At 41.1% G+C, this 72,089-nt stretch overlaps 1 protein-coding gene across 1 annotated transcript; it reads left to right on the top strand.

Moving 5' to 3' along the window:
* The first annotated feature begins 14,636 nt into the window (after positions 1–14,636).
* On the top strand, positions 14,637–71,876 carry tbca (tubulin cofactor a). Its single transcript, XM_080189333.1, has 4 exons — positions 14,637–14,785; positions 41,398–41,503; positions 66,099–66,185; positions 71,554–71,876. The coding sequence occupies exons 1-4, from the start codon at positions 14,733–14,735 to the stop codon at positions 71,632–71,634; spliced, it is 327 nt and encodes a 108-aa protein (XP_080045459.1). The 5' UTR covers positions 14,637–14,732; the 3' UTR covers positions 71,635–71,876.
* The last annotated feature ends 213 nt before the right edge of the window (positions 71,877–72,089 follow it).

Genomic DNA, 72,089 nt, shown 5'->3' with positions numbered 1-72,089 from the left:
GTACAGAAAGAAGCCATTTGGCCAATCAAGTCTGCACCAGCCACAATCCCACCCAGGCTCTACCCCATATCCCTACATATTTACCCACTAATTCCTCTAACCTACACATCTCAGGACACAAAGGGCAATTTTTAGCATGGCCAATCAACCTAACCTGCACATTTTTGGACTGTGGGAGGAACATAAGAGCATAAGAACATAAGAAATAGGAGCAGGAGTAGGCCATCCAGCCCCTCGAGCCTGCCCCACCATTCAATAAGATCATGGCTGACCTGTCGTGGCTCAGTTCCACATTCCCGCCCTCTCCCCATAACCCTTAATCCCCTTGCCTATCAAAAACCTATCAACACGCATCTTAAAAATATTGAGTGAGGCAGCCTCCACCACCTCAACGGGCAGAGAATTCCAGAGATTCACCACCCTTTGAGTGAAGAAGTTCCTCCTCAACTCCGTTCTAAACCGCCCCCCCTTTATTCTGAGGCTGTGCCCTCTAGTCCTACTGTCCTTTCTGAGCGGGAAGAGCCTCTACACCTCTATCCTATCCATCCCATTCAACATCTTATACATCTCAATGAGATCTCCCCTCATTCTTCTAAACTCCAACGAGTACAAGCCTAGTTTATTCAGCCTCTCCTCATAGTTCAACCCCCTCAACTCCGGCATCAGCCTAGTAAACCTCCTCTGCACTCCCTCCAAGGCCAAAATATCCTTGCGTAAGTGCGGCGACCAAAACTGCACACAGTACTCCAGCTGTGGCCTCACCAGCGCCCTATACAGCTGCAGCAAGACCTCCCTACTTTTATATTCAATCCCCCTCGCTATGAAGGCCAACTGGAAGAAACCCATGCAAACACAAAGAGAATGTGAAAACTCCACACAGACAGTGACCCAAACCAGGAATCGAATCCAGGTCCCTGGGGCTGTGAAGCAGCAGTGCTAATCACTGTCCTACCGTGCTGCCCTATGTGTATGTCAATCTGTGAATTGCTCTTATGGAGAGCCAGCATAGCCACAATAGGCCAAATGGCCGCTTTCTATGCTGTAATGATTCTATGATTCTGTGTACCTAATCTTCAGCTTTACATTGTAGCAAATTTGGTTCCCAAATGGCAGGAAGCAGCAGTGACGAAGATTTCCTTTTGGCAACTTCATTAGGAGGGACCTGATCTAAAATCTTGGGGTAATGAGTCATGCAATGTCTCTGCAAAAATTGCACTATGTGACAACACAAGGACTGCCAACTGTCATCAAGGAGGAAATAGCGAGGCATCTTGAGGGGAATTGCTTGATAGAGCAGACGCAGCACGGTTTCGTTAAGGGGAAGTCATGTCTGACAAATTTACTGGCATTCTATGAGGATGTGTCTAGGGCGGTGGATAGAGGAGAGCCGGTGGATGTGGTCTTTCTTGATTTTCAGAAGGCATTTGACAAGGGACCTCACAAGACGTTATTGCAGAAGGTCAGGGGACATGGAGTTGGGGGTAGGGTGTTAGCGTGGATAGAGGATTGGTTGTCAAATAGGAGGCAGAGAGTGGGGGTCAATGGGTGCTATTCGGATTGGCGGTTGGTGACTAGTGGAGTGCCCCAGGGGTCGGTGCTGGGGCCTCAGCTATTTACCATGTATATAGATGATCTGGAGGAGGGAACCGAGTGTACGGTGTCGAAATTTGCTGATGACACCAAGATTGGTGGAACGGCAAATTGCGCGGAGGGTGTGGAGAGTCTACAGAAGGATCTAGATAGGCTGGGCGAATGGGCCAGGAACTGGCAAATGGAATTTAATGTTGGCAAGTGTGAGGTGGTCCACTTTGGTAGGAATAATGGTAGGAAGGATTATTACTTATGTGGCGAAAAACTGCAGCAGGCGACGGTGCAGAGGGACCTCGGGGTCCTTGTGCATGAGTTGCAAAAACCCAGCTTGCAGGTGCAGCAGGTGGTCAAGAAGGCGAATGGGATGCTGGCCTTCATAGCGAGGGGGATTGAATATAAAAGTAGGGAGGTCTTGCTGCGGCTATACAGGGCATTGGTGAGGCCGCAGCTGGAGTACTGTGTGCAGTTTTGGGCGCCATACTTATGCAAGGATATTTTGGCCTTGGAGGGAGTGCAGAGGAGGTTTACTAGGCTGATGCCGGAGTTGAGGGGGTTGAGCTATGAGGAGAGGCTGAATAAACTCGGCTTGTACTCGTTAGAGTTTAGAAGAATGAGGGGAGATCTCATTGAGACGTATAAGATGATGAATGGGATGGATAGGATAGAGGTGGAGAGACTCTTCCCGCTCAGAAAGGACAGTAGGACTAGGGGGCACAGCCTCAAAATAAAGGTGGGGGCGGTTTAGAACGGAGTTGAGGAGGAACTTCTTCACTCAAAGGGTGGTGAATCTCTGGAATTCTCTGCCCGTTGAAGTGGTGGAGGCTACCTCGCTAAATATTTTTAAGACGCGGGTTGATGGGTTTTTGATAAGAGAGGGGATTAAGAGTTATGGGGAGAGGGCGGGAATGTGGAACTGAGCCACGACAGATCAGCCATGATCTTATTGAATGGCGGGGCAGGCTCGAAGGGCTAGATGGCCTACTCCTGCTCCTATTTCTTATGTTCTTACGTTCTCATACTTGTTCCCTGGCACTTTCTCATTCCTTTGACCTAGAATGGTCCTGTCAATTAGCGAGAAGACTCTTCAGACTCTTTTCCTGTCATGACCTCAAGTATTGGACCTTCTAGTTGGATGCCCAGTAGCCACCTTTGGAGAATTCTGCAGAGTGTTTTTGCTGTGGATGACTGTTCTTTCCAAATGATCACACAGCAAATTTAATGAAGAAGTGAGGGATTCCTATAACTGGATGTCAAAGATCTCAGCGCATAGTTTTCATGTGATAACACTGATCTGTGCATTATTTTTCACTGCTTTGGGACTACCAATATTCCACTCCAATCCATGGCTCTTTGCAATGAAATCTATTCTGTAGTAGTGGAATGATCTCAGAAATAAATCATTTCACAGCCATTCCATCTTGCTTAAAACAATCGTAAGAGAGATTGAAGATGTCCTTTGCTCCTACATTAACTCTTATCCATAGATGTACCCACTGGGATATTGTGATATATTTAAGAGGGTTGCATGTTTGCTTTAAGAATTGATCATAGGATTTGATGGTGACATCATTAGAGTGTCTGCAGAGGCTGCTGTTTAACTTACAGTTTGTACCTGGTGCGGTGCAGAGAACATCTCACTCAAGAAAAGCAAAATATTGTGGATACTGGAATCTGAAACAAAAACAGAAAATGCTGGAAAACCTCAGCAAACCTGACAGCATCTGTAGAGAGAGAATAGAGCCAATGTTTTGAGTCTGGATGACCCTTCATCAGGGTATTTTCTGTTTTCGTCTCTTTCAATAAACCTTGTTGTTAGCTTGAATCAACGCATGCAAACCACGTTCTTTTCTTTTTGTTAAAACCCACAATCCCTAACATAGGTAGGACATTACAGAAAGGAAATTGGTGATGAATTGGGATTTCGCTTTATTGAGAACATCAAGAAAAGATCCTAAGTTGAAGAAAAAATTGTGAGTCCTCACACTTCAAATACTAGAAGGCTGGAGAGAACAACAATGGGAATAAAGTACCAGTGCCTGGAAGGCAAATAGGAAAACAGCTCCCTGAGTGGTTTTAAAGGAGGCTTTTTTTTCCAATCAGAGCAAGGTTAGATTCCAAGCAGTATCTGGTATATTTGAAAAGGAGTATGGTCTGATGTACAACTGGAGTCGATTGAAAAACATCAAGTTAGTTGTCTCCAGATTTTAAAAAGGAGCAATGGGAAGTCACTAAAAACATATACTGAGCAGCCTTGAATCACCAATACCTGCAAGAGAAATGGCAGGTTAATTAGGATTCATGAGTTCTTTCAATGAAGAAAATGGGTAGAATTTTACCGGCACATCTGCCTGAGGTTCATATGTTTCGACCCGAGGCGAGCGGAGAGTGCCATTCTCTGAGCCTCCCCTGGGAATCAGGGCAGATGCACCGGTAAAATTCCGGCCAATGAATCATGAAGTTTTTATGTAAAGCGTTTTTTGTACTTTGTACAGCAAATAAAATTGCAGACAAGTTGCTTGTACCAACATTTCCCAGTATAATAGGGAGTAAAACTTTCAATTTGCTCTGGACCTTCACACAGCAAAGCCAGGAACCAAAGCCTATAATGACTTGACAAAGTTCCTTGAAAAGCATTACTCTTCGAAACCATTGATCATTGTGGAATGGTTCAGGTTCCACTGAAGGAATTAATGGAAAGGGAAAAAAAAGCATTGCTCAGTTTGTGGCAACCTTAAAAAGGTTGGCACAACATTGTGAGTTTGAGTCATTAGAAGGTACCCTATGAGATCGTCCAGGTTGTGATTTCCAAAATGGGGCTAGTCAAAAAATATTGCTTACTGAGCATGTGTTAACTTTAAAGACAGCAGTAGAAATCATAATTTCAATGGAACTGACTGCTAAAGAGGCTTCATAATTTTGTGCAGGAGTGAAGATCTACAAATTGGGAACTGCCCATGAGAAATCAAAACAGCAATAAGAATATCACAGATGTGCCAAAATGGGCCATCCAGCGAGTGAATGCTGGAGCAAGGACAGGAATTGTGAAAAAATGCTTCACATTGCAAAGGCTTGTTGGTATAGATCTGTGTTCCCTTAGAATAACATTCAGAAGCAGAATTTGAATACCTTCAAGAACGAGTTGATTTCTACAAAAAGAGTTTACGACATGGAAGAAAAGAATTATGACTGAAGAAGAGAAAAATGTTGAACATTTTATACATACAGGGTAAATCAGATAGATTCTGGATGATTCCAAAATTAAATGGACAGCATATTAGCATGGAGGTGGATACTTGTGCTTCAGTATCTTTATATCACATTGTATGAAGAGCTTTTGGGTATTTTGTAGAAATACTACTCGTGCAACAACCCAAGTTCACCTGCATTGCTACTCTTAAAGAGAAAGTTGAGAACTATGTTTGATTTGTTATTGCCTCCAGGAACTTCAAGATAGTAGAGTATCAACAAGAACCTCAAGTTGTTGGACAAGACATGAGAGCAAATCAATGCTCATTTCAACAAGACGATTGAGTATTAGTGCGTAATTATGACACAAGTGAGAAATGGGTACCAGCCATAGTCTTAGCAAAAAGAGTTCCAATTTCTACATGATTCAAACTAAAGATGAGATGAACTAATTGTTGTCATCTCAAAACGGTTTCTCAAAAGCATCTTCAGGCAAACAAAAACACCTTTAGTTCCTTGTGTTGTGAATACTGTTATGGAAAACTTAGTTGAATCTGAGTTTCCTGATATTTGGGTCTCTGCTAATATATTGAGTGAGAATGATGCAGAATTAGTTCCAAGAAAAGAAGTGTCTACTGAAGTTCCAAACCAAACTTTTAGGGACAAAAAAAGCCAAATTCCAGAACATCATATACAACCAAAAAAGAATAAATGTCCTCCTAATCAACTTTCTTATTGCCTTTGTATAATGAGTAATGATGCATAGAGTTTGTCTAGAGTATTATTGATTCTATGTATAACATATTAATTCATTGTCTTGGCCACTGAAGTAAAGGGGGAGGGATGTTATATATTTTAAAGAATTGCATGTTTGCTTTAGAATGATCACACGATTTGATCTATCATTAGAGTGTTTGCTGAAGCTGCTTTGAAATGCAGAGAACATTCTCATCAATAAACTTTATTGTTAGTTTGAAAATACGAGTGCAAAGCATATTATTTCCTTTTTGTTAAAACCCACAACCCCTAACATAGTTAGATCATTACAGATAACTACTCCCTGTATATTCTATTGGAAAATAGCATGAATCCATGGCCACACCATATCTGTGAACTTTGCTTGTTACCACCTCTACTTGCACCTTCTTATTTGAGAGTTGTGCTGCACCCATCAGCAGGCAAGACCCTGGGGAGATGGAATGCTCAACACATGTTATGCAGCCTTGGGACTAAGTCATCATTTTCTCTTGGGAAAAGCCCACAGGAAGATGAATATGCTTTTCAATGCAGTACAAGTGGGGCAGCACAGTGAGCACCAATGCCTCACAGCATCAGGGATCCAGGTTCCAGGCTTGGGTGACTGTCTGTGTGGAGTTCGCACATTCTCCCCGTGTCTGCCTGGGTTTCCTCCAGGTGCTCCGGTTTCCTCTGACAGTCTATAGATGTGCAATTAGGTTGATTGGCTATGCTAAATTGCCCCTTAGTTTCAGGTGATTAGCAGGATAAATACATGGGATGTAGGATTTGGGTGGAATTGTTGTCAATGCAAGCTCTGTGGGCCAAGTGGTCTCCTTCTGCACTGTAGGGATTCTATTAACAGCTATAGCCCATAAGCAGAGCATGTTTATAAAGATGTTAGCAAGTGTACAATAGATAAAACTCTAACCACTCCTCATTTTTGATCAGGTGGCTTCCATGACTTTGCAAATGCCTTGGGCTGAATTTCGGTGGTTAACTTGTCAAAAGTTCCATGCTTGGAACTATTTGTCCTCTGGCACTGCGCCATGTAGTTTCTGCAAAATTAAGTGTGTTACAAAAGGGGGAAAGTGCTGTGTACTGGCACAATACAAGCGTAGATGATCTCTCCAAGAATGCCATTGATGGAAAATTATATTGGGGCCATGCCTTCTATATCTATGAATGTATGCAAGAATGCCTACACTTTACTCACTGGACAGAAGGGCCTCTTCTGTACTGTATGACTCTACTTTCTCATTTGTTTGATATCCTGTCTGCTCTTAGCCACGGTGGACTGCATTTGCTTAACCAATGACTTTCTCATTGACAGGTTAGAGCTCCACTTTTAGACTCATTGTTCACTTACTTTGTTTATCCTTTATTAGAAAGATAGGAATCATCTAAACAATGTTAGAAGTGACGCTAATTTTTACTTGCATTTCGATAAAATGAAGAAATACAGGAATGTCATACCATTTGATATTACTTTTATAAATATTAGTCACAGAATTATTATGGCACAAAAAGAGGCCATTTGATTCATTGTGTTTTGTACTGGTCCATTGAATGAGCATTTTGATTTGATGTGATTTTACCTAGTGCTATTCTTTTGCCTTCTCCCAGTAACTTTGCAGATTGCTTATTTTCAAATAGTTATCTAATTCTCTCTTGAATGTCTCGATTGAATCTATCTCCATCATAATCTGAAGTGGTGTATTCCAGATCCTGGTCACTAACAGTGTGTCAAAGCTTTCCCTCATATTTGTTTTCCTTCTTTTACTAATACCTCCAATTTGTGCCTCTGGTTCTCAATCCTTCTGCCAGTAGCAAGTTCCTCTCTTTCCATTCTGTCCAGACCTCATATGATGAGCAGCATGGTGGCACAGTGGTTAGCACTGCTGCCTCACAGTGCCAAGGACCTGGGTTCAATTCTGGTCTTGGGTGACTGTCTGTGTGCAGTTTGCACATTCTCCCTGTGTCTGCATGGGTTTCCTCTGAGTGCTCCGGTTTCCTCCCACAGTCCAAAGATTTGTAGGTTAGGTTGATTGGCCATGCTCAATTGCCCCTTAGTCAGGGATTAGAAGATTAAAAATGTGGGGTTAAAGGTATAGGGATTGGGTGGGATTGCTGTCAATGCAGGCTTGATGAGCTGAACAGCCTCTTTCTGCAAAGTAGGGATTCTATGATTTTTGAATATTTCTATCACATAAAGAATTTGAAAGGATTCTCTCCTGGCTAGATTTTATAATAACAAGCAAATTATTAATAGGGATATTTTAGACTTTGGTTGGCATTCTCTCACCTCATTCGGCCCATCCCCGCTGCCAGCAAGACCGGAGAATTTGGCGCTCAGCCAAAACTCCATTGACTGCAGCGAACTGGAGAATCCCAGCTGTGGATAAGGTTACAGGCTTCCAGCGTTAGTGTTAAATGCTAGATTTGTCAATTGGAGACTATGTTGGTTTCAGTAAGATGGTGCAAATTTAATCTTGTACTTTACAAGATAGCAAGGGGAAGAATTTCTCTGGGGACTTTCTACCTTTGTCTGTAATTTTAGCAGAAAATTGCATTAATATTGTTGTTTCTCAAGGATTTCCATAGCCCTTCTGGTGAAGTTACAGCAAATGATCATGACAGTCCATGCAGAAATTCACCTTGGGTCTAATGAGGAGCCTGATAGCTTTCTGAATGATATTTGTCTAAAGCACATATGTTTATGCCAAAATCATGTTGATAAAAAAAGCATTTTTTTCAAAATATGTATCTCATCTGTACTCTCTCCAATGACTTCAAATCATACCTTAAGTACGGATCCCAGACTGGTTGCAATATTATAGATAAGGTCTATTAATGTCTCATACAAGTTCAGCATGACCTCCTCACTCTTATACTCAATGTCCCCTACGAACTGCTCTCTCAACTTGCCCTGCCATCCTCAATGACTTAGGTACATATGACCAAGGTTCTTCTGTCCCTGCACCTCGCTTAGAGATAAGGGGACTTATCTTTTACTGTATTTCCATATTCTTCCTGACAAAATGAATCACTTCACACTTCTCCGCATCGAACCTCATCGGCCACCTGTCTGCCCAATCTACAAAAATGTCTGTGTCTTTTTGAAATTCAAGACTTTCTTCATCACAGTGACAATGTTTCCAATCTTCTAATACTAAAGTCAATGCTGGGTGGTCAATCTGATTTTAGAAACATAGAAACTAGAAAAAGGAGTAGGCCGTTTGGTCTTCGAGCCTGCTCTGCCATTCATTATGACATGGCTGATCATCAAATTCAATATTCTGATCCCCTTTCCCCCATACCCCTTTTGTCCCAAGAGCAAAATCTAATTTGTGGTAGTGAATTCCACACATTCACTGTTCTGTGGGTGAAGAAATTTCTCCTCACCATTCTAAAAGGTTTACCCCTTATCCTAACCTATGACCCCTAGTTCTGGACTCCCCCACCATTGGGAACATTTTTTTCTGAATCTACCCTGTTAGAATTTTATAAGTTTCTATGAGATCCCCTCTCACTCTTCTAAGCTCCAGTGAATATAATCCTAACCGACTTAATCTCTTCTCATACGATAGACTTGCCATCCCAGGAATCACCCTGGTAAAACCTTGCTCTACTTCCTCTATAACAAGGACATCCTTCCAAAGATAAGGACACCAAAACTGCACACAATACTCCAGGCGTGGTCTCACCAACGTCCTATACAATTGCAGCAAAATATCATTATTCCTTTACTCAAATCCTCTCAATATGAAGGCCAACATAACATTTGCCTTCTTTACTGCCTGTTTACTTTTTTTTCTGATTATACTTTGCTGTAGAGATAAGGTACATCTGAATAGTTTACTAGGCCAGAATGCAGTTAAGAGTCAACCAGTTAAGGGTCAAGCACAGTGCTGATTTGCCTTCATGAAAGGCATTAGTGAAGGACTAATAATAACTCAGTAGCTTAATGGTTGCCTTTACTGATACTAGCTTTTAATTCCAGATTAATCAAATTAACTAAAGTTGCTGTGTTGGATTTCAAAGTCATGTTCTTTTTTGATTTGATTAATTATTGTTACGTATTGGGATGCAGTGAAATGTATTGGGGGCCATTCTCCCAAAAAAATTCTAAGTGTTGAATTCGCATGAAAACTGGAGTAAATCACCATTGTTTTTTTCAGCAGGAGTTTAAAACAGGATCTCACACTTTCTGTGCTCTGCTGAGTGCACAAAAATCAGTGGATGGGACCTATCCCCGCTGGAGAGGCTGGAAGCATAGCGCTGAGTAGGCCACTGTGCATGCACTGTGGCCCCTGTCTGGCAGCCTCCTGATTGCAGGCCAACTCGATCACTGGCTCTCTAAACTGTCTGTGCTTTATATGCTCTGTCTGAGGCCAGAACTCTCCAATCACCTGACGAAGAGGGAAACCTCGAAAGCTTGTGAGTATTATCAAATAAATCGGTTGGACTAAAACCTGGTGTTGTCAGACTTTTTACTGTGTTTACGCCAGTCCAACGCCGGCATACCCACATCATAGCTGGATTGCTGGCCAGTCCTGTGATCTTGCAACGCTGACCGTGTGACCCACCCATGGCCTGATTGCTAGTCTCCTGGAAATGTCCAGGCCAGCTCAACCCTACTGTGCACCTCCCCCCCCCAGATCTACTCCCCGAGTCCCCAGCAGGCTGCCCCCTTCCCCACCCAGATGGCGAGCCCCAATCAATGGCCTCCCTCCCTCCCTCCCGCACCGATCCCAACTGCAGTGTGGAAGCGGGACCCCCACCTCCGCCAATCATCCTCCCAGAGACCCCCATTAGACCCCACCCCCTTGGCACTGCCCTATGTGTGTTGACAGTGCCAGGATGCTCCTTAGGAATTGGCACTTTGCCCTTGGATAGTGCCAGGGAGCTCAGGGTGGCACTGCCAAGGTGCCAATGCCCAGGGGGCACCCCTTTGGTGCCCGACACTCTGGGGGGCCTCAATTGCTTCACATTCACTCCAGAGGGGTCAGGCCTGCTAGATCCCCACAAGTGGGGTGCTACTGTAAGCCCCACTGGAGTGAGATACTCCTGGCATGGGGGGGGGGATGTGGGCAGATGCTAGCGAACGTGGAGATTTCAGTCCCAGGTCCGCCAATGGAATTTATAAAGTATATTTAAATTAAATGCTACATACATTATGCAGCTCTGTGCTGACCTGGCGGCGCCAGAAATCTGGCGCTGAGAGATGCAGTCAGGCGCGGGTGCCCAACGGGAACCCCCTAAAATGGCCCTTCTAGAGTCTCTTGGACCGCTGTGCTAAAAAAGCAGCGGAGTGGGGTGAGAGAATTGCCCCATTGTTTCTTGCGTGCTTTACAGATGAAACATACTGTTCATAAAGCAAATAGGGGAGAAGGAAAGCAAAGGTTACAGAATACAGTGTTACAGTCATACCTGGGTTGAGAGAAAGTTCAGCTTAATATATGGTAGGTCCATCCAAAAGTCTGATGGCAGCAGGGAATAAGCTGTTCTTGAGTCAGTCAGTATGTGATCTCAGAGACGTGGAAGAAGATATGTCCAGGGTGTGTGGGGTCCTTGCTTATGCTAGCTGCTTTTCCGAGGCAGCGGAAATAATACTTGACCATTATGCTACAGGTTTCAAGAATTGGTACCTACACTGGAAAATGTGGCATATTGGTGAATTTTTTGAAGAAGTAACTGAGCAGATAAAGATAATGTAGCATATGTAACATATTTGAATTATTTTAAAAGTTTATTTATTAATGTCACTCAGTAGGCTGAGTGTCTACTGTACTGTCTATGTAATTGTCCAGTAGATGTAATTAATAAAATTACATCTACTGGACAGGACTTACTGTGAAAAACCTCCAGTCACCACACTCTGGCACTTACTCAGGTACACTGAGGGAGAATTTAGCATGGCCTATTCACCTAACCAGCACGTCTTTTGGACTGTGGGAGGAAACTGGAGCACCTGGAAGAAACCCACACCACATGAGGAGAACATCAAGATTCTGCACCGACATTGATCCAAGCTAGGAATCGACCCTGGGTTCCTGACACTGTGAGGCTACAGTACTAAGCACTGTGCCACCCTTTTGGGATCCATTCAATACTTGTTTCCTTTAAACTATTATTATAATATTCTTTACATGCAGCATTTTCATATGTTATATTCTAATGGTAAAGGGGGTGAGGTGTCACTGTGCCACCCAGAAGGCCTTCAATAAAGTACCACATACTCTCGCGATGAAGTTCAGAACTTGTGGAATCAGGGGACAAGTAAAAGAATAGATTGCAAGCTGGCTACAAATCCTAGTATAGCTGTTAAGGCAGCTTCTTACTGGCAAAAGAAACTTAATAAATTATTTGAACTAAAAAAATCAGAAGCACAATTTCTAAATTTGTGAATGATGCTATACTGGGTTGTATAGTTAATACAAAAGAGTGATATGCTAAAATACAAAAAGACACTGATATGATTGAAGAATGGATATATAATTTCTATATACATAGGTGTGGATGGAACATTTCAATTGACAGAATAAGTAGGCTAATACTAAAGTTAAAGTTTATTTATTAGTCACAAGTAAGGCTTACACTAACACTGCAATTAAGTTATTGTGAAATTCCCCCAGTCGCCATAGTTCAGCACCTGTTTGGATCAATGCACCTAACCAGCACGTCTTTCAGAATGTGGGAAGAAGCCGGAGCACCCAGAGGAAACCCATGCAGATAAGGGGAGAACGTGCAGACTCCACACAGACAGTGACCCAAGCTGGGAATTGAACCCAAGTCCTTGGCACTGTGCTAATATGTTGCCTCTACCGCTTAGACTTCCCACCTACTCCAATTCAGGGTCGTGGGGAGCGGGAGTCTATTGCAACAGACATTGGGCATTTGAAGGGTACACCCAAGCTGGGATGTCAAACCATTACAGGCTACACACACTCATGCAAACAAACTGAGAGGCAATTTACCATGGCCAATCCTCCTAACCTGCATGTCTTTAAGAACATAAGAACTAGGAGCAGGAGTAGGCCATCTGCCTCCTCGAGCCTGATCCACCATTTAATAAGATCATGGCTGACCTTTTTTGTGAACTCAGCTCTACTTACCCACCTGCTCAGCCTTAATTCCTTTACTGTTCAAAAAATTATCTATCCTTGCCTTAAAAATATTCAATGAGGTAGCCTCAACTGCTTCACTGGGCAGGGAATTTCACAGATTCAAAACCCTTTGTGTGAAGAAATTCCTCCTCAACCAAGTCCTAAATCGGCTTCCCCTTATTTTGAGGCTATGCCGCCTAGTTCTAGTTTCATCCGCCAGTGGAAACAACAGCCCTGCTTCTATCTTATCTATTCCCTTCATAATCTTATGTTTCTATAAGATCTCCCCTCATTCTTAATTCCAAAGCGTATAGCCCCAGTCTACTCAGTCTGTCCTCATAACCCAACCCTCTCAACTCCGGAATCAACCTAGTGAATCTCCTCTTCACTCCCTTCAGTGCCAGTATATCCTTTCTCAAGTAAGGAGACCAAAACTGTACACAGTACTCCAGGTGTGGCCTCACCAGCACCTTATACAGCTGTAACATAATCTTGCTGCTTTTAAACACCATCCCTCTAGCAATGGAGGACAAAATCCATTTGCCTTCTTAATTACCTGCTGCACCTGCAAACCAACTCCTTGAGATTCCTGCACAAAGACACCCAGGTCTCGCCACACAGCAGCATGCTGCAAGTTTTTGCTATTTAAATAATAGTCCATTTGGCTGTTATTCCTATCCAAATGGATGACCTCACATTTACCATCATTGTACTCCATCTGCCAGACTCTCGCCCACTCACTAGATTATCTACATCCCTTTGCAGACTTTCAGCGTCCTCTGCACACTTTGCTCTTCCACCCATCTTAACGTCATCTGCAAATTTTGACACACTACATTTGTCCCCAACTCCAAATCATCCATGTAAATTGTAGACAATTGCAGTCCCAATACCGATCCCTGAGCACACCACTAGTCACTGATCGCCAACCAGAAAAACACCCATTTACCCCCACTCTTTGCTTTCCTCTATCCATGCTAATACATTACTTGTAACACTGTGTACCTTTATCTTATGTAGCAGTATTTGGTGCAGCACTTTGTCAAATTGGAAATCCAAATACACCGCATCCACAGGTTCCCCATTGTCCACTGCACATGTAATGTTCTCAAAGAATTCCACCAAATTAGTCAAACATGACCTTCTCTTTATGAACCCATGCTGCATCTTACCAATGGGACAATTTATATCCAGATGTCTCGCTATTTCTTTGATGATAGGTTCAAGCATTTTCCCTTTTATAGGAGTTAAGCTAACTGGCCTATAGTTACCTGCGTTTTGTCTACCTCCTTTTTTCAACAGTGGTATCACATTTGCTGTTTTCCAATCTGCTGGAACCACTCCAGAGTCCAGGGAATTTTGGTAAATTACTACTAGTGCATTTGTTATCTCTCCTGCTATCTCTTTAGTACCCTGGGATGCATTCCATCAGGACCAGGAGACTTGTCTACCTTTAGCCCCCATTAACTTGTCCAACACTACCTCTTTCATGATAATAATACTGTTTGGACTGTTGGGGGAAACTGGAGCACCTGATGAAAACCCATGCCTATACTACAAGAAAGTGCAAAATCCACACAGAACACCCAAGGCCAGAATTGAAGCCAGATCCTTAACTGTGAAGCAGCAGTGCACCACTGTGCCACCCTACTTGGATAATAAAGATCTGGAGCACACAGTGAAAACCCACGCAAATAAGGGAGAATGTGCAGACTCTGAGCAGACAGTGATCCAAGCTGGGAATCGAACCTGGGTCCCTGGCACTGTGAGGCAGCAGTGCTAACCACTGTGCCACCCATGCTGCCCTTTTGGGATCCATTCAATACTCCTTTCCTTTAAACCATTATTAAGACACTCCTTACACGCAGCACTTTCACATGTTGTATTCTAACTGTAAAGGGGATGAGGTTTGTGGTGACTGATCCATTTGAGGGAGGTTGTTTGAGGAGCATTGTGCCCATTGTGGATTGCTGCTGGCACCTGCAGCCAGGTGGGTGAGGGTCGGGCTCGCGCATGCGCGCCGCCCTCTCCCGGTGGCTAGCCGGCGGCCGTTGAATGTGAGGCGCGGGATTTCCGGCTCCAGTTTGCACCGTTTCCTCCAGGAACACAAGCATGGCGGATCCCAGAACCCGGCAGATCAAAATCAAAACCGGCGTGGTGAAGCGGTGAGTGGGCAGGAAGAAGGATGGCGGCTTCTGAGCTCTTTGGCCGGCTCGAGTGCTAAACTGTGCGGGATCTCCGGGCGCTCCGAGCGGTTAGGCTGCTGCCGCTGGTCGAGGCCCAGGCCCAGGCCGAGGCCGGACCGAGGTCCCTCCTTACCCACCTCGTTCCTCCGCCCCATCCGGCTCAGAAGTTGCTGACTCATATCAGCCGCTGTTTATTTGTTTCAGGGCTAAATTTTGTCAGTGGGTTTTTTGTGATGGAAGAACGACACTTGGCTTTGATGGAATTTGAGGAGCTGTTGGTATTTTGGGATGGTGGATTAAACCCAAGGATTGAGCATATATCACTGACACAGTTTCGGTATAAACACCACACGAACACGTTGGTTTGGGTTTCAATGGTATTCGCACCAAGGCAATGGGCAGCAGCATTCCATCATTGTCATCATTCAATTTCAGCTGCAGAGTCCTGTCACAAAGGAGAACTCAGGGCAGGCATCTGAAACATAACTAGATTCTAAAATTGAAACCAACATAGGTACAGCTGTGTGGGAATCTTGGGCGAAGCTAATTTGTTTTCCTTATAACAAATGTATGACACATTTATTGTAACACCAAGTTGTGAGTTCAGTGACTCCAGGACTTTTCCCTTTATTGTGCTTGTTTCTGGGTAGTTACAGATGTTTTTTGATTTGATTTATTGTTGTGGTATGTATTAGCATACAGTGAAAAGTATTGTTGCTTGTGCACTAAACAGAAAGTACATAGGGATAGAAAGTAGAGTGCAAAATGTAGAGTTACAGTCATAGCTAGGATGCAGAGAAAGATCAACTTAATGCAAAGTAGGTCTACTCAGAAGTCTGATTGCAGCAGGGAAGCTGTTTTTGAGTCGGTTGGTAAGTGACCTCAGACTTTTGTATCTGTTTCCTGATGGAAGAAGGTGGAAGAGAGTACGCCTGGGGTGCGTGAGGTCCTTGATTATGCTGGCTGCTTTTCTGAGGCAGTGAGAAGTCTAGACGGTGTCAAATGGATGGGAGGCTGGTTTAAGTGATGGGCTGGACTTCATTCAAGACCTTTTGTAGTTTCTTGCGGTCGTGGACAGAGCAGGAGCCATACCAACCTGTGATACAACCGGAAAGAATGCTTTCTATGGTGCATCTGTAGAAGTTGGTGAGAGTCATAACAGACATGCCAAATTTCCTTAGTCTCCTGAGAAAGTAGAGGCAGTGACGGGCTTTCTTAACTATAGCATCTGCATGGAGGGACCAGAACAGGTTGTTGGTGATCTGGACACCAAAAAATGTGAAACTTGCGATTATTTCTACTTTGTCTCCATTGATGTAAACAAGGCCTCCACTAAGCTTCCTGAAGTTGATGACTATCTGCTTTGTTTTGTGGACATTGAGGGAAAGATTATTATCTTCGCACCAGTTCATCAGATTCTCTCTCTCTTTCCTGTACTGTCATTGTTTGGGATCTGACCCACAATGGTGGTGTCATCAGCAAACTTGAAAATGGAATTGGTGGGGAATTTGGCTGTACAGTCAGAAGTTTATGAGGAATATACTAACGGGCTGAGGAGTCAATCTTGCGGAGCACCAATGTTGAGGCTGATTGTGAAGAAGTTGTTGTTGTCTATCTTTACTGACTCTGGTCTGTGGGTTAGGAAGTCTAAGATCCAGTTGCAGAGGGAGGAGTCGAGCCCCAGGCCACAAAGTATATATCTGCTTTATTTATAGATAGTCGTCTTTGCATCAGTCTTCAATCTAGTCTTCTGTTAGTTTATAACTTTGACCTCTTGCATTTGCAATATATCTTGAAATAGAGCTCAGGATTAATCTTTTCATATTCCCTTTTATTTGTCTCCTTTGAAAATAAACGTAGGAATTAGGAGCAGAAGTAGGCAAATTCAGCCCTTCAATCCTATTCCGCCATTCAGTTAAATCATAGCTGATCTCTCCCTGGTCTCAAATCCACTTCCCCACCTGTTCCCCATATCCCTCTTATCCCTTTTCTATTAGAAATATATCTATTCCTTTTGAAACCATTCAGTGATCCAGATTGCATCGCGCTATGGGGCAGCAAATTCCACAAATTCACCACCTTTGCCAGAAGTAGTTCCAAATCTACAGCCTCTTGACCTGTACTTGCGACCTCTTGTTCGAGGTTGCCCCATAAGAGGAAACATTTGGTCTACATTTACTTTATCGACCCCTTTTAAAATTTTATATCAGATTCCTACTCATCCTTCTAAACTCCAGCAAATATAAGCCCAAACTGTTTTAATCTCCCCTTACGTGTCAACCCTTTCTTCCCCGGAATCAATCTGCCACCACATCCTTCTTCAAATAAGGAGACTAAAACTCAACACAATGCTCTAGATGTGTGTATTTCCTTTTAAGTCTACATTTAATTTGTGGCTTTCTTTTCATTTTGTTTATACCAGAACTGAATCTGGATCTGAGAACTATACAGTTTCAGCATGCCAGCCTCCAACTTGGGCCAATTTTGCCAAATCAGTAGAATTCAAAAACACATGCTTTTTAGTTCAGAGGAGACTTGTCTTCTTTTTGCTCTTCTGCACTTTTACCTTTGTTATACCCAGAGGATCTATCCTTGGTCCCCTCATATTTTAACTATGTGCTACCTCATGGCATCATCTGAAAATGTAGCATCAGTTTCCACATCTAAATTAACAACATTTAGTTCTACACCACTAGTACATCCCTCAAATCCAGCACTGTCTGTAAATTGTCACACTTCTTGTCTGAAATCCAGTACTTGGAGAGGAAAAATTTCTTCCAAAGAATTATTAGGAAGACCAAAGCCATTGTGTTCGGTCCCGCCACACAATCTGATGCCTGGTCACAGACGCTATCCTTCTCGCCGTCAACTGTCAGAGGCAGAACCAGTCTGTTCACAGATTTGGTGACATGTTTGACTCTAAGGTGTGCTTTCCACCACACTAGGATTGCCTGTTTCCATTTATAACAACAGCTGATTCTGCCATTGCCTCAGGTTTCCTGCTATTGACACCCTCTAGACTAATGGGGAGGAGGGCAATGGCCAATGGCCATTAATCCAGAAACTCAGCTAAGGTTCAGGGGACCGGGGTTTGAATCCCCACCACGGCAGATGGTGGAATTTGAATTTAGTGAAAAAAAGCCTGAATTAAGAATTTACCGATGACCATAAAATCATTGTCGATTGTCAGAAAAATCCATCTTTTTCAGTATTGTCCTTGAAAATCTGCCGTCCTGCATGTGACTCCAGAGTCACAGCAAAGTGACTCTTAACTGCGCTCGGGCAATTATGGATGGGCAATAAATGCTGGCCAGCCACTGGCACCCATGTCCCACGAATAACTATTAAATAACATGTACTAAGTAACTATTAAATCTTGGTTTGATCCATATTTTTAAGGAAGTACATTCTTTCAGGGCATTTACATAATTTAAAAAACATAATTGTAGGCAGAGAGAAATGAGGACATAAAAGTTGGCATTATGTCTTGGTGGATAGATGATTGCTTTATTTTCTTGAGTTAGATCCAATCTGTAATGAAATTAAGTTTTTTTTTCATTTTTTCACACCTGGCTGAGTTAGTAGTACTTTTCCTTTGAGTCACAAGGTTTCAGATTCAAGACGTACTCAAAGATTTGAGCATAAAAATCCATACTTAAACTCCAGTGAGGGATTGCTGCACTGCTGGAGGTGCTGTCTTTTGTATGAGACATTTAAGCCAAGGTCCTATCTATCTGAGTGGGTGGATGTAAAAAAACCTCTTTGACATAATTTCAAAGAGAAGAGTTATCACTGATGTATGGCCAAATCAACATTGCAAAAAGAAACATTATCTGATCATTGTCACATTGCTCAGTTTGCTGTGTGCATATTGATTGTCACTTTTAATATTACAACTGTGAATACACTACATTCGGTGATGGCCTAGTGGTATTATTGCTGGACTATTAATCCAGAAGCTCACTTAATGATCTGGGGACCCTGGTTCGAATTCCGCTATGGCGGATGGTGGAATTTGAATTCAATTAAAAATAAATCTGGAATTAAGAATCTGTTGATGACCATGAACCATTGTCAATTGTCGGAAAAACCATCTGGTTCACTCATGTCCTTCAGGGAAGGAAATCTGCCGTCCTTGACTGGCCTGGCCTACATGTGATTCCAGAGCCATTGCAATGTGGTTGACTCTCAATGGGTAACTAGGGCTGGGCAATAAATGCTGGTCCAGCCAGCAACACCCATGTCCCATGAATGAATTAAAAAAAACTTCAAAAAGTATTTAATTGGCTGTAAAGTACTATTTAAATGCAAGTCTTTTTTTCTTTTCATTGGTTTTGATTTCATACCAAAAAATATGGTTGTAAATTTAAAATGTTAAAGATAATTGAAGACCTATTCTAAAACTGATAAAAAATGAAGGATGAATAAGAATTGTGATTATTATAAGAGAATAGCTTGGCTAATATTAAAGTGCATGAGTTAATGATTATTTTCTGGAAATTTGTTCAGACAGTTTGTAAGTCTGGATGACCAATGTCCTAATTGATTGAGCTAAGCATTTTTCAATCTCACTCAGACACTTGATGTTCAAGTGTGAAAGTAGATATACTGATGGCCAATGGGTGAGATATTGAATAGGGTAATTAGTCAACTCACTTGTTAGCCCTGGGTGTATAACACATGATGTGGAGATGCCGGTGTTGGACTGGGGTAAACACGGTAAGAAGTCTCACAACACTAGGTTAAAGTCCAACAGGTTTATTTGGTAGCGCAAGCGGCAAGCTTTCAGAGCACTGCTCCTTCATCAGGTAAGAGGGAGTTGTGTTCACAAACAGGGAATATAAAGACACACAGTCAATTTACAGAATAATGGTTGGAATGTGTGTCTTTACAGGTAATCAAGCCTTAAAGGAACAAACCATGTGAGTGGAGAGAGGGTTAAGCACAGGTTACAGAGATGTGTATTGTCTTCAGCCAGGACAACAAAGGTGTATTGTCTTCAGCCAGGACAGTTAGTGAGATTTTGCAATCCCAGTCAAGTTGTAGGGGTTACAGATGGTGTGGCATGAACCCAAGATCCCAGTTGAGGCTGTCCTCGTGTGCGGAATGACGACAACAGATGAATGAACACTGCTCGACCATCACCAGGCAAGAGTGTTCTCTTCCTGTTGGGGAACACTTTAGCGGTCACGGGCATTTGGCTTTTGATCTTCGGGTAAAACTACAATGGATGAAAATGAACACCGCTTGACAATCACCAGGCAAGAGTGTTCTCTTCCTGTTAGGGAACACTTCAATGGTCTTGGGCATTCGGCCTCTGATCTTCGGGTAAGTGTTCTCCAAGGCAGCCTTCACAATACATGACAAAGCACAGTCGCTGAGCAGAGACTGATAGCCAAGTTCCGCACACATGAGGACGGCCTCAACCGGGATCTTGGGTTCAAGTCACGCTTTCTGTAACCCCCACAACTTAACTGGGCTTGCTAAATCTCACTAATTGTCCTGGCTGGAGGCAATACGCATCTCTTTAACCTGTGCTTAACCCTCTCTCCACTCACATTGTTAGTACCTTTAAGATTTGATTACCTATAAAGACTCGCATTTCAACCATTATTTTGTAAATTGAGTTTGTGTCTTTATATGCCCTGTTTGTAAACACAACTCCCACTTACCTGTTGAAGGGGCAGTGCACCGAAAGCTAGTGGCTTGTGCTATCAAATAAACCTGTTGGACTTTAACCTGGTGTTGTGAGACTTCTTACCGTGTATAGCACATTGCAGAATTAGGCCTTTTGATTTGATTTATTACTGTCATGTATTAGTATCCAATGAGAAGTATTGTTTCTTGCGCGCTGAACCGATAAAGGATATTGTACTTAGGGAAGGAAAGAAGAGAATGCAGAATGTAGTGTTACAGTTCAAGTGTATAGAGAAAGATCAATTTAGTACGAGGTAGGTCCATCCAAAAGTCTGATGGCAGCAGGAAAGGAGATGCATGGTGCATCGTGTAACAGGTAAATAGAAATAAGTGAGACTGAAAAGTTTGGCTGCGCAGTGTTGTGAAAATCTGGTTCATGGTTTTTTTTTTAGAGTGCAACTTTCTGTTTTATTAATTAAAGTGTTAAATGGAAAATCATAATTGAGAAATTGGTAACCCAGAAGTAAAAGTAATTAAGAATGCTTAGAGTTCACTACACTTAAAAGATAATCTGTGTTCATCCTAAATTGTCAGAGTTAATGGTGAAAAGAAAACTTAAACAATGGGTGGCTCATTTCTGGACCTCTTGGTAAAGTGTATTGTTATCTTCAAAAAATATACGTTAGAAATTCTGGGAGGGCCATAAAACTCCATTAGAGGTAAAAATTACTCATATAGGTTGCAGAACCAAAGCGCTGTGTTCAGGTAAAATAATTCCATTTACATTTGTTTGAACTATCTCCAAGCGTGCCATGTTGCCATAGTGACAGTGATTCAGGATGAAGCCTTAGTTAGAAGGTTCTTTTGTTTAATTTAACTGTATCTTTTTGCTGACAGAAGCTAGCAGTTCAGTTTGGGTAACAAACAGAGGCAGTTGCAGCTTTGCTGTGTTGTAAATTGCATCTTGCAGAATTGAGGGATGGAGTTGGTAAACTCTTTTCCAAGAGAATCTTGAAAATGTGAGCTGACCCCAGACTTGACCACAAAATCTTTCACTGCAGCACTAAGGGAATGCTATGGTTGGGGGTGCCAAACTTTTGGGTAAGATCCAAAATCAAAACTGTCCCATTGATGGTTATAAAACGTTCCATTGCACTATTCTGAAAAGCAAGGGAATCCTCCTAGTGCCCTCACCCAATACCTAAAATCTTTGATTTTATCATGTACAACTGTGGCAGCTAGGGGATTTTCACAGTATTAATGTAAATCTATTTGTGACACTAATAAAAGAACTCATAGGGGCGGCACAGTAGCACAGTGTTAGCACTGCTGCTTCACAGCTCCAGGGACCTGGGTTCGAACCCCGGCTCAGGTCACTGTCTGTGTGGAGTTTGCACATTCTCTCTGTGTCTGCGTTGGTTTCGTCCAGGTGCTCTGGCTTCCTCCCACAGTCCAAAGATGTGCAGGCTAGGTTGATTGGCCACTCTAAATTGCTCCTCAGTGTCCTGGGATGCGTAGGTTGAGGGATTAGTGGGTAAATATGTAGGGCTATGAGGATAGGGCCTAGGTGGGATTGTGGTTAGTGCAGACTCGATGGACCGAATGGCCTCTTTCTGTGCTGTATGATTCTATGTACCTCCTGGCCTGAACAGAATTCAATTACTTCAGATCATAACCACTCCTCCCATTTTATTGGAGAGCTGGTAGTGGTTCTGCTGTTGCTATTTACATCTATTCTGGACCCATCTTTTATCACTAGAAAATGCTGAAGATGCACAACAGTGTAGGTAGTACCTGGAAGGAGAAAAATCGGTTTATAATATTTAAATTGTGTAACCGAGGGATATCCAACATATGGCTTGTGAGCTAGTCTAATCTGCCAAGGGCTTTGATCTGGCCCAGAGACCAGTGTTCCAAATCCAGGTAACTGGAAGCGACAGATCCTGCGAAGAGATTCTTCAGTAAGCACCAGTGAGCATATGGGAGCGAAACAGTCTGTGATTGGGGGAGCAAGTATTAAAAAGTGAATGACAATGCTCAACCTGAGGCCTGAACACTGGAACAGAGGCAGAGAATCAGTAGTGGAGGAGAAGAGAGGCTGTGAGGGAGAGGCTATGCTGGAGTCGGAGACGGTGGAGAGAAGCTGCCTGTTGGGAGGTGTCTGGGGAAGAGGTAATGAGGGAGATGCTGCCTGTCAGGGAGTGATTGGAGGTTGGGGAGATAGGTAGGCTGTGAGGGAGAGGCTCTTTGCCAGAGTGGCAGAAAGGATGCATGGGGGTAGTTGCCTGCTGGAGTGGAGGGATAGTGGGGAGGAGACTGCCTGCTGGGGAATGGTGGAAGAAGATGCAAAGGAGGGGCTCGCTGCTGGGGATTGGGGTCACGTAATATTCAGCCATCAAGAATCTTGCAGCCAAGTCCATTCCTATCTTCTATAGTGCAGTTTCCAATAACAGTCATTGAACAGTGATCAAGTGCAGAATGATTCCTTCTTTTATTTCACTAAGTCAGGAGTAAGAGGTCAATTATACCACATTTGCTTCCAGCTGAATTAATGCTAGCCAGTTAGCACTTGAGTGTAAAATTTTTCTGGTTCACGTGGATTGGGTCTGTTTGTTGCTTTGCCTTAAGCTTTGAGCCTTCAAGGGAATTTTTTGGAAATATGTGATTTGGTAAGACATTATTTTCATAAAATGAGTGTGTGCTCTATTGCTCACCAACTGACTGCATAGGAGTATTGGTAAAGATTTACTAATGTTGGTGTGAGAAAACCCATTGGTGTCTAAATTTCCTTTGACTTTGATTTCAGTGCGGCAGAATAGTGTAATCTGTTTTTGTATATCTTTGAAAACCTGACTATATGGTGCAAAACTAGTGACTAATGCTGTGGGAAGTATAAAGGAGAAGTCACTGTTATTAACAGATATCTGCTTCTACACATTTATGCTAAGACATTTATCACCATTTGGGTTTCTGTGACAATTTATTTATATATTTCCTGATACTGAGATATGCAATCTTAAAAGAGACAGGAGGAGGGAATTCCAGGCTCTCAGTGTATGCTTTGAGGCACAGTAGATCTTATCTAATCTGTCCCCAGAAAGTCACCATGCTGGGTTGTGCATGCATAGGTAAATGAGAGGTGATTCATTTGTGATGGGCAATTGGTTTAGCAGTATTGGGTCGTTTAGGAATCATGTACCCCCTTGATGTAGTGGCTGCAATGCCAGATGTCTCACTAAATTGGTGTTAAATGTTATGATGAGAAAGTAAGTTATTAAAAGAAAAAAAAATCTAATGATGTACCTTTCTAAAATTTGCTGACCATCCCTGAGTAAGAAAAATTGTAGCCCCCATACAAAAAGGTTGGCTGTCCATAACCTAGAACATTCACTGAACATAGCTACCTGCCATGCAATTTTTTTTCCATTAACGTCTCAATGAAAGCACATGCATACTAACATATGGATTAGTAGATGATGGTAACTCATTGTGGCAGAAAAACTAGCAGTTTTAGTTAACCCAGAGAACACCATACTGTGAGAATTTGTTTATGATATTGAATCATGGAGTCTCTACAGTGCAGAAGGAAACCATTTGGCCCATTGAGTCTGTATTGACTCTTTGAAAGAGCATCTTCTCCAGGCCTACACCCCCTGCCCCATCTCCGTAACCCCATGCATTTACCATAGCTAATCCATCTAACCTACAAATCCCTGCACGCTAAGCAGCAATTTAGCCTGGCTAATCCACCTAACCTGCACATCTTTGAATAGAGTTAATACTGTTTTAAAAATCGTTAACATTGTAGTATGTATGACACTTGTTGCAGCTTTCATTTAATTTTCAAATTTTCAGTTTTTAAAAAGATATTTGTGAAACTGTAGGAAGAACTCTCATCAGAGAGGAGATTAAAATGTCTTTGAAGTATAAAGCTTTTTAAAAATGACTATATATCCAACTCTCTGTTTCCCTGGCTTCTATTGTTCTCATGTAGTGTCTTTTAAACTCAGAGTTTCCTTTCAGTGGTTCAGTAAAGGACATATTGGAATCAAAACCAGGAATGAAATAAACACCAGCTGTCCTTCATTTTCTTGCAAAGACATCTTCCAATTTTACCAGAAAAGTACATGACTAGGCCAACAATGTGCTGGTTCAGGAAAAATTAGTAATGTTGATGGCGATTGTACCGTGTTTCTGGCCTCTACTTGGAATGAGATGTTTCTGATGACATGATGTGGAGTTGTCGGCATTGGACTGGGGTAGGCACAGTAAGTAGACTCGCAACACCAGGTTAAAGTCCAACAGGATTATTTGGTATCATGAGCTTTTGGAGCACTGCTCCTTCATCAGGTGAGCAGCTCATGATAGCAATTAAACCTGTTGGACTTTAACCTGGTGTTGTGAGACTACTTATTGTTTGTGATGGAGGCAGCCTTTTAATATTAAGGAGAAAAACAGTGGGGACGTACAGAAGAAAGAACTGACTTTGAAAATGAAAAAGAGTGAGATTGGGAAAGATTTAAAGGAAGAATTGAAGATTAATATAAAGGCAGACAAAATCAATTCAAGTAAGTGACGTGCAAGTAGTTAAAAGATCATCACATTCTTTTTTGTCCTTAAGCAACTCTGGCATTGACTTGATAGGCCAAATGTGTGTCATAAATAACTCTATCACTAATTTGTATTAAGCCATGCTGCTAAACTTATAATTGATCTTTAAAAAGTGGTGGCAATCACCAAATAGCTGAATAATGTACTGACAACCCAAGTTGTCATGTTCTGCCTTTTGGTAAATCCCATGGTAGGCCACCTAGTTCAAGTGAAATGCTTCATATATAGCAAAAGTATCTGATTGTAGATTGCAATTTCATTGACTGGATTAATAGTATTAAGGAGGGGTAAATTTATGTTCATATTTGACATCTGTGCAGGAACTTTTTGTTGCTTTATTTATGTGACATTTTTTTAAAAATTGGATGTGGAGATTGACAAGTCAATGCAATGATCACAAAATGCACAAACGGCCATATAAATTAAAGGAATTGAGAACAACATTTTAAATCTGGTCAATCATGAGCTGTCTATAAATTAATTTTTAAAATTGACTGAAGCAATATTAGTTATGTCTTGACTGGGAATGGTTGGGACCAGTTCTAAATGATCTGCACAGGTTTGAGAATCTATAGTGTACGCTGAAGGCTAAAAAAAACTGTCAGTGTGGTGCTAATTTAGGCTGATAGTTTAGTGTTGATTAAACCAAACTGACATCAGTAGATTAGAATAAGCCTAAAACAATTCACAGTGCAATCCTTTTAGTTTATCTGTAACATTCTTTTAACACTCATATTTAAATGTTGTTGGCATACCATAATTACACATCTGAGCCTTGACTATGAAAGAACCTTTCATTATATACCAATGGGGAGAAAGTATTGATTAATAGCAAAGAACCCTTTGCCATTTCTAGTGTTACAGGAAGGAATAAGATTTATTTTTTTCTCCAGTCCCTATGGAAACTATATTCTGTCTTCACACCAAGGATATTCTCTAATGCATTGTGTAGCACTACAATGTGCTCAGTGGGATAGATTAAGATCGGATCTAGCAGTACAAAACTAGGCATGCATGAGGTGATGTGCAGAACCATATACCACCTCGATTTGTCTTCTCCTGACCAGACTTCGCGAATACCCTCATCCTCAATAAAGGCGGAGATCTTATTTGTGAGTGGCTGATGGGAACAGAGGATCAGGAGTAGATCATTTAGCTGCTCGAACCTGTTCGGCTGTTGTGAAATCATGGTTGATCTGTGACCTAATTCCATATATTGCATTTGCCTCATATTCTCTAGCATCTGTGGATCATAAAATTCTATCAAATGCCAATTTAAAATGAACAATTCATCTAGCATCAATTACAGTTTATGAAATCAAAACCTTTACCATCTTTTGTTGTAGGTTTGTTTCAAAATTTCACTCCTGAAAAGTTTGGCTGTAATTTTTAGACTATGACCCTGGTCCCAAACTCCCTTACCAACAGTGATAGTTCCTTTCACATCAGAATACAAGAAATAAAGACAAGAGTTAGGCCACTAGGCCCTTCAAGCCACCCCCATCATTCAGCATGATCATGGCTGATCTATGCTGGCCTCAACTCCTTTTATGTGCATTTTCCCCCCTCAGATCTGTCAAATATTTATCCACCTCCACTTTAAATACTTCTAATGATCCAGTCTCCACTACTCTTTGGGACAAAGAATTCCAGTGATTTCTTCTGCGAGAAGAAATTTCTATGCACCTCAGTTTTAATGACCAGCCCTTTATTTTGTAGATATGTCCCCTTGTTCAGGACTCTCTCCCACTACTGAAAACATCTCACCATTCCTGTCAAGCCTCCTCAGGATCTTATACATTTGAATAAAATACCCCATACCATTCTAAACTCCAAGGAATACTGACCTACACTATTTAGTCTCTCTTGATAGGACAACCCTCTCATCCCAGGAATTAGCCTGGTGAATCTCCTTTGGACAATCTTCAATGATACTATATCCTCTTTCAGGTAAGGGACCAAACTCTACACAGTATTCCAGGTGAGGCCTGTACCATTGCGACAAAACTTCCTATTTTTAAACTCCAATCCCTTTGCAATAAAGAGCAAAATGTTGTTTGCTGCCTTAATTACTTGTTGGACCTACCTGCTAGCTTTTTACGATTCATGCACTAGAACAGCTATATCCCTCTGTACTTCACTCACTAGCAGTCTTTCTCCATTTAGATAACCTGCCTTTTTGTTCCTCTTACTGAAGTGCACGGTGTCATACTTCCCCATATTAAACTCCATAGATTACAATATCTTTGCATCATTGGCAAATTTAGATATTTTACTTTGATTTGATTTATTATTGTCACATGCATTAGTATACAGTGAAAACTATTGTTTCCTGCGCACCATACAGACAAAGCATACTGTACATAGAGAAAGAAAGGAGAGAGTGAAGAATGTAATGGTATAGTCATAGCTAGGGTGTAGACAAAGATCAACTTAATATGAGGTAGGTCCATTCAAACGTCTGATCGTAGCAGAGAAGAAGCTGTTCTTGGTTGGTACATGATCTCAGACTTTTGTATAATTTTCCTGAAGGAAGAAGATGGAAGACAGTACCACCCTTTATAGTTTCTTGTGGTGTTGGACATAGCAGGATGCATACCAAGCTGTGATATAACCAGAAAGAATGCTTTCTCTGGTACATCTGTAGAAGTTGGTGATTATTGTTGAAAACATACCAAATTTCCTTAGTTTCCTGAGAAAGTAGAGGCATTGGTGGGCTTCCTTAATTATAATGTCCGCATGGAGGACCAGGACAGGTTATTGATGATTTGGACACAAAAACATGAAGCTCTGAAAGAAATGGCGGAGGTAATAGTGGATGCCTTGGTGGTTATTTTCCAGACGTTGCTGGATTCTGGGGAAGTGCCGGAAGATTGGGAAGTGGCTAATGTTACGCCGTTGTTTAAGAAGGGTGCCAGGCAAAAGGCGGCGAATTATAGGCCGGTTAGTTTAACGTCTGTTGTAGGTAAAATGTTAGAATCCGTCATCAAGGAGGAAATAGCGAGGCATCTTGAGGGGAATTGCTTGATGGAGCAGACGCAGCATAGTTTCGTTAAGGGGAAGTCGTGTCTGACAAATTTACTTGAGTTCTATGAGGATGTGTCTAGGGCGGTGGATAGAGGAGAGCCGGTGGATGTGGTCTTTCTTGATTTTCAGAAGGCGTTTGACAAGGTACCTCACAGGTTATTGCAGAAGGTCAGGGGATATGGAGTTGGGGGTAGGGTGTTAGCGTGGATAGAGGACTGGTTGTCAAATAGGAGGCAGAGAGTGGGGGGTCAATGGGTGCTATTCGGATTGGCAGTTGGTGACTAGTGGAGTGCCTCAGGGTTCGGTGCTGGGGCCTCAGCTATTTACCATTTATATAGATGATCTGGAGGAGGGAACCGAGTGTATGGTGTCGAAATTTGCTGATGACACCAAGGTTGGTGGGAAGGCAAATTGTGCGGAGGGTGTGGAGAGTCTGCAGAAGGATCTAGATAGGCTGGGCGAATGGGCCAGGAACTGGCAAATGGAATTTAATGTTGGCAAGTGCGAGGTGGTACACTTTGGTAGGAAGGATTATTACTTACATGGAGAAAAACTGCAGCAGGCGACGGTGCAGAGGGACCTCGGGGTCCTTGTGCATGAGTCGCAAAAACCCAGCTTGCAGGTGCAGCAGGTGGTCAGGAAGGCGAATGGGATGCTGGCCTTCATAGCGAGGGGGATTGAATATAAAAGTAGGGAGGTCTTGCTGCAGCTGTATAGGGCATTGGTGAGGCTGTGGCTGGAGTCCTGTGTGCAGTTTTGGGCGCCGTACTTACGCAAGGATATTTTGGCCTTGGAGGGAGTGCAGAGGAGGTTTACTAGGCTGATGCCGGAGTTGAGGGGGTTGAGCTATGAGGAGAGGCTGAATAAACTAGGCTTGTACTTGTTAGAGTTTAGAAGAATGAGGGGAGATCTCATTGAGACGTATAAGATGATGAATGGGATGGATAGGATAGAGAGGAGAGACTCTTCCCGCTCAGAAAGGACAGTAGGACTAGGGGGCACAGCCTCAAGATAAAGGGGGGGCGGTTTAGAACGGAGTTGAGGAAGAACTTCTTCAGTCAAAGGGTGGTGAATATCTGGAATTCTCTGCCCGTTGAAGTGGTGGAGGCTACCTCGCTAAATATTTTTAAGAAGCGGGTTGATGGGTTTTTGATAAGAGAGGGGATTAAGGGTTATGGGGAGAGGGCGGGAATGTGGAACTGAGCCACAACAGATCAGCCATGATCTTATTGAATGGCGGGGCAGGCTCGAGGGGCCAGATGGCCTACTCCTGCTCCTATTTCTTATGTTCTTGCGTTCTTATGTTCTCTCAACCATTTCTACTTCATCCCCATTGATGTGGACAGGAGCATGTTCTTCAGTACACTTCCTGAAGTCAATGACTATCTCTTTCGTTTTGTTGACATTGAGGGAGAGCTTATTGTCGTGGCACTGGCTCACCAGATTCTCTAACCCTTTCCTGTACTGTGTCTCGTCATTGTTTGAGATCCGATCCACGATAGTGGTGACATCAGCAAATTTGAAGCTCGAGTTGAAGGGGAATTTGGCTGTACAGTCAAAGCTGTATAAGGAGTGTAATAAGGGGCTGAGGACACAGCCTCACAAAGCACTGGTGTTGATGATATAAATGGAGGAGGTGTTGTTGCCTACTCTTACTGTCTGCAGTCTGTGGATTAGTAAGTCTAGGATCCAGTTGCAGAGGAAGGAGCTGAGCCCCAGGCCATGAAGTCTGGAGATGTGTTTCATAGGAACAGTGGTGTTAAAGACTGAGCTGCGGCCTATGAATAGGAGTCTGACATAAGTTTTTTTGTTGTCTAGGTGTTCCAGGGTTGAGTGTAGGGCCAGGGAGATGGTATCTGTTGTGGATCTGTTGCAGCTATAGGTGAATTGTAGTGGATCCAGGCAGTCTGGCAGGCAGGAATTGATTCATGCCATGACTAATCTTTTGAAGCACTTCATAATGATGACTGTCAAAGCCACCGGACAATAGTCATTAAGGCATGTTGCCTGGCTTTTCTTTGGTACCAGGATGACGGTCGTCTTCTTGAAGCAGGAAGGGACCTCAGATTGGTGTAAAGAGAGGTTGAAGATGTCTGCGAATATCCCCACCAGCTGGTCGTGCAGAACCTGAGTGCTTGTCAGGGTATCCCATCTGGACCAGTTGCTTTCCATGGATTGACTTTTGAGAAGGCTGCTCTGACGTCAGTAATGGTGACCTTGAATATAGGTTCGTCCAAGGCTTCTGGCATGGAGGTAATGCTCTCATTGACCTCTTGCTCAAAACAGGATTAGATTGTGTTGAGCTAAGGGGGAGGGGTGCATTGGAGCTGGCGATTTTACCTGTCTTCATCTTGTAACCTGTTATGTTTTGCAGACCATGCAATAATCAATGGGAGTCCGTGTGGCTAGCCTGGCATTCTAGCTTGGTCCAGTATTGTCTCATGGCATCTTTGATGGATCTCCATAGATCATTCTATCTTATCTTCAAAGCTGATAATAAATATGGTGAATAGTTGAGGATAAATGTTTGTTGTGTTTACCCAGAACTGCTGAGTGGATTAAAAAAAAAGAAATCTGGTTCAAAACAGAATTAAAGTTCGTGGAGATTAAATATGAAATGGTTCTTTTGTTGCTGGGACCTTGAAAGTACTGTATGAAGAAAATGACTGATCCGGTTTGAATAGGATGATACTATGGAGTTAATTGTCCTTTGAGATATACTTTATGGATTTTTTTCCTTGGGCAGATGAGATATAGAATCCAAGACTGGGCACGAAAACAGAAAATGATGGAAAATCTCAGCAGGTCTTACACATCTACGGAGATGCTGGCACATTGTTCATGGATTTTTTAAACAGTTGCTCACAGACCTTTTGTCCAGTGATTGATACTGATTGAGTAAACTGCTTTATTCCAGATGGTGTAAAGGTATTTGCTTAGATAGATGTTACACCCAAGTAGGAGATTTTGTTTCTTTATTCTTTCATGAGATGTGGGCGTGCTAGCAAAGCCAACATTTGTTACCCATTTCTAACTGCCCTTGAGTGACTTGCTAAGCCACTACAAAAGGGAGTTAATTGTCACATTTAGGGTACATGGGTAAGGGTGGCAGATTTCCTTAGCTAAAAAGCATCAGTGAATCTGATGGGTTACTTACAACAATCTATGATAGATTCATGGTGGCAATTACTAATATTAGCTTTATATTCTGGATTTATTGATTTAATTGAAATTCTACCAGCTACCCTGGTGAGATTAGAACCCATGCCCACAGAACATTAACCTGAGCCTCAGGTTATTAGTCTAATGATTGGAACTTTGGAAATTTTCGGTTTGAGTTGAAAGTAATTGCGATCGATGGGCCATAAAAGTGTTTGTATAAGTATCCATAAGAGCACAATGCATAGTTAATTGACCTGAGTTATACTGTTGACAGCACCTTTTTGAGACATTTTTCCCTCATGAGCAGAACTTTGAAACTACTTTCCATCAATAATATAATGTAAGAATATATTAACACTCAAAACATTCCAATGAACAGGGGTGTAGTGAAAGATTTTGAGGTGCTGGTGCTCTAAGAAAATGAGTTGACCATATCATTTCTAAATCTACTACTGTTAATCATTTGAGTCACTAAATGTCAGTAAAACTTTGTTTTTAAGTAAAATATGTTAAGTGAAAAGTGCTGGTAGGCATTCTATTTCAAACCAGGAGGTATTTTCAATCATTAATTTTTAGAATTGCTAGAATTTTATTATGCAGCAATTTAATTATTTAATTCAAGCCAATTAAAAACATGAATTACAGAAAAGTTTCTTCTGACTGGGGAATGGTATGCAGAGGGGACATTGCTTTTCTTGACTTATATTTACAACCTGGATGTGCTGAGCATGATTTCAAAATTTGCAAGATGTGGAAAATATTGTGAACTGTGAGAATAGTGATAGACTTCATAAGAACATAAGACTTCAAGAGGATATAGACAGGCTGGTGGAATGGGCAGATATGTTATAGATGATATTTAATGTAGAGAAGTGTAAAGTGATACATTTTGGTTAGAAGAATGAGCAAAGGTGATATACAATAAAGGGTACAATTCTAAGGGAAGTGTAGGAGCAGAGTGACCTGGGTCTGTATGTGCATAAATTATTGAAGATAGCAGGGCAGGTTGAGAAAGCAGTTACTGAATCCTGATTTTATAAATAGGGGCATAAGAGTACAAAAACAACTAAGTTATAAACCTCCATAAAATGCTGATTCAGCCTCAATGGGAATGATGTAAAAGTTTTAGAAAGGGGACACAAAATATTTATGACAACAGTTCAGAGGATGAAAGATTTGAGTGATGTGGATAGATTGGCGAAGATGGAGCTGTTCTCCTTAGAGAAGGACCTTTACTGAACAAGGTGAGTGAATTAGTAACAGCAAAGAAATGGAGGATATGCTAATTAAATTCTTTGCATCACTCTTCACTATGGAAGACATTGCAAAGATCCCTAAGTTACCTGACGGAATTATTTCAAATAACATGGTGGAACTTACAAAATTCCCAGCCACAAAGATAGAGTATTAGAGAAGCACAATGGGCTAAAGATGGACAAGTTGCCAGGATCCAATGAACTGCATGCTCGGGTTTTACTGGAATTGGCTGCAGAGATAGTGGATTCATTGGTTGAAATTTTGTATAACTTGCTAAATTCAGGGAAGATACCTGAAGATTGGAAAATAGTCAATGTGACACCCTTGTTCTAAAATGGAGAAAGGCAGAAGCAGGAACTATAGGCCAGTTAGTTTACTGTCTATTATTGACAAGATGCTGGAGTCAATAATCAGAGGAAATAGCTAATCATTTAGAAAAGCTGAATATAATCAAACCTATAATCAAGCAATGAAAGGTAAATCATATTTGACAAATTTGCTCAAATTCTTTGAGGAAATAACAGGGAATGTAGATAGAGAGGAACTTGAAGATGTAATATATTTAGTGTTCCAAAATACATTTGACAAGGTGCTGCATAAGAAGCCAGTGCATAAAGTAAAAGCCCATGAAATTGAAGGAAACATACTAGCATGTATTGTAAACTGGCTATCACATAGAAGTCTCACAACACCAGGTTGAAGTCCAACAGGTTTATTTGATAGCACAAGCCACCAGCTTTTGGAGCGCTGCCCCTTCATCAGGTAAGTGGGAACGCCCACTTACCTGATGAAGGAGTAACGCTTTGAAAGCTAGTGGCTTGTGCTACCAAATAAACTTAGCCTGTTGGACTTTAACCTGGTGTTGTGAGACTGCTTACTGTATCACATAGAAAACAGTGTTGGAACAAATGGGTCGTTTTCAGAATGGAGCGATGTAACTGCAGGGATCAGCCCTTGGCCCACAATTGCTCACTGTTTACGTCAGTGACCTGGAGGAAGGAACAGAATATAAGATTTCCAGATTTGACAATGATATAAAGATAGGTGGAAAGGCATGTTGTGATTCTGCAATGGAATATCAATAGATTGGGTGACTGGGTGAAAACGTGGCAAATGGAGTTTAATATGGGGAAGTGAGAGGTCATGTACTTTGGTAGGAAGAATCAAAAGACAGATTATTACCTAAATGGAGAGAGACTGCAGGTGAGTGAAGTACAAAAAGATGTTCTGCTGCATGAATCACAAAAAGCAGTTAAGAAGGCAAATGCATTTTGGCCATTATTGCAAAGGGGTTGGAGTTTAAAAATAAGGAGGTTTTGTTGCAATTGTACAGGGTGTAGATGAGGCCTCCCTGGGAAACTGCATGCAGTTTGGTGCCCTTACCTTAAAAATGGTATAGCAACATTAGAGGTGGTCCAAAGCAGATTCACCAGGTAAATTTCTGGGATAAGAGGGTTATCCTATCAAGACAGACTAAATAGTCTGGGTCTGTGTTCCTTGGAGCGAGGGTACCTTATTCAAACATATAAGATCCTGAGGGGGCTTGCCAGGGTAGATGGTGGGATGTTTTCACTCGTGGGAGAGTCACGAACAAGGGGATATAGCTACAAGATAAAGGGCAGGTAATATAAAACTGAAGTGAAACCTCTTCATAGAACCATAGAACCCTACAGTGCAGAAAAAGGCCCTTCGGCCCATCGAGTCTGCGCCGAACACAATCCCACCCAGGCCCTACCCCCATATCCCTACATATTATACTCACTAATCCCTCTAACCTACGCATCCCTAGACACTAAGGGCGATTTCTTAGCATGGCCAATCAACCTAACCCGCACATCTTTGGACTGTGGGAGGAAACCAGAGTACCCAAAGGAAACCCATGCAGACACAAGGAGAATGTGCAAACTCCACACAGACAGTGACCCGAGCCAGGAATCGAACCCAGGACCCTGGAGCTGTGAAGCAGCAGTGCTAACCACTGTGCTACCGTGCCGTCCCTTCTCGCAAAGGATGGTGAATCTCTGGAATTCCCTGCCTCAAAGGGTAGTGGAGGCTGGATCATTAGAAGTATTTAAAGTGGAGATTAAATAGTTGAGGTGGATAAATATTTGGCAGATTAAGAAATGGGCTATGAACAAATGGCACAGAAAAGGAGTTGAAGCTAGCATAGATCAACCATGCTCATATTGAATGGCAGGGCAGACTTAAAGGCCTACTCCTTATATTTCTTTTGTTGTGTTCTGGAGAAGAGCAGATTTGTTAGAGATGCTCAAAATCATGAGGGGTCTAGATAGCGTAAATGGGGAGAAACTTCCCATCCTCTAAGTCTAGAACCTTAAGGCAATTGATGAAAGAACCAGAGGTGACATGAATAAAACTCTGTTCTGTAGCAAGTTGTTTGGATCTTCCTGAATGATGGAGACAGATTTTGTTGTGATTTTCAAAAAGGAACTGGATGATAATGAAGAAAAAAGATTGTACAGGGCTATAAGAAAAATGTTGAGTTGCTGTTGCAGAGACTAACAAATATAATGTACTTGATGGCCTCCTATTTGTAACCATTCTATGATTCTAGTATACATGTATTAAAGGAACTTGACAAATACACAAAGAAAGAAGCTGAAGGTTACCCTGATAGTGTGATCAAGAAGGATGGGCAGAGGCTTGTGTGGACCATAAACACCAAAATAAATGAGGTGGACCAAATGGCTCGTGTCTGGGCTGTTAATTCCATGTAAAGCTGCCAGCAAGGAATATAAAACAGTGTACCATATTTCACATCTTCAGGCTATCACAGCCAAGGAATATGTTCAGTAGGGAAACTCAGCGGGGTGCTTGTGGCTGTTAATGCTGCTTTAGATCCCAAAGATCTTGCAATCCATTCAGTGGAACTCAGGAGGTGCTGGAGCGGTGTTCTCTGCAATAAACAATCCTAAATTTGGACAAAAGAGCTAAATTCCAAAATGACATCCCTTGACCTTCATGGTGGCAATTGACGATGGAATCAAGGAGCCCTAGTGAAAGTGAAGTCAATGGGATTTGGGGAAAATTCTCTACTGGTTGGAAACTCTGCAGCTAGTGCAAAGGAAAATAGTTTTGGTTGTTGGAGGCTAATTATTTCAGCCCCAAAACATCCCTGTAGGAGTTCCCTAAGGACAATGTCCTCAGCTTTACCATATTCAGATGCCTTCCTTCCATCATGAGGTTAGGTGTATGGATGTGCGCTGATGATTGAGCATTACTCAGTCCCCTTCTTAACTCCTCAGATATTGCAACAGTCCATGTCCATATGCAACAAGAGCTAGACAACATTCAGGCTTGTAAGGTAATGATCCCCAACAAAAGCGAATCTAACTTTCTGCTCTTGACATTGTGTCATTACTGACCCCCACCATTAACATTTTCCATTGATCGGAAACCTAACCAGACCAGTTGTATAAATATTGTGGTTAGAGTCATAGAGGTTTACAGCATGGAACAGTATGTCAGAGAAAGGGAAATTCTCAGTTGAGCAACTCGTCTTCTGATTTTCCAATACTTGTCCATCATTTGCAAGGCACAAGTCAGGAGCACGATGGAATAATCTATGCTTACCTAGATGAGTGCAGTTCTGACAACACTTTTGAGCTTGGCATCATCCAGGATAAAGCACCTTGCTTAATTGGCACCCCATTCCCTACCTTAAATATTCATTCCCTCTGAGTGTACCAAATACAAGGTGCATTTTAGCAATTCACCAAGATTGCTGCAGCAGCACCTTCCAGGCTCATTACCGTTATCACCTGGGAGAAGGTCAGCCGACACATGGGAATACTACTGCTTGCAAGCTTCTCTTCACTTCAACGTCAACTTGACCTGGAAATATACCTTGTTGCTAAACCATAATCCTATTAGCATAGTTGGTTACCTAACCAGTGCAAGGACTGCAGCAGTTCAAGAAAACAGTTCACCAAGGGAGATCCTGCTACATTTTCAGGGTGAGAGTTCCATTAAGCATGCACTTATTTGGCTACCTAGTGCAGTATTTCTCCAAAAAGTTTGAACCAAACAATATGAATGGGTTCGACACCCAATTAGATATGTTTTCAAAGGGTGAAACGAATTGAGACATTTGCCGAGCAGATATTCATTCATTTGTGGGATATGGACATCGCTTGCTGGCCAGCATTTATTACCCGTCCCTAGTTACCCTTGAAGGTGGTGGTGAGCTGCCTTCTTAAATCACTGTAGTCCTTGTGCTGTGGGTTGACCCACAATGTCATTAGGGAGGAAATTCTAGAATCCAGTGACTGTGAAGGAACAGCAAAATATTTCTAAGTGAGGATGGTGAGTGGCTTGGAGGGGAAATTACAGGTGGTGGTGTTCCCTTATATCTGCTCCCCTTGTCCTTCTGATGGAAGTGGTTGTGGGTTTGGAAGGTGTTGTCTAAAGATCTTTGGTGAATTTCTGCATTGCATCTTGTTGCATACTGCTGCTACTGAGTATTGTGGTGAAGTGAGTGGATTTTTATGGATGAGGTGCCAATCATTCAGGCTGTTTTGTCTGGGATGCAATTACTGTTACTAGAGAGGTAGTGCTTGATAGACTAACGGGATTGAAGGTAGACAAGTCCCTAAGACAGGATGGAATGCATCCCAGGTTCTGAAAGAAATGGCAGAAGTAATAGCAGATGCCTTAGTAATTATTTATCAAAATTCGCTGGACTCTAGGGAAGTGCCGGAGGATTAGATAACAGCGAATGTTATGCCGCTGTTTAAAAAAGGTAGCAGACAAAAGGCAGGGAATTATAGGCTGGTTAGCTTAACGTCTGTAGTTGGAAAAATGCTAGAATCCATCATCAAAGAAGAAATAGCAAGACACCTAGAAAAGAACGGTTTGATCAAGCAGACACAGCACGGATTTGTGAAGGGGAAGTCGTATTTAACAGATATATTGGATTTCTATGAAGATGTGATTAGTGCGGGAGACAGAGGGGAACCGGTGGATGTGGTGTTTTTAGATTTCCAGAAGGCGTTCGATAAGGTGCCTCACAAAAGGTTGCTGCAGAAGGTTAGGGTACACGGAGTTGGGGGTAAAGTGTTAGCGTGGATTGAGGGTTGGTTATCTAACAGGAATTAATGGGTGCTTTTCTGGTTAGCAGTTGGTGACAAGTGGAGTGCCGCAGGGATCGGTGCTGGGGCCACAACTGTTTACCATTTACATAGACGATCTGGAGGAGAGGGCTGAGTGTAGGGTAACAAAATTTGCTGATGACACGAAGATAAGTGGAAAAGTGAATTGCGTGGAAGGCGCGGAAAGTCTGCAGAGAGATCTGGATAGGCTGAGTGAGTGGGCGAGGACCTGGCAGATGGAGTATAACGTTAGCAAATGTGAGGTTATCCACTTTGGTAGAAATAATAGTAGGAGGGATTATTATTTAAAGGGTGAAAAGCTGCAGTATGCTACAGTGCAGAGGGACCTGGGAGTCCTTGTGCATGAATCGCAAAAACTCAGTCTGCAGGTGCAGCAGGTGATCAAGAAGGCGAATGGAATGTTAACCTTTATAGTGAGGGGGATAGAATATAAAAGCAGGGAGGTCTTGCAACTGTACAGGGCACTGGTGAGGCCACAATTGGAGTACTGTGTGCAGTTTTGGTCCCCTTATTTGCGAAAGGATACATTGGCCTTGGAGGGCGTACAGAGAAAGTTCACCAGGCTCATACCGGAGATGAGGGAGTTAGCTTATGAAGAGGGATTGAATAGACTGGGCCTGTACTCGTTAGAGTTTAGAAGGCTGAGGGGGGATCTTATAGAGACTTACAAGACAATGAAGGGGCTAGATAGGTTAGAGGTAGAGAGATTCTTCCCTCTTAGAAAGGAAAACAGAACTAGAGGGCACAGCCTCAAAATAAGGGTGGGGGGGGGGCGCAGTTTAGAACAGAGTTGAGGAGGAACTTCTTCACTCAAAGGGTGGTGAATCTCTGGAATTCTCTGCCCAATGAAGTGGTGGAGGCTACCTTGTTGAATATATTTGAGTCACAGGTAGATAGATTTCTGATAGACAAGGAAATGAAGGGTTATGGGGAGAAAGCAGGAAAGTGGAACTGATCCACTTCAGATCAGCCATGATCTTATTGAATGGCGGGGCAGGCTCGAAGGGCTAGATGGCCTACTCCTGCTCCTATTTCTTATGTTCTTGCTCCCCCTCGCTTCCTCCATTCCCACATGGTCAGCTTTGAAGTCCCAAAAGGATCCATCTTTGCACCCTTCTTCCACATGTTTGCTAATAGTATCCAACTTTACTTCTCCATTCCCTCTCTTGACAGCTTATCTGACATCCAGATGTGGCCACAATTTCCTCCAGCTAAATATTGAGGTAACTGATGTCATTATGTCTGGTCCTTCTCACAGATTCTGTGCCTTCAACGTACCTAAGATGAAGCATCAGATCAAGTCAAAGTTGAGGTGCAATGCCTTGTCAGCTTGTTTGTCTGTGGGGACCATGAATTGGATTCAATTGGAATTTTGGAGCAAGCAGGGAATGGATTTGAGTTTGCCCGTCCATTCTGAGCATTGGCTTTGAAACTTTAAGGATGGAATAGAAAATTTAAAAAAAAGAAACTCCCACCACCACTATTTCAATCTCAACCAGACTGTTCATGACTGCTGTTACTTAACTCTGAACCAAGCTTTTAACTCTTTCGTTCCCCCTCTCCATCACAAAAAGTGCAAATTTGCACTTTTGTACTTCTATCAACAATTGTTGTTACCTCAGGCTATCTGTTGCTGAAACACTCATTTATGCATTTGACAATTCCAGGCTTGATTTTTCCGAGGCTCTTCCTGTCTGATTTCCCGACCTTTTCCACCTGTAAGCTTCAGCTGTATTCTATCCTGTGCCACAACACTCATCATCCCTATAATTGCTGACCTGCATTCGTTTCTGACCCTCAACATTTGCTTCTTTAAATTCATCTAAGGTTTTGGTCTTTTCAGTTTCTAAAACCACCTGTAGCCCCCTACACTTGAAGCTTCTGCGTTGGGATTATTAAGCTCACTAAACTGTACTCTGTTCCCATGTCTTTGTTTTCCTTTACTACCTATCTCTTTGGAGAAAGCTTCTGGCTATCCCTCCTAGTTCTGCTGTAGTGATTGTTTGTGCCTCTCTCCCAAGTGATGCCAGCATGGGATGTTTTCCTAGATTAAAGGCATATATAAATGCAAGTTATAGATTGTGCGAGTGCTATCCCACTCCATCCGAGGTTATTGGTGATTCGTATCATTTCACAGTTTCAATCCATGGTAAAATATTCCAGTGACACTGAAATTGAATTTATTAAGCAATAGTTCACTTTCTAAATCATTTATAATTCAAGAACAATACTAGGTGCAGATCTACCAATATGTGTATGACCTTGTGCAAGATCTGCAGTCATAGTGCAAAGTAAAATGAAGCACTGCTTCATCTTCCCTCTGCTATTTGGTCATTGAAAGTACTGTGCATGGTTTTCCTGCAATTTTGCACATTTGAGTTAGTGCCAGATGCAGCGGATGCTCTTAATAAAATGACAACAGTAATTTAGTTTTGTCATTTGAACTGGCACTAGCTACATGGCTCAAAAATACAGTATTAAAGCAGTTGAGTGTGTGTCGAGTCTAATTCTTTTTTCCATTTTCCAGAGAGCTGCGTTTCCATTAACTTTGGGAAAACGCACTGGCAGATTCATTTAAAATAAGCTCAGCTCCACCCTTCGTATAAGTGACTTAGCATACAAAATACAAATTAAGACTATGGAATTGCTTTTCATTAGCTTGTCACTTATTTATTTTTTTGCACTCCTAAGACAGCATGACTAAACACAAGCATAACTGTAAGACAAGTGATCTCAAAGAAGCTTAAAATTCTTGCTGTAGCATATGCTAACTATTACAAGATGCTTTGATGGAAGGATATTAAAATTACTGGTAATTGACATAAAATATGACAAAGTGTTTTAAGCTTTCTGAGCAAAGCAACACACATTACAGAGGAGCGGCCCCATAATGTAACTGATTAATGAAGGATTGCTGAGGCACATGCAGCTGATGTTATGAAAAATGAATTCTTTGTTGTCTTGCCGACAACCAGGCAACAGCAGTCGGAAGAAACTATTAATGGGAATCATTATCAATAGCAATATTTTCAAACTCTATTATGGCAATCAGGCAGGAATTTATTCAATAGATTTAGTTCATTTGGTGGTAATTGACAAATAATCAAAATTTATCAATGTACTTGCACACATTTCACTAACAATCAAGCAAAAGTGGTCCATTTACCACCTGACTTGATCCAAATTAGGACTAAATTGATGATCAATTAATCTTAGAAGGGGCAGCGTTGTATTTTGTAGAGGAGCAGCAGCAAAAGTGGCAAATAAATGGAGTAAAGACAGGAGATTAGTGGAATGAACAGAAAGGAGCTGAATGCGCCACGGATCGCAGCTAATGAGCTTGCAGCTGGATTACAAATGGTTGGATTTATGGCGCCTGTATAAAAACGACAGTCTGAGGAAAAGATGGACTAGTTTTTTATCCATGTTAATCATAAAGTAAACAAATTTAAATGTATTGAGTAATAGTGCTGTTAGCACCAATAATTCAAAGGTTTGCCAATTTGAATATGTAAATACATTAATAGTATAGAATGTTTTCTACAAATAAAAACTTTATTTAATGTATTTGTTATGAGATGTTGATGTAGGGTAGAAATCGTGACCTAAGTAATGAATTGGTGCTTTGTCTTTTTTTTCCAAACTATATTGATGGCACTTACAGTATCACAAATGCTCTTATTCTTTTTTTCATATGTACTTGGGAATGAAAAGTTTGAGATTTTATAAATCTGATTTGACTATCATTGTAATTGTTTCACACAGGCTGGCAAAGGAAAAGCTCATGTATGAAAAAGAGGCCAAACAACAAGAAGAAAAAGTTGAGAAGATGAAAGTTGATGGGAATGATCAGTATATGGTTAAAAAGCAAGTAAGTTTGCTGCAGTTTTAAGGTGTATTTGGAAACCACTTAATGAACATTATGTCAAAAATGTTTAAATGTTGAGGCTCGTGTTTTGTACCAGATGAAGACAAATATTTAAGCAAATTAAAATATAAATGTTGTTCTTATGTTGTCAATTATTGATCTGTGTTTAACATTTAAAGTTAGTTAATAAATTATTTCAGAGTTATTATAAAAATTCAGTAAGTTTGGTGTAACTTTCCAAGTCAAAGTAAGCAAGTTCCTTCATAATTCTTGCATTTTTGTGTCAACCATATTTGGGGAGGTAGTGGCATAGTGCTAATGTCACTGAATTAGTAGTTCAGAGGCCCAATTGCCACCACGGCAGCTGAAGAAATTTTAATTCAATTAATGAATGAATCTGGAATTAAAAACTAGTTCAGTAATGGTGACCAAGAAACTAGCGTTGGTTATTGTAAAAACTCATCTGACTCATTAATGTCCTTTAGGGAAGAAAATCTGCCATCCTTATCTGGTTTAACCCTAAATGTGACTCCAGACCAACAGCAATGTGGTTGACGCTTAAAAAAACCACTACGAAGTCTAAAAGTAATGAAGCTGGGTGGACCACTGGGCATTGACGTAGGCCCAGAAACGAGAACTACACAGCCAGTTGGTAGACCTCGCAAAGTGCTGCTTACTAATTTCTAGGGGCCTGTGCCAAAATTGGAAGAGTTGTATTGTGGACTAATCGAGTTCCTGACATAATCATATTCGTCAGATTATGCCTGACAGACCATGTTCCATCACCATCCCTGGGTTTGTGCTAATTCAGCTGCAAAGCAGGTCCACTTGAGTAAGGTGGTATACAATTCTGGCTGGAGGGAATTCAACATCATTTCTGGAGCCCGTGAAGTTTCATGACATCGGGTTAAATATGAACAAGAAAACTTTTTGATTGCCATCTCCCTCAACTGATCAATCAGTACTCCTCCATATTGAACATCAGTTGGAAAGAAGTACTGAGGGTGGTAAGGGCATAGACCGTGTGGGATTTCATTGTCCATCACCAAGAAACATGATGTTGCTTATTTGTTTAGTAGACCATCTTTTTGGACTGATGATGGCATCCTATTAGTGAAAAATACCACTTGCATAGCCACTACATAGTAGCAGTTCTGAAATTGTTTGCTTAACTTATTCAAATTTTTGAGATACGTTGTCTTTCCAGGGTAATTTGAGTCAGACCAGGCACTTTTCAGGCCCAAAAGTGGTGGTCTTTAGCATGTTGGAGTGCGGTAATAGCCACACCAACAAGTAATTTAGGAATTAGATTAGCTTGTAATGGGTTAATTTTATGCTTCCTAGGAGACATGTGCATTCAATGGCAGAGACCCATTATCTGTAAAGAAGGACTGGGTTAAAGCCTTGCACACTTTTTGAATTACCTGGGATCTCTAGTTCCCTGTTGCTTTTCCTGCACACCTTAGCCAATTAGAATTGACTTACCAACCAATCTGCAACCTTTTCCCCTGTAGTATAAGTTGTTGTGATTGTTTGAAATTTGATATTCTTGTGTTTGTTCTGAGGAGTGTAAGAAAATGTTTTGGCAGTGTGTCGCTTCAGCAATATTCAAGTTCTGTACTAGCAAATGACTGTTTATAAGTACATTTATTAACACTTTTCTAAGAATGGTATAAGGTTATTTCAAGGTGAAAAAGTTCATTCTATCTGAATTCCAGTACAGAGAGGTTGAACACATGGAGCTTATGTCATAAAATCTGGTACACACTCACTCTTTCACCATCCTGACTTTTTTTAACCAGTGGTCATGGTACTGAATTAGTAACCCAGCAATTGAGAGTTCACATTGCACTGTGGCAAGTTGTGTAATTAAATTCAAGAAACCTGGTAATTTCTAGATAATCCAGAATTCTAATTTTCTGGTGCTATCATAAAAACTCAACTGGTTTACTAATGTCTTTCAGGAAAGGAAAATAGCCATACCTGTTCAGGGTAGCCTACATATGACTCCAGTTTCATACTTTGGTTAAAGATTATGCCCTCCGAAGTGCCCAGCAAAGGAGCACCAGTTATAAATAATTGCTGCAAATTAAAAAGTAGAAAATTTAGCGTTTGAATTTCTGTATGGAATTATCATCACAATAAAGACTGCAAGTTCAAGACTAAGGCCTGCTGCCAATTCTCAGCTAGAGAGGGGCAATGAATTTGGTTGTGTCAAAAACAACAACAAAAAGACCTGTTTTCTTTTCAGGGGCATACATACTCTGTCATTACTGTTAGGCATTCTTTAAAACATGCCTAAGGCTATTTTACATCCTCATCCTTCCATGGGCTTGCTCCTCCATTTTTCTGTGGATGCCTCCAATCCTCTGAAATCTGCATGTATCTTGGGAATGTGAGCATCATTGATTTGGCCAGCACTTATTGAACATCTCCAAATGCTGTTGAGTGTGGTCAGGAGCTGCCCTCTTGAACAACTGCAGTCTATATGATGTAGGTACTCCCACAGACCTGTTAGGGAGTTGCAGGATTTAGACCCTGTAACAATGATGACAAAGCACTATAGTTCCAAGTCTGGGTGGTACGTGACTTGTAGGGGAACTTGGGGCTGGTGGTGTTCTTGTGTCTACTGTCCATGTTCCGAGGTCATGAGTTTAGAAGCTGCTTGTGAAGCAAACTCAGTGAATTGCAGCAATGCGTCTTGTGGATGGTGCACACTGCTACTATTGTGATTGATGGTAGCAAAATTGAATATTTAAAGTAGTGATCAGGGTCCTGATCAAGTGGATTGCTTTCCCCTGGATGCTGTCAAGCTTCTTGAGTACTGTTGGAAAGGCACTCATTGAGACAAGTTGAGAGTATTTCATTACACTCCTGAATTGTCCCTTTTAGATTATGGAGAGGCTTCGGAGAGTTAGCAGTGAGTTACTTGTCAGTGTCTGCTCTTATAGCCACTGAATTTATATATCGGGCAGTTTGTTTCTGGTCAGTGGTAACTCCCAGGTTGTTTTTTTGCGCGTTTCAGAGATGAAGTGCAGTTGAATGTCATGGGGAGATGGTTAAATTCTCTCTTGTTGGAGATGGTCAGTGTCTGGTACTTGTGTGAAGTGAATGTTTCTTGCCACATTAGCTCAAGTCTAAATCTTGTGTAGGCCTTGCGCAAGAACCTTGACATTGTTCAGTACATGGCTGCTTCGATATCTGAGGAGTTAAGGATGGCACTGAATGCTGTGCAATAATCATCAAACATTTCTAGTTCTCGCCTTATGTTGATGGGAAGGTCATTGATGAAACAGCGGATGATTGCTAGCCTAGGATACTACATGATGACCTCCTACTGGACTTCCAACTAGAAGTGTCTCCAACTACTGGAGTGTTTTCCCATGACTCCCATTGACTTCAATTTTGCTGGGCTTCTTGGTGTCACACTCTTCAAATGCTGTCCTGATGTCAAGGGCAGTCAGTCTTGCCTCACCTCTCGAATTCACCCTTTTTGTCCATGTTTGTGCTAAGACTGTATTGAGGTCTGAAGCTGAGTGGCCCTGGCAGAATCCAAACTGAGCATTGATGAACATATAGTCACTGAGTAAGTGCCATTTAATAGCATTGTTGACAATGCCTTTCATTACATTTCTGCTCAGTGAGACTTATGGGATGGTAATTGACCAATTTCATTTGTCCTCTTTTTGTGGATAAGACATACCCTCACCCTCATTGTCAGGTAAATGCCAATGCTGTAGCTATACTTGAACAATGTGACAAGTTGTAGAGTGCAAGTGTTAGTATTACAGCCAGATTTTATGAGGATCCATAAGCTTTGCTATCGTACAAATTGAATGAAATTGTCTGAAAAATAGCTTCTCTGATGGTGGCCACCCCTGAAGGAAGCCAAGATGGGTTTATTTGCTTGGCTCTTCTGGCTGCAGGATGGTCAGAAACATTTCAGTCTGTTGTGTACTGGCTCCACCACTGTTGAAGGATGGGGAGTTTTTTTGAAGATTTCTTCTGCGGTTCATTGTTTAACTTCCCATTTATGACTGGACATAATCGGATTGCAGAACTTCGATCTGATCCGTCAGCTGAGGGATCACTTTGCTCCATCTGTAGCATGTTGCTGTTGCATTTCAGCATGCAGTTATTCCTGTGTTGCAGCTTTACCAGGTTGCCACTTCATTTTTAGGTGCCTGATGCTGCTCCTGGCCTGCTCCCTACGCTTCTCACTGAACCAGGGTTAGTCTTCTGGTTTCTATTGCACTCCTTCAGCTGTGCAGAACCGAAGCTCTGGAATTCCCTCCCTAAACACTCTAGATACAGTCTTTTCTCAACATTCTATTCTTTTTTAATTGATGTTATCCAATCCCAACCATTTTTGATCATTCCATTCTGTATTAATTATTTTCCTTGTTCTTAATTTCCTCTATTCCTATCAATGGGAACAATGAAAACCTTGCCTTCAACTCTGTGTTCTCTTGCAATTCTCAATGAGCAACTGTCACTACACCCTTGAAGTGTATCTTTACTCTTTCATTAGGTAACATCATCTGCATTGGGGTCTGACCTCAGGCGGAGCTCTTGCACCTTTCTTGTTAAAACTATTTGATTCTTCACACTATAAAATATATAAATATATTTATAGAGACGTATAAGATAATGAAGGAGATGGATAGGGTAGAGGTAGAGAGATTCTTCCCGCTTAGAAAGAATAGCAGGACTAGAGGACACAGCCTCAATATGACTGGGGGGGGGGGGTGCAGTTTAGATCGGAGTTGAGGAGGAACTTCTTCACTCAAAAGGTGGTGAATCTCTGGAATTCTCTGCCCATTGAAGTGGTGGAGGCTACCTTGCTAAATATATTTAAGTCACGGGTAGATAGGTTTCTGATAGACAGGGGAATTAAGGGTTATGGGGAGAAAGCGGGAATGTGGAACTGATCCACTTCTGATCAGCCATGATCTTATTGAATGACGGGGCAGGCTGGAAGGGCTAGATGGCCTACTCCTGCTCCTATTTCTTATGTTCTTATGTTAACAAGAATTTGCATTTATATAGGACTTTAAATGTAGACAGATGTTTGATAAAGTAAGAAAGGAGTGGTGCCAAGTTTCTAAGTTAAATTACTAAAAGTTTGGTCAAGGAGATGGCTTTCTAAGGTGGCATAAGAGGGCGAGGGATTCAGGGAAACCTGAAGGCATCATCATTAAGAGTGAAGCAGAACAAATGGGATTCACAGGAGGTCAGAGATAGAAGATTAGAACAAAGAGTGGGGTGAGACCAAGGAGGAATTTCTGATTGCAGGATTCGGTGAGGAGATTATTGTGCAAATTAGCGAGGATGAAGATGAAGTGTAATGAAGTTTTGGACAAGTTGAGTTTGTGGAAGGTGGAAGCTGATGAGGAGGGATTGGGTTTAGTGGTGAGAAAAATGGTGGTAATTTCAGGATTGTGGTAGACTATTCATCAGCTAAAGATATAAATTTGAAGTCAGTACTTCTGTTATTGGTCCGGTATCAGCTGACCATCTTTAATAGTGAACCCAGCAATGGGAGATGTTAATAGGTAATACCAAATGCAGTGTTATTGCTATAGGATTTCAAGCATACTACTTGGAAAGTACAAGCAGTTTTTTCCATTGTTTCTAGTGGTGTCAGGTGGGCATGTGGGTTGTGCAGGATGCTAACTTTAGTCATTTTGAGATTGATCTGAGATGGGGCAAAATCTTTTTGCCTTTCTTCAATTATAGTATTACTGTTGGGATTTAGGTGAGCATTATGACAGGAGGAGTGAATTTTCACCCCATATCTGGCAACCAAAAATTGGAAGCATTTCTCAGAGTTTGAACTGCGGACTCCTAAACACGGTGCGTCAGACATGAGTTGTTCAAAAACTGGTTGGGGCTTTTTGAGCACTTTTTTGGAATTCCTACCTTGGACCTCCTATCTGCTTGGTGATTTCCCACTCCACTGTATTCTGGGCTATGCTTGTATGTCTGTATTACACGTGGACTTTCTTTAATTTATCACACACTAGGGCAAGTAGTTTTCCGAACTTCCTTTGAAAGTTCCAATATGTTTTGCTAAATGCTTTGCTTTCCTCCCTCCTTTATAATCCCCATTATATTGAAATTGGAACTTCTGGCAGACTTCTCTAGCTTATTCTTCTTCTCGTTCTCAAAGTTGTGAGATTCCTTATGACCTTTGTGCAATTTAAGCTTTTGATTTTCAAGCTAGGTATTACCTTATCACTGCATCCTTGCCTTGTTTTCACTTTTGCTAGTGTCCAAGAATGGGTCATGGTGTTTCAACTTGATATTAAATAATATTAATTAGAAATGGATTTCTTGGAGTTCTTGTGTAAATATTAATATATTGGAATGACGTGTGCATTAATTAGGAGAAGCAGCATCACATTCTTATCATTGGGTGGAGTTCTTGCTTTGGCTTCATTCTACACTTTATTCTTTAATCCACTACATAGTAACAGTCCTGTATTTATACAGGAACAGTATTATGCAATTTGTGCTTTTCTACCTAATTATAATGTCTTTGACCAGTTTGAGGAATTTTGTTGCAAATGCATAGAAGCAAATAACAAAATCCTCTGAAATCGATGAAAAATTGCTTTTACCAAATGAGTTTGAGCTAGATTAGTAGTGAAGATAGACTTCAGTTATTGACCTTGGCAGCTAAATGTCTGTAATCTGTCTTCATTACCACTGTTTGCATAGTGTCATTGGATTCTTAGAAAATTTCTAGTTGGGTTTTAGAAGTACTCGCTGTATAGTCTGCATTCTATAAAATACAATTGAAATCTAGTGTAGCACTTCTGAAAAGGGATTGATTTGGTTTAATATGTGATATAATTTATAGGTTTAAAAACTGGAACTGGACTGGTCTATTACTCAATTGAATAAGGTTTGTACAAATTACTGTCTTGGTGAAATATCCAAATTATATTTTGATAGTATTGTATTCATAAATATAACAGAAATTACTTTGTTTTCCATTACTTCCCCCTTTGCATTTTTTTTGTTTATTTCTTACCACTCCAGTTTCTGAGCCATGTGCGTTTTCCTTGCTGGAAAGCAGCAACCAACCTGTTTCATAGTCAGTCCTATCTTTCAGCTTCAAAGTGGGATGAGAGTTGCAATGTTGTGGTGATTTTTTTTAAGAAATGAAGTAGGGTTGATGCTGAAGGTAAAATGTCAAAAGTAATCAAAATTTTGATAAAACTTAGTTGTGAATCTTCTTTCTTCTGTTAACTTTGTATTTGTGTGTCTCATCTTCCCTTTTTCTTTTCTTCCTTCTATCTTCCTCCTGCCTTGCCATTAAGGGCCAACATTAACTTAATAGAACATGAAAGCAAAATACTGCAGCTGCTAGAAATTTGAATTAAAAATAGAAAATATAAAATACTCAGCAGATCTGACAGTGAAGATAGAAACAGAGTTAATGTTTTAGGTTGATGAGCTCTCAAAAGATATTAAGGTTTCAGTGAATGGAACGCAAAGACTTTGGGGTGCATTTTTAAGGTTCCACTCTGTCACATAACATAGAACATTACAGCGCAGTACAGGCCCTTCGGCCCTCAATGTTGCGCTGACCAGTGGAACCAATCTAATGACCCTCTAACCTAAACTATTCCAATATTATACATATGCCTATCCAATGACCATTTGAATGCCCTTAAAGTTGGCGAGTCTACAACTGCTGCAGGCAGGGCGTTCCATGCCCTTACTACCCTCTGAGTAAAGAACCTACCTCTGACATCCATCCTATATTTATCACCCCTCAATTTAAAGCTATGTCCCCTTGTGTTAGCCATCACCATCTGAGGAAAAAGGCTCTCACTGTCGATCCTATCTAATCCTCTGATCATCTTGTATGCCTCAGTTAGGTTACTTCTTAACCACCTTCTCTCTAACGAAAACAACCTCAAGTCCCTCAGCCTTTCCTCATAAGACCTTCCCACCATAAGAAATAGGAGCAGGAGTAGGCCATCTAGCCCTTCGAGCCTGCACCGCCATTCGATAAGATCATGGCTGATCTGTCGTGGCTCAGTTCCACATTCCCACCCTCTCCCCATAACTCTTAATCCCCTCGCTTATCAAAAACCCATCAACCCGTGTCTTAAAAATATTTAGTGAGGCAGCCTCCACCACTTCAACGGGCAGAGAATTCCAGAGATTCACCGCCCTTTGAGTGAAGAAGTTCCTCCTCAACTCCATTCTAAACTGCCCCCCCTTTATCTTGAGGCTGTGCCCCCTAGTCCTACTGTCCTTCCTGAGCGGGAAGAGTCTCTCCACCTCTATCCTATCCATCCCATTCATCATCTTATACGTCTCAATGAGATCTCCCCTCATTCTTCTAAACTCTAACAAGTACAAGCCTAGTTTATTCAGCCTCTCCTCATAGCTCAACCCCCTCAACTCCGGTATCAGCCTAGTAAACCTCCTCTGCACTCCCTCCAAGGCCAAAATATCCTTGCGTAAGTGCGGCGCCCAAAACTGCACACAGTACTCCAGCTGCAGCCTCACCAATGCCCTATACAGCCGCAGCAAGACCTCCCTACTTTTATATTCAATCCCCCTCGCTATGAAGGCCAGCATCCCATTAGCCTTCCTGACCACCTGCTGCACCTGCAGGCTGGGTTTTTGCGACTCATGCACAAGGACCCTGAGGTCCCTCTACACCGTCGCCTGCTGCAGTTTTTCGCCACGTAAGTAATAGTCCTTCCTACCATTATTCCTACCAAAGTGGACCACCTCGCACTTGCCAACATTAAATTCCATTTGCCAGTTCCTGGCCCATTCGCCCAGCCTATCTAGATCCTTCTGCAGACTCTCCACACCCTCCGCGCAATTTGCCGTTCCACCAATCTTGGTGTCATCAGCAAATTTTGACACCATACACTCGGTTCCCTCCTCCAGGTCATCTATATAAATGGTAAATAGCTGAGGCCCCAGCACCGACCCCTGGGGCACTCCACTAGTCACCAACCGCCAATCCGAATAGCACCCATTGACCCCCACTCTCTGCCTCCCATTTGACAACCAATCCTCTATCCACGCTAACACCCTACCCCCAACTCCATGCCCCCTGACCTTCTGCAATAACCTCTTGTGAGGTACCTTGTGAAACGCCTTCTGAAAATCAAGAAAGACCACATCCACCGGCTCTCCCCTATCCACCGCCCTAGACACATCCTCATAGAACTCCAATAAATTTGCCAGACACGACTTCCCCTTAGCGAAACCGTGCTGCGTCAGCTCTATCAAGCAATTCCCCTCAAGATGCCTCGCTATTTCCTCCTTGATGACGGATTCTAACATTTTACCTACAACAGACGTTAAACTAACCGGCCTATAATTCCCTGCCTTTTGCCTGGCACCCTTCTTAAACAACGGCGTAACATTAGCCGTTTTCCAATCTTACGGCACTTCCCCGGAATCCAGCGACGTTTGGAAAATAACCACCAAGGCATCCACTATCACCTCTGCCATTTCTTTCAGAACCCTCGGATGCATTCCATCCGGTCCTGGTGACTTGTCCACAATCAGTCCCTCCAGTCTGTCGAGCACCGCCTGTCTAGTAACAATAATGTCATTGAGACCCTCCAGTCCTACCACCTTTCCATCGCTAACACCCGGCGAATTATTCACATCCGCCTCAGCCATTTCCCCATCCCCTACCACTAAGTCCCCCCTCTCATCCTCTAAGGGTCCAACGTTCACCCTAGCCAGCCTCTTCCTTTTTATATATTTATAAAAACTCTTGCTATCCTTTTTTATATTAAGCGCTAGCCCAGCTTCATAGTTTCTCCTACCCTTCTTTATCAACTTCTTTGTCAATCTTTGTTGACATTTAAACCTCTCCCAATCCTCTTCTCGCCCACTACTCTTAGCTACTCTAAATGCCTCCACTTTTAATTTAACACTTCACCTCCTTCGTTATTCACGGCTTATTACCTCTCCTCCTACGGTCCTTTTTAACCATCGGAATAAATTTCTGCTGAGCATCAAGAAAGATCTCCTTAAAGATCCTCCACTGCTCCTCAGCAGACCTACCTTCCAACGCGCTCCCCCAACCAACATTAGCCAATTCTTCTCTCATCCTACCGTACTCCCCTCTGTTCAAACAAAGGACGCGTGTCCGGGAACCCACTTTCTCCTCCTCCATCTGCACCAGAAACTCCACCATACAATGATCACTCTCCCCAAGAGGATCCTTCACCGCAAGGTCCCTAATTCTACCCGCCTCATTACATAACACCAGATCCAAGATAGCTCGCTCCCTCGTCGGCTCCAACACACACTGTTCAAGGAAACTATCCCGGCAGCATTCCAAGAACTCCTCCTCGAGCCCACCGTGTCCAACATGGGTTGACCAATCAATATGTAGATTGAAATCCCCCATAATTATCGCCGTTCCATTCCTGCACGCCGCACTTATTTGCGTGTTAACAGCCTGCCCCACCTCCAGATCATTATTCGGGTGCCTATAGATGACACCCACCAGCGTCTTCCTCCCTTTGCTGTTCCTAATCTCCACCCACAACGATTCCACTTTCTGCTCTTTGGTTCCTATATCATCCCTTGCTACCACCCTGATACAATCCTTAATCAGCAGAGCTACGCCCCCCCCTTTTTCCTCCCGCCTATCCTTCCTAAACACTTGATACCCCTGGACATTCAGCTCCCAGTCCCTGTCACCTTGCAGCCACGTCTCTGTAATGGCCACCAGATCATATCCATTTGTGCTGATCTGCGCCACCAGCTCATCCACTTTATTCCGAATGCTTCGTGCATTCAGATAAAGTGCCTTCACCTGGACCCTATTTGCCAGAACGCCACCAACCATACTCACGCCCCCTACTCCCTTTATTATTGGGACATCCTCGGCCTCTTCCCTCACCTGTACCCTCTCCTTAACTTTAGACCCCGTTGTGTCACCTACCCTCACACCCCCCCCCCCCCCCCCCCAATTAGTTTAAAGCCCTGTCTACAGTCCTATTTACACGATTCGCCAGGACTCTGGTCCCAGCACGGTTCAGACCAACCCCGTCCCACCTACCCCAATACTGATGCCAATGCCCCATAAATTCAAATCCATTCCTCCCACACCAATCCCTGAGCCACCCATTCACTTCCTTAATCTTATCAACCTTACGCCCATCTGCACTCGGTTCAGGCAGTAGCCCAGAGATAACCACCTTGTCGGTTCTACTTTTTAATTCCGTTCCCAGCTTTTCATACTCCCCAGATCCTCAGTTTGCATTTTGCCTACGTTGTTGGCACCCACATGTACCACAATGACCGGATTCTCACCCTCCCAATCCAGGTTCCTCTGCAGCCGAGATGCGACATCCCGGACCCGAGCACCAGGCAGACAACACACCCTTCTGTGCACTTTGTCATTGTGACAAAGGACAGTGTCAATACCCTTAACCCCACTATCCCCAATTACTACTACGTTCCTTGTCACCTTCTCTTTGCCTGTGTCCTGCATCTGCATCACTGTACTGTGTGCAGTTTGCTCACCAACCTCACCTCCCTCGTTCTCGTCCAGACTGGAAGCAAGAACCTCAAACCTGTTATGCAGATTGAGAGGCTGAGGCCTCCGCTCCCCACCCTCCTCCCTCCGCTCCCCACCCTCCTCCCTCCGCTCCCCACCCTCCTCCCTCCGCTCCCCACCCTCCTCCCTCCGCTCCCCACCCTCCTCCCTCCGCTCCCCACCCTCCTCCCTCCGCTCCCCACCCTCCTCCCTCCGCTCCCCACCCTCCTCCCTCCGCTCCGCAGCCCCCTCTTGTTCCTGACCCTTAGAGTTAGCCAGTCTAGGGGGGGGTGGATGTCACTTGCACCCCATTGACAATGGCACCCTCTCTCCCCCTGATGAGCCTCAGTGTCTGTACCAAGCAACATCCCGGTAAACCACCTCTGCACCCTTTTCAATGCTTCCACATCTTTCTTATAATGCAGCGACCAGAACTGTATGCAATACTCCAAGTGCGGCCACACCAGAATTTTGTACAGCTGCAACGTGATCTCACGGCTCCGAAATTCAATCCCTCTACCAACAAAAGCTAACACACCGTACGCCTTCTTAACAAACTTATCAGCCTGGGTGCCAACTTTCAGGGATCTGTCCACATGTACACTGAGATCTCTCTGCTCATCCATAATACCAAGAGTCCTTCCATTAGCCCAATACTGTTACTCCTTCCAGAGTGAATTACCTCACACTTTTCTGCATTAAATTCCATTTGCCACCTCTCAGCCCAGCACTGCAGCTTATCTATGTCCCTATAAAGCAATGTGAAGCCAGCAGTATAACTCTCATGCTTAAAGTGACATTAAGCTAGCAAATTCGCTTTTGGTTTTTCTGCCAAAAAACTCTTTGGTCAGTGGAAAACTCCCTGCTGCTGCTCATTGCATCCTACAGCAGAATACATTTTTTCTTCAACCTTGTGTCCCATTGTTCTCATACCATATGTTAGTGTTCCAATGTAATGTAGAACACTGTCACTCTCAAAAGTGATATTAAATAAGATGTTGATTGTGTTGAGTGCAAGTTTGTTTCAAATTTTGTATTCAATTTAGAGTTTAGATCCTACTTAATATTCATTCTCCTTTCTTCTTGTGCTTTACCTAATTTTGACAATAGATTTTAATGGATTGCTATTTGCTCGAATGGTTGAAAAATGAAGCATTAGTAATTCAGATTTTGACAAGCTATTTAGCACTGTGTAGTTGAATTCTTTTTTTTCATTTGTTGCTTGGGTGGGGTGGGGAGACATAGTTTTCTGCTCACTATAACCTGAACCCTTCATGGTGTCAGTCAATCACTTTTACGTCAATCTACTGATTCACATAAGTAACTTGGGCCTAGTTTCAGTACAAATGATCACTGCCTGAATATTGTGAAGAATTGCTCAACTTCTGCAAGTTCTTGTTGAGTGTATGAGAGATAGACATATCTGCTGCCATTAGTGATTGTTACACATCTCGTCAATTTTCTGCTGTCTTAACATGTCTTAAGACATTGATTCCTTGCTGGGGTACAATTCCATGGGCATCAATTACCCTCTCCTACTCAAACCAATTCACATGTGAACTTGAATGTGCTCATCTATCTGGCAGCTGAGCCTGATATTGCTTTCATCCAATGTCTTTCTACACTCACTTTCAAATCGAAGGGCCACTGAGTAGCAATTAAGAGAGAGAGAAAGCGCTATGATAATCTTTTTCCTTCTTGCCCCTTTCCTAATCCACAACCCTGAGACCAATTCTAGCACTTCCCCAGCTATAACTTCCTTACTTGAAGTTTGCTAACTCAAACCATTAAACCTGAGTGAGATTTTTCTATGGTCTGTTTTAAATTTATTTAACACTAATATTATATCCTCTTGTTCCATAAGCTGACTGACAAAGTAATATTCTGACTCCACATTATTCCATTTAGCACTTTGCGCATGTGAGGTTTTCCCTTAAATGTAGCACTCTCCAATGTAGAGTTTTGGTTTCTTGATGTGTGAAAAAGTATCAAAACCTTGTATAACTAATCTGTGATGTTCTGAGATTTATTGACATAACAATTCTTCTAAGAATCCAATTTGATTTTCTTCAGCTACAACACATCTTTTGTGAACCTTTGACTGATTTTACTGCTCCAAAAACAATTCCTGCTCCTATTTTTAGTGGGCACCCATGCATGAAGTAGACATGCTTTGAGTTGCCTGATCTTGAGCCTATAGCACAGCTATTCTTTACTATAAATTATATCAGTTATTTATGGATTAATTCATTTGCCTGTCAACTTGCAATCTCCCTACTATCAACCCTTGTGCCCATTGGCATTTCATCTGCAAGTGTGATACTGGTACACTTTGTAGTATTAAGTCAGCTAAACAGTTATCCAAATTATAGGGGTTTGGATGCCAGAAATAAATCAACTTGGGTTTAGTAATAATAAATTTAAAAAATTACATCTTTATATGCTTACACTAAAGATATCAGTTTGGATCTTCAGACTTGTTAGGGAGACAAAAAACTTTTTTGAGCTTAGTTTTTAGCTGAATTTGTTTGCATTTGAAGAAGGACACCAGGGAGTGAACATTTCTGAACTGTGCCAGAAGAAGCTGGCCAGGAACAAGGGAGCTGCAAAGAAGCAGACTCCCCAAAGAACCCAGTAAAGTCCAGATAACCAGGGAATTGGGACAGGAAAAATGTCTGAAGAAGATTGAAGTCAAGAGAACAGAGACCAAGGTATTGTTCAGAGGAGAATTCAAAGGAAGAAGTAACCAGAGCTAAAGTGGGAAAGCAAACTTTAGAGGTAAATCAAGAGTTTGATTCCATTTTAATACAGCCTGGGAATCGAAAGTTAAAGCAATTATGAACAGTTTGTATAGCAGTTAATTCAAATATATCCTAAAGGGGATTTGAAAATTCTGGATACTGGATCAGTTGTTAAAAATAAATAGAAGCTTTGTATAAAAGAATAATTTGGAAAACCTGAATTAGATTTTAGAGTGCAAATTGCTGACAGAGAACAGGGTTGCAGTAGAAGATTTTAAACCGTGTCTTCTGGGAGTGGAGTTTGGAAACTCTTGTGTGTCTATTATCTGGGGGGATTCTGGGGAGAAATCCACAGTCACTAACTTGGGTTCAGAGTGGAGTGTGTATTTTGACATAGTCGGTCTGTTTGTTTAAAGGGACATTGTGTTACTGAAGCCATTGTGGTGTTAAATATATATTTTGTAATCCGTGTCAATCTTAACATCAGTGTATATTTGCTAAACTAAAGAAGGAGTTAAGGAATATTGTAGCATTATCCAATTTTTCATGTTTCATAAATGTTGTTTTTCTTGTTAAAACTAATTAGTGGTCCTGTCCCTTCATGTTGTTTTTAAAGTAAAAGTTATGGTTTTTGGAGCCAGGATTCCATCCTAGAATCACGTCATCCAGTTATAACATCAGCTGGGATTGTAACTGAACCAATCCAGGCTAGTTTTGAGCACAGAACACTAAAGAATGTTTGACAGTGAGTATATTAATGCACAATGCCAGGAAGAATACACTGAACCTTACAATTCTGAAATTGTCATATAATCTTTATTATTTGCTACTACACTACTAGATGGCAATTGTTGCACCATATAAAACACTGAATTGTAATTGAAACTTGTCTTGTGTTTCATTGTTTCATGTCTTATCGGTTAAAAATGAAACAGCTTTATTGTTACAAATATCACCTCTTGCCTGAAAAATAACATCTAAATGTTTTGTTTCCAATCTGGCTGTGATTCTATGTACAACCCTTAGATGTTTCATAATTTGAGCAGATACCTCCTCTTACTTTGCCTTGATATGTGACACCCTAATGACCTAATCTAAACCATGCGATAGCCTCTATAACGCAGAATCTCTCTCAACCTTTCTGCATCTGATTGTGCGTAGGTCAGACTTTTGTCTGTTTAAGAAGTTAATTGTTCCTGAAACACGTCACTAGTCTGTCACCAGGAGCTTATAGCTTGAGGGCACTACACTACATCAAGCAGAAGCCACAGTGACACCATTTCTCACACATGTACTCTCATTTAATGTAGCATGGTCTAATTTGTGCATTTTTGGACGTGCAAGGACGCTGGAACGCCCAACATGTGCAGTTTTTAAGCATGACTTGTATGGTTATTTCATACAAGAATATCTTATTTCTTTTCCCTCCCTATTCCTTAATCCACAATGTACTATATTGGCCTGAGTGATCTAATTTAGGATCGACTGGTAATTAACACTGAGATTTTCAACTCAGATGAGTACTGATTGAATCAGCAGGAGAGCATCAACTCTATACCTAATCATATATTCGTCCAGTTGCTTTTCAAGAAGGTTGATATAGTAATCATTTCATTTGAGTGACTTCCTCCTCAAATGTTTGGGGCACAGGAGCTAAGAATCCTGATCTAAAATATTGTTTGAAATTTAATACTTAAAATCTCTGAGCAATTTTGTGTTCTCCATTCAGACCTTCAATGTTGAGTTTTAGCAGACTATTTGACTTTCAGAAGATTACAATTACATATAATCCTGAGCGTACCTGGATATCCATACATACGTTTTCCAGCATCAATCTTTTGGCACATTCAAAAGGAAGAGCTCTTCACGAGAACAATATAGTGCTTGTTTCAGCATTATATAGCGTATTGGTTCGCTAATGCTGTTTAGGGAAGGAAATCTGCCGCCCTTACCTGGTCTGGCCTACATGTGACTCCAGAGCCACAGCAATGTGATTGACTTTCAAATGCCAGTAAGTGCTTTCCCAGTCAGTGATGCTCACATCCTGTGAGCAAATTCTGAAAAAAAATACAGCAGCTTGCATGCTTCTAACAAACTTTGACACTCAACTGTATAAAGAGATATTAAGGACAGAGGACCAGTATTGCCAGACCAGGAAACAATGCACCGAAAATGTAGGTGATGGGTGCGTAAGTCTTGAGTTAGGGTATGAGCAGTAGGGATTTAGTCACCAGAAAATTTCCCAGGAACCTTTTGTGGGCGGTGAATTGAACCATCAGAATGACTGATGGTGGAAATTGGGATAAGATGGCCAAAGCTCAAAAGTATCTTTACAGGAAGATGGTATCAGAATAACAGTGCCAATACAAGATCAATCTAGATTCCTGGCTTGAGTTTATCTTCCCATGAGAGAGCCGAATACAAGAAATAAATTTGAAATAAAAATCAAAATTCTGCAAAGGCAACCAGTCCAAATCACCAAATGAAGATCACATTACCAACACATAACACAAGGATTTTGGGTGAACCCAAGTTTTTGTGGTGCAAGGTCATCTAGGAGAATATTGAAATGGATGAGGATTTCAGAATTTGTTTATTTAGTGAATACAAATTTCCAAAGCCAAGCAGTTTTTTCTGGTCCTGCTGTATTGAGTGCATATAAGCTTCCATTTAGTCTGTGGTTTAGAAACTCTTCTATGATGTAGTACATAGTTTGCTGTCTCCCACATGCACATAGGGTCTGGCGCTAATGCTCCATCTACAGAGATTGGCCAAGCAGGGGCCGTAGATTCCAAAACCTGTTGAGTGACCACTCTCTTCTCAGAGAAGATTGAAATTAGGCAGCTGTTGGATGGGGTTTGAGACCAGGTACTTGTTTGTCGTGTTCAATGATTCCCATTCATTTGGCCAGATGGAATTTGCATTGAAGTTCTGTTTGGGAGGGTTTTTCCAGATCAGCCATCTGAATGGGAGTCGTTCCTTCGATGGGCTGAACAGAGCAGCATGAAGTGGCATTACTAACGTTTTCTATCATCTGTGAGTTGTTGCAAGTTGGTAGATATGTGGCGGAATGATGTTTGCCAGGACAGGGTGCCTGAGAGTGCTGAGGTTCAAGGGCGGTAGTATCTCTTAATCTAATTTTCCAGATTACTTTAACCTGCTCTGTCTTACCCTCATAATTGCCCTTAAGTTGGAAAACTAGTCCTTAAATGCATTCCTTTTTTCTCTCCCTTGAACTGAATGCATAATTTAATGATGTTATTATCACTGCATACTAGGGCGTTACGACTACTGCATCCTAGGGTATTTTTTCTATAAGGTCATGCTGTCTTGTTGTATATTATCAAATCTAGAATACTCTGCTCTCTGGTTAGCTCTAGAATATGCTGCTCTAAGAAATTGTCCTGAAAACACTATGAACTCATCTTGCAGATCAGCTTTGTCAATTTGATTCAACCAAATCTATATATAGATTAAAATCACCCATGGTTATTGCCACATCTTTCTCACAAGTCCCCATTATTTCTTTCTGTATACCCTATTCTAGAGTGTAGTTACTATTAGGGAGCTTTTAAATTCTCCCCACACATGACTGCCTCCCTTTACTACTTTTTATCTCTACCTCAATTGATTCTGCATCTTGACTTGATCTTTAGAAACACGGTCATCCTTAATTAACAGAGCACTACCCCTCCATACTTTCCTTGCTTCCTGTTCTTCTGAAATGTCATGTAACCTTGAATATTCAGGTCCCAGCCTTTGTCCTCGTGCATTCATGTCTCTGTAATGGCTATCAAATCATACATAAAGTAAATCTTTGTTTTAAATTGTGACTGCATTCTTGGAAATTGTAACTTTGTGAATCATGAGTTTCCATAGGGTCTGTCAGGCATTTCTTGCCTGGGCAAACAACAATGCAGAAGTTGAAAAGCTGTACCATACATGTGGAGCCCTCTGCATTCCTAGCTGAAATAACTGGCAAAATAAAATAAATCACTACATTTAAAATAAATCCTGTATAAATTCAAATTAGATAACACTCACCAGCCTCAAGACATTTTAAAACATTCAATTTCACTGCTCGACTGATGGCTTTTCTTGCGTTCTTTGCAGCAGCAGGCACACAGCTAGCACTTACTGGGCATTTCTGGCTCATGTTTAAAAGTAATTTAAAAGTCTCACCTCCAACAGGCACTCCTGAAACTCCAAAATTTAAATCAAATTTAAATCCAACTTTTTGCTTAAAAAAAAAACAACCTTGGTTCTGGAAGTCATTGGGTTTTATGTTAAAAGAAATCAATGTTGCCTTGAATACAGTACAAACAACCTCCTTAATTCTCTGGTGAACAAGATACTTAAATTATATTCAACTGAGCCTTTGGTTTTACAAATTTCAACTCCTTCATCTTTTTGTGTCTTTTGAATAAAACTGAATCTACGGTTCTGTCTTTGCTAGTAATGATTGTCAAACTTCTTCATTTTATTCTGTCTGTAAAATGAATAAGGAAATACACATTAAATGTGTTTCTTTTAGAACTTTCTGTGGGAAAATTATTGATAATTTTGTTTGGATAGTTGGGCTGTATTGCTTATAAAATTATTTAATTTACATACTGAAAATGTAAGATTTTTCCATACTCTCAATGAGTTTGGAAAGTTGTTCGGTTCCGAAGAAAAGCTTTTGAGCCTTTTATGTTCTGTAGCCCTGAAGAATACAATGCAGTGCTATAACTCAGAAAATTTATCCTTCTTAATTAAACAGAATTGTTTAATGTCTTTTGGTGGGAGCAGTTGTACTAGAAGCAAAGAATAAGTGTAGATGGGGCAATCTCAAGTTAGCAGGCTGTGACAGGTGGAGTGCTGCAAGGATCAGTGCTGGGGCCTCATCTAATTAAAAACTATGGTATATTAGTGACTTTGACAAAGAGATGGAATAATGTATTTTAAATTTGATGATGATACAAAGCAAGGTGGAAATCTAAGTTGTGAAGATGATACAGAGGCTGCAGAGAGATTTGGGAAAGGTTAGATTTGTGGGCAACAAGATAATAGAGCATAGTGTAGGGAAGTAGTAAGTAGCAAGAATTAAAATAAATAAACTTTAGTAGTAAGACTTTTTAAATGTTGATGTTCAGGGAGACTTTGTACAAGGAATTTAAAACTAGCATGTATAGCAAGCAATTAGGAAGGCAAATTACATGTTGGCCTATTTTTATTCATTCGTGAGACATGGGCGTCGCTGGCTGACCAGCATTTAGAACATAACATAAGAACACAAGAACATAAGAAATAGGAGCAGGAGTAGGCCATCTAGCCCCTCGAGCCTGCCCCGCAATTCAATAAGATCATGGCTGATCTGTCGTGGCTCAGTTCCACATTCCCGCCCTCTCCCCATAACCCTTAATCCCCTTGCCTATCAAAAACCTATCAACCCGCGTCTTAAAAATATTGAGCGAGGCAGCCTCCACCACTTCAATGGGCAGAGAATTCCAGAGATTCACCACCCTGTGAGTGAAGAAGTTCCTCCTCAACTCTGTTCTAAACCGCCCCCCCTTTGCCAGTGCAATAATACCGAAGCCGTGCTACACTGGTACAGGGCTTTGGTGAGACCTTACCTGGAATACTGTAGAGCTTTGGTCTCATTTAAGGAAGGATACACAGTACTTGCATTGGAGGCAGTGCAGTGAAGGTTCACTGGATTGGTCTTTTGTGTGAGAGAATTGTCTGGGTAAATTGGGCCTATATTCTCGAGTTTGGAAGCATGAGAGATCATCTCCTTGAAACATACAAGATGCTGAAGGAATTTGACATGATAGACACTGAGGGGTTGTTTTTCCTCAGCTGGTGAATCTAGAACATGGCACAGTCTTAGGATAAGGGATTGATCATTTAGGACAGGGATGAGGGGAATCTTTGTGTATCTTTGGAATTCTGTATCCCAGAGGGTTGTCGATGCTCAATTGTTAACTATTTTTAAGGTTAGAATGGACAGATTGTTGATCACGCAGGGAATTAAAGGATATGGAAAGTGGATGGGAGTGTTGAGTTGAAGCCCCAAATCAAATTGAATTGTAGAGTAGGCTCAATGGACCATCTGATCCACTGCTGCTCCTAATTGTGTCCTTGTGACCATGTCTTTGAATTACAGTCAGATCTGTAACGGGTCTTCAGTGATTCACATTCTGCTGTTGCTGCACATAGTCTGCAAAATTACATCTTTTTCCAACTTGATCCAGTTTAGGAAGCACATTGGATAGACTTTAGTGTGAAAGTCAGAAAGGAAGAGTATTATTTTTAATAGTGATATATTGAGAAGTGTGGATGTACAAAGAGATCTGGGTGCACACTTTGTACATCCACACCTGGAGTATTGTGTGCACTTTGGGTCTCCCTACCCAAGAAAGGACATACTTGCCACAAAGGGAATGCAGGGGGAGTTCACTAGACTGATATTGGAGTTGGCAGGATTGTCCTATGAGGAGAGATTGGTTTGACTGAATTTGGAAGGGTGAAAGGAAATCTGACTGAAATATATAAAATTCTAACAGGGCTGCACAGACTAGATGCAGGGAGGATGTTTTCCCTAGTTGGGGAATCAGGAGATACAGTTTCAGGATACTGGGTAGACCATTTAGAACTGAGATAAGAAATATATGTTTCCTTAAAAGGGTAGTGAACCTGTGAAATTCTCTTCCACAGAAGGCTGTGGAGACCAAGTCATTGAATGTATTCAAGAAAGAAACTTCTGGATTTTAGATGGGATCTTATGTCCATGCTTGCCCCAAGACTGGAAAATCCTGCCCGAGGTCAATGGATTTTTGCATGGTCTGCTGCCCCGCCTGCTATGATTCCTGTGGTGGGTGGGACAGGAAAATTATGCCCTTTGATTCTGGCATTGGATGACTGTGTGGAGTTTGCATGTTCTCCCATGCCTGCGTGGGTTCCCTCCCAGTGCTCCAGTTCTCTCTCTCTCTCTTTCTCTCTCTCTCTCCCCGCCCCCCCCTCCCCTCTCCTCTGGTTCTATGATTAATGGCATCAAGGCCTATGTGGAGAAATCAGGAAGTGGCATTGAGATGGAGGATCAATCATGATTGTATTAAATGGCGGATCAGAGTCAAAAGGACTATCCTGCTCTAGTTTTTATAAAGTTTTTAAAAATTTATTTATTAGTGTCATAAGTAGGCTTACTGAATGAAATTACTGTGAAAATTCCCTAGTTGCCACACGCTGGCACCTGTTCAGATACACTGAGGGAGAATTTAGTATGACCAATGCACTTAAGCAGCATGTCTTTCAGACTGTGGGAGGAAATCAGATCACCCAGAGGAAACCCACACAGACTTGGGGAGAATGTGCAGACTCTACATATGCAATGACCCAAGCCAGGAATCGAACCTAGGTCCCTAGCGCTATGAGGCAGCAGTGCTAACCATTATGTTAACCAAAATATTATATTTCTGTAAGCTCTGTGGACGGTTATGAAGAGCAGCCTCTTGAGAACGGTTTTTTGAGGCAAGTTGGGTAACAGCCTCAACCTTGCATGGGGTTAGGGGGAGTGCTGATTCAAAAGGGAAGATGAAAGCCTAATTCGGCATATACTTATGAATTGACAACCTCAGGACATCCCAACGCACTTTGCAATGAATTAATTACTTTCTAAAGTGTCTCCAACAATGCAGCACTCTAAGTATTGCGCTGAAGTGTCAGCAAGGATTGTGAGATGAGTCCTGGAATGGACTTGAACCCCCAACTATCTGACTGGAGAGAGTATGACTATTGAACCATGGTTTTAGCCCTTCTAATCCTTTTCAACTTCAAACAGCACTTTCTATATTATGTATTGTAGTCCTAACCTTATCATATTTGTTCCTTTTAATCTTAAGTTTCATCGTAATATTTTATCTAAGGATTCCATTTGATGCATCCCATTTTGGTGTGTTGGAATATATTTACACATCAGTTGTAGACCATAAGATCCCTTCCTCAGAGTTACAAGGTTCAGGTTTAATCGCTCCAGGAATTGAGTGAAAAATAGTAAAGTCTGGCACTCCAGTGTAATACTAAGGGAATGCTATACTCTGAGATGCAGTCTTTTAGATAAGATGCTAAACTGAGGCCCCATCTGCTTTCTTAGATAGATGTAAAAGATCTGGCAACAGCTATTTTGAGGAAAAACAGGGAAATTATCCATGGTGTTGCCCAACCCATCCCAGGTTGATCCAACTTGCCTCAAAAAAACCCCTCCCAAGAGACTGCTCTTCATTACCATCCACAGAATTTGTAGAAATGTCATATTATGGCTAACATAATGGTTAACACTGCTGCCTCACAGTGCCAAGGACCTTGATTTGATTCGTGACTTGGGTCACTGTCTATGTGGAGTCTGTACATTCTCCTCGTGTCTGTGTGGGTTTCCTCTGGGTGCTCCAGTTTCCTTCCACTGAACGACGTGCTGCTTGGGTGCAAAATGTGCTGCTTGATCATGCTAAATGTTCCCTCAGTGTTTATCCCTTAATCAACTTCACAAAAACAAATTCCTTGGTCAGCATCACATTGTAGTTTGTGGGAGCTTATGTGCAAATTGGCTGTTGTTTCCAGCATTAAAGGAGTGACTGTATTGAAGCAGCGACTGCACCACAAAGGTGCTTAATTGGCTGTAAAGCGCTTTGAGATATCCTGTGTTCATGAAAGGCATTCTGTAAATGCAAATCTTTATTGAATAACAACAAAATCTAATTGCATTCATTTGTTCATTTATACTTAGTAGTTAACACATTTATTATTTTCTGGCTCTTTATTGGAAGTAATGTGCTAAATTTCCAGTATATTTTAGTCTCCAAACTGCAAAGCATTAGCCAGTTCTACTCATGTCATGAGCTTGTGTGCTCCACATCCTGCTGCCTTGGCAAAGCAGCTGGCATAATTAAGAACTCCACGTGCTCCGGTCATTCTCTTTTCCACCTTCTGCCTTCGAGAAAAAGATACGAAAATTTGAAATCACGTACCAACCGACTCAAGAACAGCTTCTTCCCTCAATGGACTTGCCTTGCATTAAGTTGATCTTTCTCTACACCCTAGCTATGACTTTAACACTACATTCTCTGTTTTCTTCTCTATGAATGGTATGTTTTGTCTGTATAGTGCGCAAGAAACAATACTTTTCACTATGTTAATACATGTGACAATAATAAATCAAATCTCTTCTATTTTTTGTAGATATTTACTATCGTATTTTGCCAATGATAATTCAACATATAAAGATGTATGCAATACGGCAGCAATTTTACATTATAAATGGACAGGAATTATTTCTTCTGACTTGAATCTTTGGCTACTGTTAATTTAACTACACTGTGGAACAATGAAGTGTTTCAGCAATGTCACTAACACCATTACTTCCTATGTATTAGTACCACATCCCTGAGAACAACAGAAATATGTTTTGAGCAATAAAAAAGAGTGCTCGAGTCTCAAAAGTAGCATTGTACGACAACACAATGTGCTTAAAGCTTTAAACATGGAACAACAGAATTCAATCCTTTGTGTTTTCCTGAAGCTTTGAGTTTCTGATCTAAAGCCATTGTTCCAGTTCTAATGCCATGCCATTTGGTGGGGCACTCTTTTTAATGGTTAGACTGTATTTGTTACTTCAATTCATCCTGAAAGGAACAGAATCATATTGTCTTAGCCAAAATTAATGTGCACAGTTTTTGAAATAACTTTCTTATGCATGATAAAGAGCATGAAGATGAACCTGCTGGTTTCCGCTCTCTTGTCTCTGAGCTCCTGTAGACCTCTGTCTTTCACAGGCTGAACCTCCTGCAGTGAGCACACAGTTCGATCAATAACTCAATAACTTTTTTCATGCAGTAATTATCTCTGAGATATTACTTGGACAGTGCATTTCTTTATTACCCCAAAGATAAAAGCTTTTTATGTGGACTGCAGATTCTTTTGTTTTTTTTAAAGTAAGGATAAGTTTACTTGCATCAGTAAAATGAATATAAACTAAAAATATTTGGGTCAGTTCATAATATATTTATTGAACTGCTTGAAACATTTTAATTTTGGATTTCATATATGAAGAAGCAGTTAAAACTCTCTGGTGATTCAAATTATTGCTGGCAATTCCAAATGTGTTGGAAAAGGATTGAATAAATTGTCAGCATTTTAATGTTCAAGTACAATATTGTTCAATTCAATTAAAAACCTAGAGAACAGGTGCTATTTAGAATGTTTTTTTTTAAAATGTGATCTTTTATCGTTTCCAGCTTCATTTTTACTTCAGTGTTGTTTTCTTTATTTATAGATGGAGGTTCTGCAAGAATCGCGGATGATGATTCCAGATTGTCAGCGTCGATTGGCAACTGCCCACAGTGACCTTGCACAACTATTGGTGAGTCTGTGTTATTTTCAGTTTGGCAAGTCCTAAGTGCCCTTTTTATATCTAGCATATGTATTGGATTGAGGAATAGATATAAAATCTCAATTTTAATAAAATTAAAATTGTAAATGCATACAATCTACATCTGATCTCTGAAATCATATTTAGCAAGTATGTTGTTTGTTTTTTGAACAAACTGGTATCTTTATAAAATTCAACCTTTTTTGTTTGCTCATGGAATTTGGACATCACTGGCAAGCCTGGCATTAATTGTGAATCTCTAACATGAGAGTGACAGTGAAAGACCCTCTTGCAGTTCATTTGGTGTACCATTACACCATTAACACGGGACTTCCCGTATTTTGACCACGTGACATTGAGGGAATGACAATCTGTTTTCAAGTCATGATTATGTGTGACTTAAAGGGCACTCCGGAGGTAGTGCTGTTCCCCATATCTGCTATCCTTGTCCTCCTGGATGGTAGAAGTTGTAGGTTTGGGAGAGGCTGCCAAACAAACCATAACAAATGATTTTAATTTGAAGAGGAATGTTTGAAATGGAATGAATGTTATTTACCACTTAGTCTAATCCTGAATGTTGTCCAGGTAAATTTTTTAATATATTTATTAATCACAAGTAAGGCTTACATTAACACTGCAGTGAAGTTACTGTGAAATTCCCCTAGTTGCCACATTATGGCATCTGTTTGGGTCAGTGCACCTAACCAGCACGTCTTTCAGACTGTGGAGGAAACCAAAGCACCCAAAGAAAACCCATGGAGACCCAGAGAGAACGTGCAAACTCCACACAGACAGTGACCCAAGCCGGGACTCGAACTGGATCCCTGGAACTGAGAGGCAACAGTGTTAACCACTGTGCCACCGCATTCAGGCACAGACTGCTTTATTATCTGAGGATTTTGAATAAGCTGAACATTGCAATCATCAGCAAAAATCCTCTTCTAGCCTAACCATCTTCAGCTACTTCAATAATGACCCTCCTTCCAAAATGTCAGTCGATTGAAAATAGACTGATTAGGCAGTAATTGACCTGCTTGGATTTGATCTTTTTGTAAATGAGCTATACCTTAGCAATTGTCCACTTTATTGATACCAGTGTACTGAAGCAGCTTGATTAGGGGCTGCTATCACATGGAGTGAAATGAATTCGCTGTGGTGGTGGGGTTTTGGGAGGAAGTTGGGATGGATAATCCACTTGGCATTTCTGGCTAAAGATGATTCAATCTTGACTTTGCTGGGCTCCACTATTTTTGAGGGTGAGGATATCCCAAAAGTTACTTGTTTAATTGTCCACTGCCATTCACAACTTTTTGTGGTGGGACTACAGAACTTTAGTCTTGATCTGTTGGTTGTAAGGTCGCTTAGCTGTATGTATAGCATACTGTTTCTGCATTTATGTTGTCCTATGTTGTAGCTTCACCAGGTTGGCACCTTATTTTTAGGTATGCCTGATGCTGCTTCTGGAGTGCTCTTTTGCACCTTTTATTGCACCAGTGTTGATCCCCTGGCTTGATGGTAATGATCGTGTAAGAGATATGCTGGGTCATGAGGTTGTGTACTGTGGTTGAATGTAGTTCTGGTGCTGCATTTGGCCCACAGCAACTTGTGGATCCCACATTGTGAGCTGCTGGATCTGTTCTGAATCTGTCCCATTTAGCATTGTGCTAGAGCCACGCAACATGGTGGAGAGTGTCACCATTGTGAAGACAGAACCTTTTCTGCACAAGAACCAGCCAGCCAGTGGTCATTCCTATCAGTACTGTCATGGATACATACGTCTATAAGAGGAGGTTACTGAATGTGTTTATTTTTCTATGATATGGACTTGATGTATATTTTCTTTGTGCACACTTAGTAATGACTCATATCAGAAAACAATTTTAAACCCAATAAATGGGAATGTTTGGTTTACTAGACTAAATGAGAAATGCATAACATTCAAATGTGACTTAATTTGTGGTTGTGGGGCTTCATTTGAATTATCTAGTTATCTTTAACATTTAATGAATTTACCACACGTTCCAGAATGAAGTTGCAATAAGATGAATTTTATTATTCAAATTGTTTAGGGAACATGCACTTTAAACAAAAATTAACTGGTTGATTTTTTTTTCATGGGAAGCATGAGTCATTGCAATGTATATTCATTTGGAAAATTGCACTTAAATTTACTTTATAAAATAAGTACAAATTCAGATATTTTGTGAAGTATAATTTTAATGGAAGTGTAAATGGTATGGGAGTTTAGTCTAATGGAGTATGCTTGCTTGGATAAGGTCTCTGAATCTATAATAAATACAAGATTAGGGAAAATAGATGGTACCAGCTGTTTCTAAATATCCTCGTTCCCTAGTATAATTTGGTTACCACAAACATATATTTAAGAAAAATTGGACTAAAACTATTCTGCTGCATTTGCTCATTGTCATTTGTGTGTAAAGTTAGTTGCAGTGTGTTTTTTAACCCTTGATATGTCTTGAAAATTAGTTTGTGTATAATTGACTTTTTTAAAATTAGATATCAAATATTGATCTGTAGATGTTTAACGCAATAGGAATACCAGGTAAACATCTCCAGTTCAGATATATTGTTTTTTGAAAATTTGAAAATCAAATCCTAAAAATGGGTAAATCAGATAAATGACATATTTTGACTTTAATCTCTTTCACTAAAAATCTAAACCGGTATTTTTATTTGTGCTCAATGAAAAGCCTAAATGACTTTGCCCAGCCTCACTAAGGATTTTGGGACCAAAGTGTAGCACCTTGCTGTCATTCTAGTTGATACTGGCTACCTTGGCAATGATCAAGACTACATAAGACAGCTATGTCAGCATCTTACATTGGTGTGAAGTGATTTTTTTTGTGTGGCACTGATGCAAGGTGAACATTATGATTACACTGAAGTAATATTGATATTTTTTCTAGTGGTCAGACCTTCAGCTTTTCATTAATTACAGTATGATTGGAACTGGTGCAAAAGCTCCATTTTTAAGCTATGAAGTTTTGAAATATGCTTTGCACTCAAGTTGATAATTGTACCAAAATCTCAAATATCTGAGTCATTTCTAATTTTAATATTCAAGTCCGCCATCTTTGCCTAATTGGTGCTTTTAACAGATAGTATAATTTCAGAATGCGTTTTCGTTGAAGAAGGTAGCTAACTAAAAGACTCAACATCTTACTAGCATTAATATAAAAGTTTATTTTTATGTTTGTTGCTAATATGACTTTTTTAAACCATATTTCTATTCAACAAAACCTTAATCTAAGAACATGTAGATGGTTTTGTTGAACAATCCAGATATAATTCAACTTACCTTTGAAAGATTTGTGGACTGTGAATGTTGGAAATGGATATGAGATTTCTTGGTGAAATTTAACTTTTAAAATACTGATTCTGTGAGAACAAAGTATCTAATAGTGTCTGCCATTAATTAGACTTGCCTTTATTTACTCAAACACAAGTTGCTGACAATGCAAGCTGATAATGCTGCAGTGAGGGAAATGGGGCATCTAGGATCTGAATGAACAGGGCAAAAGAGAGCATATTTCTTTAACTAATGGCTGAAGTGATTAGTGTTTATCCTATTGAGAAAAGGATAGTTAAGCTTGTAATTGCTAGATTACAATATTTGTGGTGGATTTGGTTTGTATATATTGTGCAAATAATGCAACTTTTGGTGGGCCGTGGACAGCAGCTATTGGCGTATAATCATACATCTGGCCTTTGCCTAAAGTTGTTTTGCCATTACGCACAAATACTAATAACACGTTAGCCTTGCAAGTGTTTTGATAGAAAAGCCTTGGCCTATTAAGTTGTATCTATAGTTAATTAATATTTCTAATTTTTTTCTTCTCTGCTTTTCCCATTACCTTGAAGTTAAATTTAGAAGTTTAACCCCTAGTCTTTTATCAACTTTAGACTTCATAGTGTGTCTTTGACTAATGTACACATGCTGAAAGAAACTTTGATATCGCAGGAATAAAGCAAGGGTGGCACATTGCTACCTCACAACACCAGAGACCCAGGTTCAATTCCGGCCATGGGTGAGTGTCTGTGTGGAGTTTGTCCTTCTCCCCATGCCTGTGTGAGTTTTCTCCAGGTGCTCCAGTTTCCTTCGATGGTCCAAAAATGTGCAGGTTAAGTTGACTAGCCATGCTAACTTTCCCTTAGCATCCAAGGATGTCTAAATTGGGAATTGTGAGGTAACCAAGTGGGATGATTGGGGTAAGGCCCAGGTAAAATGCTCTGTCAAAGAGTCAGTGCAGACTCAAAAGGTTGAATGGCCTCTTGCACCATAGATATTCTATGATACTCACCTGGCAGCAATAGCTTTTTTCATTAATAACCTAGTGCTGCTTAAGAAATATATAAAGAGAGTATTTTAAATTTTGCCAGCATTGTCTTTTCCTTTCCCTTTTTTGTCCTCACCAGTTTATTGTCTGAAGAAACATGTTTCAGTCTCGCTGTAGGTGTTGCCAGATAATAATGAAGAGTTGAGCCTTGGTTAATTGGTGAATCATGGCCAATTGAAACAATCCTCACTGAAATTAACTAGCTCATCCACAGCCTTGAGAAAAGCCCATGGTTTCATTCTTGGCCTGTGTTCGATCAGCTACATACTGAGTAGACTGGTTTGGCTGCCTTTATTCTATTTCTAACTTTTCTATTTTTTCTCACTATACAAATATTTTATATTTGATTTCCTCTGCCTACAAGGCCACCAAGTACATTTCAGAGCTGGGACCTATATTCTAAAATGTGGCATGTAGATGACTGAATGATAGTTCCACAAGTCTGTTCCTCAGCCAGATGAGGATGATGAGTATGATGTATTTTTGTTGGAATTTCAGCCATCACAAATAATCTTGTCATTGGCCACAGTAGTTCCACAACCAGAATATACAGAAGCAGTGGCCTCCATCCAAATAGAAGTTACTTCTTTCAAACCTCTTGCAGAACTTGTATGATGATCACCATTGCAAACTTTCTGTGCTCTCTAATTACATCAAATAAATGTCAACCATTTTTATACTCTGAAAGCCACAACTACAATCTATTCTGTCACCTTCATCCAAATACTGATTGCTACTCAAAGGTTACTAAAATTGTAGGTATTTCTTATAATGTGGAACCTCAAAGCAGTTGCAATGCAAAGTACAGAGCTGGATTTAAGCACGAGTTGCCAAAGGAGATGGTATTTTACATGATTTGTATAATACTGTATTGCAAGTGTAAATGTTTTATAGTAGTTATATTAATCTGAGTAGTTGGAGTACTTAATAAAGGATTAGCAAATAAAACTGATATATATGCAAAATTGAAAACATTCTATTTCGTATTCTCCCTACTCTAGGAAAGTGAGAAGGAATTGGAAGACACTGAGGAGTACAAGGAAGCCCAGGCCACAATAGGATCAATCAAACTAGAAGCCTAGAACGTATTTCTTAATTATAATGTTTTGTTATAAATACTTGCACTGTATCCATTCCATTTCCTACATCCCAATTTCAGTTTTAGGCATTATGACCCTGCTATTATTATGCTTGGGATCTATGTATGAACCCTGTGTAATCTGAGTTCTCTTACATTGCACAACAGATTGTGTACCCAAATGAATTTTGTGCCACATCATGATGAAATAATGAAACATTAAATAAATGTACCTGCTGACAAGAATTGTCTTATTTTGTGTGCACATCTGACATTAAAATGTCTGTTGATAAGAGATCTGTTCCATTTAAACTTCATGGATAAAGTGTATAATTTGTAGTCTAGCAACTGATAATTGTATTTCAGCAGCTGCTACATCATTGGCAAAGTATGCTGGCAATATTTCTCTACAAATCAACTTATCTAGGGACTGAGGCAGCCCACAATTGCCTTGTTGTT

This window comes from Carcharhinus amblyrhynchos, chromosome 5 (genome assembly GCF_965287045.1).
Source record: "Carcharhinus amblyrhynchos chromosome 5, sCarAmb.v2.hapA, whole genome shotgun sequence".
NCBI lineage: Eukaryota > Metazoa > Chordata > Chondrichthyes > Carcharhiniformes > Carcharhinidae > Carcharhinus > Carcharhinus amblyrhynchos.
The sequence above is the reverse complement of the archived record's forward strand: the minus strand, read 5'-3'. Positions and strand labels throughout refer to the sequence as shown.

Excerpts from the sequence above, each read along its gene's own strand:
- tbca (XM_080189333.1), top strand. The coding sequence starts at position 14,733 with ATGGCGGATCCCAGAACCCGGCAGATCAAAATCAAAACCGGCGTGGTG. Across the intron at positions 14,786-41,397 it reads AAAACCGGCGTGGTGAAGCG|GCTGGCAAAGGAAAAGCTCA; the intron begins GTGAGTGGGCAG and ends TGTTTCACACAG. Across the intron at positions 66,186-71,553 it reads GTGACCTTGCACAACTATTG|GAAAGTGAGAAGGAATTGGA; the intron begins GTGAGTCTGTGT and ends TCCCTACTCTAG.